Genomic DNA, 66,774 nt, shown 5'->3' on the forward strand with positions numbered 1-66,774 from the left:
TATATAAATAATACTAAAATAGCTGTTATGAATACAGATGTGAAAATCATCCAACAGTATCTGCAGTTCTCTTGGCGGGCACGAGCGGTGCTGTGGCGCTGCTCTCGCACAGCGACGTCACATCCGCTACTCCTGTTGACACCAGAGCGCTTCCGGTCTTGTAGTGCACCGTCGTGTTTTCATGAAATATTTGATCGTATCGTATTTATGGATTAATAAGTGATATTATTCGAGAAAGACTCTGAACAAGTCCCGCTTGCAGAGCGCGTGCAGTGAGGCGCGGATGAGTTGACTGACGTGTGTGAGTCCTAATCAGATCAGATATTGATGAAGTAGACTATTGATCAGAGAATATGATGAAGAGAGCGGGGCGACACGCGCGGAGGGGCAGAGCGAGCAAACGAGCCTGTAACAGAGCGAAGACCGACGAACACACGGCGGCGGACACCGGTGAGGGGGTGATGATGATGATGATGATGATGATGTGATGAGGATGGTGATGAGGATGGTGGTGATGATGAGGATGATGGTGATAGTGAGGATGGTGGTGAGGATGATAATGATGGTGGTGGTGATGATGATGGTGATAGTGATGATGGTGAGGATGATAATGATGGTGGTGGTGATGATGATGGTGAGGATGATGATGATGAGGATGATGGTGGTAAGGATGATAGTGATGATGATGGTGATGGTGGTGATGATGATGGTGAGGATGATGGTGGTGGTGATGGTGATAGTGATGATGATGGTGGTGAGGATGATAATGATGGTGGTGGTGATGCTGATGATGATGTGATGATGATGGTGGTGGTGATGAGGATGATGGTGGTGATGATGGTGATGAGGATGATGGTGGTGGTGATGGTGATAGTGATGATGGTGAGGATGATAATGATGGTGGTGGTGATGATGATGGTGATAGTGATGATGGTGAGGATGATAATGATGGTGGTGGTGATGATGGTGAGGATGATGTGATGATGATGATGGTGGTGGTGATGAGGATGATGGTGGTGATGATGGTGATGAGGATGATGGTGGTGGTGATGGTGATAGTGATGATGATGGTGGTGAGGATGATAATGATGGTGGTGATGATGATGATGTAGTGATGATGGTGATGATGGTGGTGATGGTGATGGTGGTGAGGATGATAATGATGGTGGTGGTGATGCTGATGATGATGTGATGATGATGGTGGTGGTGATGAGGATGATGGTGGTGATGATGGTGATAGTGATGATGATGGTGGTGTGATGATGAATGATGAGGATGATGGTGGTAAGGATGATAGTGATGATGATGGTGGTGATGATGATGGTGATGATGGTGGTGATGGTGATGAGGATGATGATGGTTTACCTTCACAGTGCACTGCTGTTCTCTCTGACTGCTGTCTGTAGTGACTGCAGGAGAATGTGTTACTGCTGCTCCGGGGTTGAGACTGGACTCTCTACTGTTGACCTCAGTTTATCCTGAGATGTTAAACTGTATGGTGCCCGGGGCACAGCTGTTTTTTTTAATCAGTAGGTAATTTTCAGTGCACATGTAAGAGTGGCTATTTTTAATTCCTAGCCTGACTTCCAGTCCACAAGGCTGGCCAGAGTTCCCATCTCTCTTCTCATCTGAAGCAAGGAGATATAAACACATCACATTCGCTTTACTGCTGTAACACATTCACTAACGTTAGTGAAGATATTAGCTAGTTATGTTGGCTGGAGAAAGCCAAACATAATGTTACACTATTTGAACCACATATTCTTCTGAGACCCAGAATCTTTAACTGTACTCCATCTCCTTCAAGATTTAATGCTACAAGCAGCAAACCTGGCAGAGAGCTTGGACCTGATCTGAAGTTTGTTGCTGTATCTTTACTAACTGATCGGCCCGAGGTGCCTTCACTCTCGCTTCTTCTGGTGCTTCAACAGACATGCAACAAAATCATGTCAAATACATGATATCATCGAAGATAATCGTTTATGACTCGGGTGAACAAACTGTAGAGAGAGAAATCGGATGTGGATCATTGTTGTGGATTCGTGCAGTAAGGCTGTCTGTCTTTAATGTTAATCCATCAGAAAAGAGCAAATCACTCATTGTTCATATGGTGTGTCGGAATTTTTTTTTTTTTTCTATTATCAGCTTTATTTGCTTTACCAGTGAGTGTTCTTTTCTTCTCTAAATGCCTCGTCAGCATGCTTGAGTTATTTCGATGCATTAAAAGCAGCCCATGTGTCGAAGGTGCAAGACAAGTGTGAAACAGGAAATGCCATTTTAGCTTTTTACACATGATTTGCATTAAATACATAGAAACACATCTAGGGAACATAGTTGGATACCTTAAATGGACACATATGTTAAATATGAATTATGATTGGATGAGATCTGATTGGATTTGGGTATAAATATTGAGTCTCTCTGTCACACTGCAGCAGCTTGGGGGGACTGTATGACCGTTGACCTTTTCTTGCAGTCTTCAAAGGACTTTTGTCTCATACCCTTATTGAGTTAGAAAATTGCCACGTCATATGCCAACAATCCTCTGCTCTATATGCTGTTTTTACTTACCATAGCATCAGTCTCGTTTTCTGTGTAGGACAGCATCAGCCTCATCTGGCTCAGCTGCAGTGTCACCCCCGAAGCACCAGAGGCTTCAGAAGCTTACGATGTTTGAGTTTGCTTTCGTTTCATATCTTTAGTGATTCACTTTAGTTAATTTCAAACACGCACACAATCAATGCTGTGCAAGAGTTGCTCAGTAGCAGTGGTCATCAACAGAAACACGGCGTTGAATTTATGAGTGAACGCATGAAAGTTGTCACAAAGCGATGTTGTTACGTATCCTCGTGCTTTTTTTTAAGTGGGTATACTGAAACCCATGACCTTTCTAAGTGGGTATACGCTGTATACCTGCGTATCACGTAGACTACACCACTGCCCTCAGGCTGTTCCAAATCTGCATGGGTGTGTTTTTCTGTTGAACTCAGAAGATATTTTGAAGAATGTTGGTAACCAAGCAGTTTCTGGTCCCCATTGACTTCAAAAGCATTTTTTAAAGGGATGCACAATATTGCACACCCTGAGCACATGAGTTATTCATCTTATCGGTAATGCATAGGCCTATTGGCATAACTTTTCATATCGGGTCGATGCCGGTATTTGCATTTTAAGCCTTTATTGGCCGATTCTGATAATGTTCTGATAATATCGTGCATCTCAATTTTTTTTGTCCATGCTATGGAAGTCAACAGGGACCAGCAGCAAACAGAATTTTCATTTTGGGTGAACTATCCCTTTAAGGCTTGTCACCGTTCTGGAGTGTGTTTCCCAAAATCAACTGTGGTCACGTTACTAACAGCTCAGTGGAACTTGTATTGACAGCGTGACACCAGTGCGTGAATTATTTTAGTATTAAATTCTTTCTTAGTCTCTGAAATTCTGTTAGTTTACATAACACATATTAATATAACATACACGGTTGTCATAAAAATGGTTGTGTAATGTGTAGCATTTAAATTAAAAACCTTAAACTCCAACAAGAAATATTTTATTAAAATGAAGCTGAGGTTATTGCTCACTGTGTTTACTATGATTTGAAAATGCCTTCTATGAGTAAAAGCGCTCCACTTTCCTCTAATCGAATTGGCTCATGACATCAGGGTGGTTGATCGCCCTCGCAGCTGCCCAGTAGTTAAACGTTGACCTTTGACCTCCCTCTGCTCTCACAGGCCGGATGAGCACTGGCTTCTGTCGACTCTGTCACGGGAAGTTTTCCACGCGGCGGTTGCGGCAGGCGTTTGCGCAGCTGCAGGGCGAGTCCTGCGCCGTGTACCCGCTCTTCTGCACAGACTTCCAGCAGCTCTTAGGAATTCCCATGAACAGAGACCCCAGTCTGTCCCAGTTCATCTGCAACAACTGCCACGCTCAGTTCTACAAGTGCCACAGCATCCTGCTGGACTTCAGGAACAGAGTCAACCTGACACCCGTCTCCAGAGACAGGTGAGTGACGCGCCTAATCATGTTTCACCCCGAAATCCAAAGAAACATACTGTATTAGAGGTTATTTTAATCATGTTTCACCCCGAAATCCAAAGAAATATTATTTTTTAGAGGTTTTTTTCTTGTACCGTACAAGCCACCATCCAGCAGAGTTTAGCTCCAATCCAGTATAAACTCCATGATGTAAACAATAACGCGGAATTACTAGGTGGAAAAAAATTATACACATTTGATGGTTCTAAAAATACACTACATTCAGTTTTTTCTTTTGATTATGGGGTGAAATGTGAGCCGTTCTTGTCATTCATCCAGCCCTCACCTGTGAAACCATAGTTAAACAATCCTGTCTCCCACAGGAACAGCACTGAATGCTCGTCGTCACAGGAAGACATCACTCTATTCCGTAAGTTCATGTTCATAGATGTGTTAGTTTTCGCCGTGTGTGTTCTGTTCTTATTTGTCTGGTCTTTGGTAGGGTCACACATCACATCAGACAGACGGTGTCTGCACGGTCTGGTGTCATGGGCTCACAGTCACGCGGAGGGCTGCCATTCCTGCCCTGACCTGCAGGAGGTGCTGCAGGGCCAGTGTCGAGGGGCTCTGAAGGTGGTGTGGGGATGTGTGGACGGTCACACTTATGTGATGGACACCAACGGCGCTCAGGCCAGATCAAACGCCGGACCGGAAACCACTAAAACTCAATGTGATGACGGAGCAAAAGCAAACAAAGATGACCACCAGTCAGCATCGAGAACTAACAGTGTCCACACGGCGAGTTCAGGGGAAGCTGCTGCACCTCAGAATCACAGCAGTGATGCGGGCCCAACACAAGGTGAGGGGACAAGAGAAAAAGCTTTCTGTTGAGGCGTCTTCATTAGCTGCAATTAAAAATCAAACAAAGCGTATCCCATGTCATCTGGACAAAAAAACTAATCAAATGAGCAGACTCATGAACTGGCTACTGGTGTAAATCAGTCTGATTAATTCATTTTCTGTAATCTTATGCACCACGTTTTGAATTATATATTTTTGTTTTTTAAAAATATAATTTCACAGAGGATGATTTAATTGATGAACTTATTCACCTTTATTTGTTACCCACTAAATAATCTTTTTTTTTTTTTTTTTTTCCACTAAAAGATTAGGATTTTATACAATTATTGTGCACTCATTATTTTGCTAGAGTAACTTTTGCTACTGGATTATCCATTAACCTAGTTTATAACCTAGTTTATATTGTCATGGATTATGATTTTTATATATATATATATGTATTTTTTTTTTCTTTATAATGACGCTTTTTATATTTAGTAGATTGTGTGTAACATACAAAAGAGTGATGAGTGACCTACACATTGAGGTATAGAAATTCTATACTGATTAAAAAAAAAACTGGTATCGGATCGATATTGGTATCGGCAGATACACAGAATTTTTGGTATTGGATCGGTATCAGTTCTGAAAAAGTGGTATCGAGCCAGCCTAACTTCACTTTAATTTATATAGCACTTCACACAATCTACTTTGTTTCTTCTCTTAAGAAACAGCGTGAACAGAGACATTGATAGTTTGCCAAGTTCACAAAATCCCGGTAAACCCAGTGAATTAGAAATGACATTTGAACACGGTTTTCTTCAGCCACCTAGATGAGGAGGTTTCACTATCTGTCCCATTTGACAAGTTTGTACAACCATAAAGACAGGTTAACATCTTATATTTAGAGGTTGTAAGTTCAATAATTAAGCATTCTGTTTAATCAGAATTCAGTAGACAGAAGCTAAAAGCCATCTATTCTATGATATTGTTACTACAATCTGTTAACTTTAAAAATTTTTGTATGTATCATTGGCATAACAATGAAAACAACTTCCATGTTTCTTGATCAATAAAGAAGAAAAGCAGAGGACCTAACACTGAGCCTTGTGGAACACCATACTTAACATGTAATTGATAGGACATTTCTACATTTATGTAAATTGTTACTGGTCATATAAACATGACCTAAACAGTGCTTATGCCAGCTGACAAATGCCAGTGCAATTCTCCAGTCTATGCAAGAGAATGTTATGATCTGTGGCTTCAAAGGCAGTACTATGATTCAATCGTTTTTAATTAAATAATTACATTTTATTAAGATAAGGTTCTCGCAGACCTTATGTTTGAACTAGCAAGCAGCAGTGTGCAAAGAACACAACAACCTCCCAGAGTTTCTGTTGCTATTCCAATTACACAATCACTTGCTATATATAAAACTTTTCTCAGTATTTTTTTAGGTTGCATAGCATTGCAGTATTCTCCATGTAACGAGTGTCATTCATATTCCAGACATGCAGTCCTGTGAGAAGACAGCCACTTCAGTAGCACCACTGCTGATGGACGGAGATGATGCAGACAGTGATCTCTCAGACAGGTAGTTCATTAAACTCCCAGATTCTCATGAACAGTGCAAGGAAACCCATAAGACCTGTTAGTAAAGCAGAAGATGACATTCTGAGTCACATCAGTGCTTCGTGTTTTCAGGAATGTGTTGAGTGATGAGGAGTGTGAGGACAGGAGGAAGAGTGGCTCATCTGAAGACAGCTCAGATCTGAACACTGACAAGCGGTAAAATAAACATGAGCTTAGATTCTTCTGGAGTTCAGCCACAAAAGTAGCTTCATAACCCACAAATGAAGATCTGAAATGGACTGAACTTAAAAAGCATGCAGGGTCATGATACCAGAGTTAACTTGTGTGCACAGGATAGGTCTAATGTATTCATGTGCATGTGAATTTGTGTTTCTGAAGAAAGCCGGCAGATTTATCAGGAAGAATTAAAAGATCTCACATTCTTTCAGTTGTCTCAGTTCTTCAAAGAGGAAAGAGGCCAAGACACTGGAGCCCAAAGCCAGGAGGAAACCTGGACCCAAGCCTGGCTGGAAGAACAACATCAAGGCAGAGCGGTGAAATTACCTTTAATATTATTTTCATATCAACGTCTGTCTGAATACTCAATTCTGATTGGCTGGAGGGTGTGCATTAAAACCGTTTAAAGCACAGGTAGTTTGGTTTAATCTCCTCTCTATATTAATGTGCTGCTTTCATTGACATGCATCACTCTCGCACAGAGATCAGAGATCGTGCTGTGCACATACAGAAACATTCAGGAGCACAGAAACTTCTTATCAACGCTGCCCCAACTTTTATTAAAGTGCCCCTATTATGCCATTTACAATATTGCCTTTCATGCAGTGTGTGATGTAGCTGTATGTGAATGTAAATAATCTGCGAAGTTGTAAAGCTGAAAGTGCACGATAAATAAAGTTATTGTCTCCCAAATTAAAGAATCGACTCTCTACAGCCTAAATGATGTTTTAATTTAAATATTATTAAAGTTTTTGTATCTGAAATTGAAGAATACAAGTCGTTAGCATTTGCATAATGTGCCTATGTTCTATGTATGATAAATACTAGATGTTTATGTTTTCTATAGAGCGTTCAAAACACAGAACTATTGAAATCGGTGTATCGTTTCTGACACCGCTTTACACGGTAGACCAATCACAACAGACCAGGCCATCTGACCATCTGACCAGAACATTGTCTCCAACCCCCCCCAAAAATCATTAAAGGGACATTGTCTCCAACCCCCCCCCCCCCCCAACCACTGATGGACAGTCCCATATTAGCATATTTCCACCATGCTCGAGCAGCTATGTGTAGTTGTATGTTAAGGGATGCAGGGCCAGTTTCACACCACTAATGTGAGCGGCGCCTATTTTTTTTCTGCGTGCATGTTAACAAATGAGTGCATTCACACCAGAAGCAGGAGCAGCACTGATGGGTTCTGCGTGAGTCTATTTATGCTGTGCTTTTGCTCACGCAAACTTTCAAAACTTCAAAACAAAGTTTATAAATGAAGAGCACGTTTAAACAGAATTCAAATGATTCACATGAACCAACCAAGCCAGAAGATCAAGTGTGAAGATCTCCTGTTCAGTGATTGTTGATCTGATTGTGTGTGCTGTAGAGAGGAGCTGCCCACCATCTACAAGTGTCCTCACCAGGGCTGCACAGCCGTCTACAGAGGAGCCGACGGCATGAAGGTACTGATCACCATCTCAAACACACACACACACACACACACACCCCGACTGCTGTTATGATGTGAACTCACTGAATCGTCCCACCTCAGAAACACATAAAGGAGCATCACGAGGAGGTGCGGGAGAGGCCTTGTCCACATCCAGGCTGCAACAAGGTCTTCATGATCGACAGATACCTGCAGAGACACGTCAAACTCATCCACACAGGTAAATGAGTTCCTGACACAACAGCCATGTTCATCAAGGGCAGAAGTTAGTCCTGCACAACAGTTGTAATTCTAACAGCAGTTAAGCATCTGCTTACTGAAGTTTCTACTCTTGGATGCCATTTTCAATCTAAAAACCCTGCACACATTTCAATCAATTGAATTCATAGAACTTTAATTATTAAATTGTTCAAGAATTCATTTTTATTTTATTTTTTAATATAATAATCCCTACATTCACACAATTCGACGTGTACGGGCCTACTTTTGATTTATACATCCAGAAACTGCCAAATTTTGTGATGCTTCAGAAATCTTAGGCCCCTAAAATAGTTTCGTGGACCCCACTTTGAGCCATCTAACACCACAAAACTTCCCAGAATTCCCCATCTATTAATAATACTCACTGATGTTTGTGTTTGTGATTTCTGACCACATATGTGGTCACTTCCTGGAGCATATTGTCATTAAAGCTGACCCCTCTGTCGCCAAAGTAAAGGTGATCTCCTTCAGCTATAAAAACACATGGAGTTGTACATGATTATGGCTGCGGCGATGTAAAGAGCCAGTGTTTTTCTGTTCCAGAGGTGAGGAACTACATCTGTGATGAGTGCGGCCAGACGTTCAAGCAGAGGAAGCATCTGTCTGTGCATCAGATGCGTCACTCCGGAGCCAAACCGCTGCAGTGAGTATGAGCCCAGCCGCTCGGTGCAGCGCCGCGTCTCAGAGCTGGCCCTCACTGCGTCCGTGTGTGTTTCAGGTGCGAGGTGTGCGGCTTCCAGTGCCGGCAGCGGGCCTCTCTCAAGTATCACATGACCAAGCACAAGGCGGAGGCAGACCTGGAGTTTGCCTGTGTGATCTGCGGCAAACGCTTCGAGAAGGCGCACAATCTGAACGTGCACATGTCTATGGTGCATCCTCTCCTGCAGGGCGGCAGCGGTTCTGTTCCTGCAGACTCGTCCGTCAGCAGCACGCCAGCAGATCAACACGAGCAGACGAGGGCCGACTCACACCCGTCCGACATCAGCTGCGTGCTGGACAGTCTTCAGTCCAAACTCGCTGACCGTACCGTATAGACCTGCGGCTCTCAGATCCTGTATCTGACGCTCCTCTGACGAGCTGAGTCTGAGCAGGAGACAGACGCGTACAGGAAGTGCAGTCTCACCGAGAAACGCTCGTCACGTTTGTGTTCCAGCAGTCCCATCAGCACCGGCTCAGAGCTCTCCTCCAAAGACTAGCGAGTGGCTTTTATAAGAGCACCTGAGGAACTGAGTTTCAAACACACAGGTCACAGAACGCTACGGCTAGAGTAATATTTCATCCCCACAAGCTGCATGAAAAAACAGGGAAGTTATAGAGAAGATCTGGAGCTGACGGCCCAGTTTAGCCACGAAAGGCTGAAATCTGGAGTTTGAGTCAGCGTTTCTGATTCATTCTGAAAGTGTGACATCTGTAGTGATCAGCCAATCACATGAAACACACAGAGCAACAGTTTCAGTTCAGCGCAATTCACTCAGCTGTAAGAGATTGTTACGAAATATTTCATGATTTTAAATGTTTACAAGGTGGGGGAAAAAAAACACTGCTCTTGCCGCAAAAGCTGGAGAAGGCAGCAGAAAGAAAACATCTGACTATATAAAAGCAGTGAATCGTTTCTAGTTCTCAAAGAGCTTAAAAAGAGAACAAGCTTAGCCATTTTACAAGCTTTATATATATTCTTAAGTTTTTATTCATATTTACATATTTAAAAGTTGAAAGTTAGAGATAGATTTCCTTGTGTAATACAATAAAAATATTAAATTCATATAAGAAGTAGTGTAATTATTAGCAAAAGCCTAAGCGGAGTGATTTTCTCACTGAACTGCTTTCGTTTGGAGCAGGAGTCAGGGTTTTTGTGGGTCCTTAAAGTCTTTCGTTTAGTAGTATCAAATTTAAGCCCATTAAAAGTCTTCAATGGTACAAGAAAGTCTTATGATTTCAGGTCGTCTTAAATTCGGGGTCTAAACAACAACAACAGAATTGGGATATGGCTGAATGTGGCGATTAAACTTCAGATTTTATTGAATAAACATGAGTGCTGCACATTTCAGTCAGCTTTGTGTGCTGCAGTTACCGAGGAAACAATATTTCTGTCCAGAAAGCTCCTCCTGCTGGCAAAGAATGAAAGTGCATTTTCAGTAGACCTGTCTGCTGGTTTTGTTCAGACCAGTGTGAAAATCAGACGGTTTTTACGCTGCAGAAACAACCAGTGGATCGACAAGATACTTATAAATGCATTATAAAGATCTAAGACAAAATAACTAAGACAGTAAAATATATTTACATATATTATTTAATATAATTGATAATTGTTTAAATTAATAGTTCTGACTCATCCATTTTCTCAAAAATGGTTTAATGTTTGAAATGTGAAGTTGATGATTTTATAAAACTTTGTTTTTGTGAAAACCTGTATCTGAACTGTAAATCACGCTTTTTACAGTTTAATATATTACCGTAGACTTTGCCCTCCCCCGCACATATGGTGTTCATTTTATTTGTGCGAGTCTTAAATCTGAGCTTTCTGGTACCTTGAGAGGTGCAGGGCGTCTGATGGACGTCACGTGACTCGCGGGTGATTGGTCTGGTGTTTGGTTTGCTCAGAGTTTAAAACAAAGCTTATGACAGACTCTGCATGTTTTTATATGAAAGCAGTCAGAGGGGTTGCATCATGTTTTATTTTCATGCTCAGTCCCTTTGATAACATGAAGAAAGTCTGTGTAAAACATGTTACTGATCCTGTGATGAGCGGCAGCGCAGATGACCGTCTCATGTGAGGGGTGTGTTTCTGAAGCTGCCGAGTGCCGCTGAGATCTCTGAGTCCAGCCGCTCGTATTCAGACTGCAGCTACAGGAAACACAGACAGCACAGGAACTCAAGACTGACTCAGTCACACTCACTGGCAGCTAATAACGGCACTGATTAATCATTTTATCATCATAAACACGTCTGTTCTGATAGAATGATGTTGGTGTTTTAATGTGTACATAATAAATACATCTAATTTTGCGTGTTCAAAGCTCTCCAATGTTGCATTTCTAGCCGTTTGTTGACCGCCTCAATACAAAAGAGCTCAAGCCCCTGTTACTGGGTTTACATCTGTCTGTGTGCAAATTTTCAATATACACTTTAAAAACACTGAATATTTACATAGAGGTTTATGTGCAAGGCTGTGGTGGATTTTCTGGAGTTTTGAACATCAATAAATGGATGAGGGCATCAGAAATCTTTTCCCAAAAAGGAAAAGGCATTCTCTTTAGTGACATTATTAGAAATGTGCTTACAAATGTGAAAAACAAACAAACACATGTCTGTGAAGTCACCCGTAGTTTTCTTAAGAGTGTTTCTGAAGCTCAAAGTGTGCAGAGCGGCCGTCACCATGTCACTCCTGGATTATCGAAAAAGGGCAAAAAGGAGGGGGCTGGTTGCTGAAGCCACGCCCATCTGGCTTGAGGGCAGTCAGCAGTCACTCAAGTGGCCACGCCCTTAATTATGCAAACCTTTAAGGCTTAATATAATTTATATGGTTAAGTTATAAAAAAAATAAATTCAACCCCCCTCAAAGTTGTCATGAAGGGCAAAATTAGCTACATAGCCAAAATAATTTTTTGCACCAGGCTGTAAACATGGTTTTTTCTGCTGTAAAGTTGGGCATTTTAACATGAGGAGTCTATGAGACTGACTCTCTTCTGCAGCCAGCCTCAAGCAGCCAGTCGATGAATTACAGTTTTAGTCACTTCCGTGTTGGCTTCAGGTGTGTTGAGTGTGTGTGTGTGTGTGTGTGTGTGTTTGTGTGTGTGTGTGTGTGTGTACCTGCCGCCTCTGGCTGAGCGTCAGACAGACCGGTGAGCTCAGCGAGATGCTGCTCATCAGAATGCGCCGGGCCTCCAGCAGGACCTGAGCACAGAAGACAGACGTGAGACGTGCAGACGACTAAACGTGAGCAGATCACTGAGACGCTGATCTGACCTGCCGCTGCAGGCCGTCCGAGGGCGGAGCGTTCAGGAAGAGTCTGCTGAGCTCCCTGTATGACACGGCCGCGCTGTAGAGGAAGCCAGGAGATCGCATCGCTCCCGTCAGAACCTCAGAACCCACACCCGTGAGAATGCTGGGAAGTGAGCACAGCAAACCCGCCATCAGCACGAGAACACAGGAATGTCTGGACAGAAATCTAAGCTTTTCCTCTCACCTGTAAAAGGCAAACGGCATCAGTCTGAGTGTCTGCCGAGACATCACACGAGACAGGAAGTGAGACAGTCTGTGATCTAGAAGAGAAGAAACATCACACCTGTGACGTAACGTCTGCAATAACATACGAACACATACGAACAGCATCACGCGTTCACACCTGATCCAGATTGATCAAACAGCAGCAGCCAATCAGAATCATCCAGCAGATGAGTGAGGAGACACACGCTCAGGTCTCTGACGCGCTCCAAACACCCCGCGGCCTGAAAACACACACGGCATCATCAGTAACGCTCCTGCTTCTGTGTGTGTCTGAGCTCGTGTCAGTGCTGAGAGATACCTGTTGACTCAGGTGAGCGGAGATCAGCTCTGTTACACTGGAGACAAACAAGAAGAGCAGAACCTACAGAGCACATCAACAGTTAGATCACACCAGACCACAGACACACACTGTCCTGCACTATATATCATACCGATCCTGCCGTGCAACGCTTCAGTTTTTAATGATGACAATGAGTGAGGTAAGATATGCGTAGCTAAATATTTAATATTTGACAAATGTTTTATGAAAAACAATGTTAACCAGCCATCAGTAACGTCCAGTGAATTGAAAATCATTTACTGACCGGTCTGTCTGTCTGGTGCAGCTGTCTGACAAGACTTCTAACGTTCTCCGTCTCACAGTCCGATCTCCTCAGAGACGCGTGCAGACATGCAGCCAGCAGCCAGGACGGAGCCGACGGCACAGGTGACACACATCCCGCTCCCGCCCTACACACACACACACACACATCATATAGACACAGCCTGACCGCTGTGATGTAACACACAGGAGCAGCAGCTGTGCGCTTCACCGTTTGCTCCAGCTGTGGCTGTCCTCCAGCATCTGCAGCTGTTCAGGCAGAGCGTCCAGTCCCGTCAAACGCTTCCACTGTGAGCTCACCGCAGCCGCCAGACGCGTCCACCAGCGCTGCGGGACACACACACACACACACACAGAGTCACGCTCATGTCCACAGGTTTGACAGACAGCAGCGGTGTAGAGCAGTGGTTCTCAAACTGGGGTCGCGGAATGATTTCAAGGGGTCGCGAGTTGGTTTGAAAAAATTCTGTATTTTCTGATTACAAAAAATATTTTTCAATACTAAAAAATTAAGATAACAAATAAATATTTTTTGATTTCTAAAGACAGAATTGATTAGAAGGTTTTTTTTTTTTTTAAATTAAATAATATTTCGTGACTCTAAGATATGACGTCACCTAGGGCTGGGCGATATATCTAACGATATGATCATGCGCATCTAGTCAGTAAATCTGGTTCCGTGATTACCGCTAAATCACCATCACCTGCTTTCAAATGGAGCGGCATTTAATAGACAGAGTCGTAGATCACTGAAAAGGCATGCAATATCGCGTTCATTATCGAAGGCGATACATCTTTGATAATGAACGCGATATTGCGTGCCTTGTCAGTGATCTACGACTCTGTCTATTAAATGCCGCTCCATTTGAAAGCAGGTGATGGCGATTTAGCGGTAATCAAGGAACCAGATTTACTGACTAGATGCGCATGATCATATCGTTAGATATATCGCCCAGCCCTAACGTCACCGTGCGGCGACTGATCGCTAGTTATCAATACTGCACACAACTGCACGTGGAAACTGCAACTGCAAGAATGGATAAATTTGTAATTCGCAAGGTTAAAAATGTTGAGGAGATTGTGGACAGTCTGCCTGAATCATCTGAACCGTGTACCTCTACAAAAAACACAAGAGCAAGACCCCTTCTGACCAATGTAGGAAACGTCGGAAATATCAAGAGGAATTCATAAAGTATGGATTCACTTGCTCTACTGTCAACGATGTGGACCATCTTGATTTTGTGTTATGTTAGTAGGTTCTTGCTTTTGTGTGTATGAAGTATGTTTAAATGCAGAGACATTTGGAGACAAGACACCCTGCTTGTGTTGAAAAACCTATAGACTTTTTTTCGCAGAAAAGAGAAGGAATTACATTTCAAAAACGCACACTCGCACAACAAACTCAAATTAATGCTAATGCTCTGAAGGCGTCTTATGAGGTGGCATACCTGATAGCACAGTCCAAAAAGCCACACACGATCGGGGAAACCTTGATTAAGCCCGCAGCTGTGGCTATGTGTCGGGCCATGCATGGTGAAAAAATTGCAAATGAGCTTATGACTGTCCCATTGTCAAATGACACGATAGCTCGCCGTATTCATGATATTTCAAAAGACATTAAGAGTCAATTGATTAATAGGTTAAATGGGAAGAAATATGCGTTACAGGTCGACGAATCTACCGATGTGTCTAATTCTTCTCAGTTGCTGGCATTCATCAGATACACATTTGATGGAAAAATGCACGAGGAAATGCTCTTCTGCTCAGTGCTGGAGGGGACTTGTACCGGCAGTGACATTTTCAACAAGCTGGACACCAGACTAAAAGAGATGCGACTTTCATGGGATAACTGTGTTGGCGTATGTACTGATGGTGCAGGTGCAATGGTAGGTAAAAACAAGGGACTCAAGGCAAAGGTTTTAGAAGTGGCTCCTCATGTTAAGTTTACGCACTGCATAATTCACCGTGAGTCTCTTGCTAGCAAAGTACTTGATAGTGAGCTTAACAGTGTTCTCAAAGGTGCAATCAAAATTGTAAATCACATAAAATCACTTCCAGTAACCAGTAGACTGCTAGCCACGCTTTGCAACGAGATGGGCTCGCAGCACGAAGCGCTCCTGTTTCATACCGAAGTCCGGTGGTTATCTCGCGGGAAGGCACTCGGCCGGCTTTACGAACTGCGTGAGGAAGTGCACTCATTGTTGAAAGAATTTAAATCTGAATTCGCGCACCACCTGACAGATCCAGATTGGTTATCAAAACTTGCTTATTTGGCCTGTATATTCGAAAGGCTTAACATGCTTAATCTTTCATTACAAGGTCCAAACACAAACATCTTGACAATGAATGAGAAAATTGATGCATTTGTGAAAAAGCTGGAAAGATGGGCGAGTTGAACAAGGTAATGTGGAGATGTTTCCTGAGCTGGATGAACATCTGGAGGAGAATGGACTGAGTCTCGGCAACCTGAAAACACACATCACTGGTCATCTCCACGGCCTTTTGGAACAATTCCATAAGTATTTTCCAAAAGAGACGCAACCAGAACTGTATGACTGGATACGGCAACCATTCACTGAAACTAGGACTAATCTCCCCACAAAACTGGAAGATGCTTTGCTGGAGCTGTCCAGTGATCGGACATTAAAAACTTTATTTTCCATTTCCACACTGCCTGAATTTTGGATCGCAGTAGCAGAAGAATACAGAGAGTTATCCGGTGTGGCAATGGATGTACTGCTTCCGTTTGGCTCTACTTATTTGTGCGAGCAGACTTTTTCCGCTGTTACATACATGAAAAATAAATACAGATCACGTCTTGATGTTGAGGATGATCTGCGAGTAGCCGTATCCAACATCAGGCCACAGATTACGCTTTTGTGCACCGAAAAACAAGTGCACCCATCCCACTGAAAGGTAAGCCTAAATACAGTAAATTTTATGGAAGTTTGTTTCCGCCACGTAAGAAAATATTTGAAAAGATAATTTGTTTTCTCATAATTGTGAAATATAAACTTGCAGTGCGTGTTATACAGTTATAAATGATATAAAGTCGCAATTACCTTTTTTAATTTTTTATTCTGTTACTTCCATAGGAAATGGATGTGGATTCTTTTTTTTTTTGTTTATTTTTTGTGTATTCTGTGGTAGTGGGTCGCGAGTTCTCGTCGATGTTAGTTTAGGGGTCGCTGGCTAAAAAGTTTGAGAACCACTGGTGTAGAGGACAGATGTTTTACCGCGGCAGACAGCGGCAGCAGCGGACACTCGGTGTTGAACAGAGACAGACACGCGTTCACTGCCTCAGCCGGACAATCACAGCTCACACTGCCACTCACCACCGCCTGAAACACACACACACACACACTCATTAGGACTGGAAGATTCACACTGCAACCATTATCTGAGTCTTTGCCCTTAGATACGTCACATACTTTGAGGAAGTGAGCCGTGAGCTGGAAAGACAGAAGAGCAGCAGGACCACACGCCCCCCTCTGAGACACAAAACACACATTACTCACAGTCACATGACAGATCACATGTGTCACGCTGAGGTGATGATGGAGACCTGAACATGACTGATGTGTTTCATCATTCGATGGCAGTCCAGAGTTCTCCTTCCTGTCCTGTCGATTCTGACGGTCAGCAGCATCCCCGGAGGAACCAGCGAGAGAACCCTGCCAGACGTAAACAACACTCATCATCACAGCTGACCTCAGAGCGGCACACGGAGGACCTGCTCGTACCGGCTGACGTCATCAAGTGTTTGCTGATAGCTCAGCTCGTGTCCGATGCTGTCGGGGTCAGGGGTCACTGAGCACCTGCTGTCAATCACGTCCCAGAGGAAGTGACCCGTCTCATCTGATGCGTTTTGCTGAGTAACCGCCACTTCATACAATAGCGCCTGCGGAGAGACCAGACTCAAGGCTCATGGAGGTTGCCAGATTGAGGAAACAATATGAACGAGCACAACTGACAGTGGAAAGCGCCAAGCATTATTGAGTTGATTTATGCACGTTTTAATATTCCTCTGGTCATAGTGATTTTTAGATGGATGCTGAGGCTTTTTAGATCGAGTAGAATCTGCAGTCTGAACCAGTAGATTTGCTGGCTTCCATGCCTGTGCTGTGTATGCTGTGTTTTCCACCAACTGGCATCCTGGGGGGTCTAAATACCATGGGTGTAAACTGGCAGTGGGCGGAGTCACACACACCAAAACAAAAACAGACATTCCGACATGGAACACACAGTTCAGAATAGAATAACTGTCTGTAGTGTTGTTTTCAGAGAAACAAGTATGTTAACTTAGCATGTCTCCTAAATATATCCGGAAACATATGGTATTTTTATGCTTTAATACAAAAAAAAAGAAAGCACCTTTGAATGTGAACTTGCAATTTAATGCATGTGGCCTGAGGTGTAGCTACACTATGTCAGGATAGGGGCATAAGAAAGCTTCGAGGTTTGTGCATGACAAACAATGCAAACACAAGAACAACAAGAGGATGAGCAACGTGCACAAGTCTGGTTTACAAGGAGCATCTAGAGAATGAGCACCTGTAAGATCGACAGCAAGTCAGGCAGACAGCCATCTGTGAGTTCATGGGAACTTCCTCCTGTCCGTGACCTACAGAGACACACACACACACACACACACACGTTTAACGGCGTATGACTGCGATCGCTCTGAGACGGATGAGAGGAACTTACGCTGTGTGTCGGTCGAGAACAGCAGTGATGATGCGAGCGCAGATTCGAGTGATGTCTCCTCCACAGCCTCCATCATGCTCAGACATGTGCAGATAATACTGTTCACATGCCCACTGCTCGTACTCCTGCCTGAGTCAAACACACACACACGGGTCTGGAAAACACTGTCTTTATACCAGAACCATTTTCAACATGCAAATCTGACGTTCATAAACTCTAATCCACATTTTTGAGCTATATAATAAATATATAATAAAAATGAACAATTTGTAAAAAAAAAAAAAGAAAAAACGACTTTAGCGTGATGATAGCATGCATCGAGAAGGAGTCCAGTTACTAGAGCGGTGTTTGCTGAGATTAAAGCTCTAGAGCTCATCCGGAAGCATGTGTTGTGGATGTGTATGGTTTACCTCTCGAGATCTGTCAGTGCGTCTCTGCTCCGCTGAACACGAAGCTCGGATGAGAGCCACTCAGAGAAAGAGAGCTGATGAAAGAGTGAGAGCAGAGTTCAACACCACATCATCTGTCAGCTGAAGTCCTGCGGCTCTGAGGGTACCTGATACTGCGGCTGTTTCTTCAGCGATCTGATCTGTGCGTTCCTCCACAGAGCGACAGCAGACTCTTCCACTCTCCCGGTGAGATCAGGAGCATCGGTGTGCAGATCAGACTCGTCCTCATCACTCATGTGCGCTCGAGTCTCTGGGACGAGTCTGGACATCACATACTGAGCCTGAACACACACGGACGTGAATACCTGCACCCTGAAGATCAGATGAGCGACTATCGACATCGGTTCTGTACCTTTTTATAAAGTCTTCCTGGGATAAAGTTGTGGAGTTCTTCTGACTGAGCACTGGCTCTGCACAGCCCATAAGAGAGAACGGCCACACAGAACCTGAACAGAACACAACAGTTATCGAACGTTACAGATCCAAGCAGCGTGTTCACGTGTGTGAGCTGTGGAGGCAAACCTGAGGCAGAGGGCCATGTGTGAGCGTGTGGAGCAGATCAGAGCATCAGAGAGACACTCGGACACAGAGAGAGCGCCTGCAGAAGAGCCCATCAGCTGCAGCGGAGGACACACGAGTCTGCAGTAATGCAGCTCCACCTGCAGCGCCGCCAAACCCAACACATGAGCCGCGCTCAAAGCACTGCCCTATAACACACACAGCATTAACACACCAGCAGCACTCAGTCTTCACATACAGTACAGGTCAAAAGTTTGGAAACGTTACTATTTTTAATGTTTTTGAAAGAAGTCTCTTCTGCTCATCAAGCCTGCATTTATTTGATCAAAAATACAGAAAAAACAGTAATATTGGGATATATTATTACAACTTAAAATAATAGTTTTCTATTTGTATATACTTTAAAAGAATAATTTATTCCTGTGATGCGCAGCTGAATTTTCAGCATCATTACTCCAGCCTTCAGTGTCACATGTAACATCCAGTCTATCACATGATCATTTAGAAATCATTCTAATATTCTGATTTATTATGAGTGTTGGAAACAGTTCTGCTGTCTAATATATTTGATGAATAAAAGGTTAAAAAGAACTGCATTTATTCAAAATAAAAAAAAAAATTCTAATATACATTTTCTTTACTATCACTTTTTATCAATTTAACACATCCTTGCTGAACAAAAGTATTGATTTTATTTAAAAAATAAAAAAAAGAAAAAAAAAAATTACTGACCAGTAGTGTATATTGTTATTACAAAATATTTATATTTTAAAAACATAGCTTTTTTTTTTTTTTACTTTTTATTCATCAAAGTATCCTAAAAAAAGTATCACATTTTCTGAAAAAATATTAAGCAGCAGAACTGTTTCCAACTTTGATAATGAATCATCATATTAGAATGATTTCTAAAGGATCATGTGATAATGATCCTAAAAATTCAGCTTTGCATCACAGAAATAAATGATAATTTAAAGTATAATAAATTTTAAAAACAATTATTTTAAATTGTAATAATATATCACAATATTAAATTTTTTTTCTGTATTTTTGATCAAATAAATGCAGGCTTTATGAGCAGAAGAAAGTTCTTTCAAAAACATAAAAAATAGTAATGTTTCCAAACTTTTGACCTGTACCGTATATATCACACTAAAACACCGCAGATACCTGGTACTGAAGCAGATCCCACAGTCTGTGTATCAGAGCTGAGACGAGCCATCTGTGAGCCAGCAGAACCTTCACAAACACACTCGGCCATGAACCCTGCCTGAGAACAAAATCAATAACGCTGATGTTTTAGCTCATTTTGATGCTAGATTTGTCTAGTCTTATTTTTAGTTCTCTTAGGTCATCTCGAGTGCTGGCCCACTGGTTGAGAACTACTGCTACAACAATATTAGCAAGAATGTTCAAATACTGATTAATGATCATAATTGCTTCATTAGTAGTCAACCTTGATGATGAAGGCTTAGTCTAAACAGACAATGGCTACAGAACTCAAACAGTCGGCTTCAGAATTAGAAGCAGAACTAAGATGAATGTCAAACCTGTTAGGAGGCTTCACTCTGGACGCGTCCAGTAAACACAGACAGAAGCTCTGTAAGATCAGACTGGTGACCTGAAAGATGTGGACAGGGTCAGACTACAAATCGTCTGTCATCTTGAACATGAAAATAAAAAGAAAACATTCACAGCCAGCCTTGTATTTCTGTTCAAGCTCTGAATGTTAGCAAATGAAGTACTTCCGTCCGATTTTAAATGGGGTTTAACCTGACCGATCTTCGTTCTTGTGTCTGGGTCACTGACCTGTTGGACAGTGAGAATGTTTACTGGCTAGAAGCTGCACAAACTATCACTTCATTTTCAGGTCAAAGAGCAAAGATAAGGGGACTAAAGCTTTGTTACAAGATAAAGAGCCAGCTTTAGTCTCATTACACAGCAAACCGCTGCTCCTTCGCCGACCATCAAGTTGTGAAGTGTTTAGTGTTACTGTGGCTTATGACGCCAATGAACCGGGAAGATCACATAACCTTGTGTCAAGCAATGTGAGGAGACGGACTCCGCAAGAAGTTGAGAATCTGCACCAAACTAAGCACCAAATCCAACAACAAACCAGCTGCAAAATGAATGGAGCAGAATTAAAGGTCCATTTAATCCTGCAGAGATCACGGCTGGCGTGTGAATGCTTTCTGAAGGAGCGGCAGAAATCTGCGTTCGTACAGCAGCGTGTGCTGAATCAGGTGAATCCCGGTTCAGTGTGATGACATCACTTCCTGTCTCTTCACCAGCACGCTCATTCCTCAAGGTCAGAGAGATCCTGGACAGCTGAGCACAAACATCTGGCAAGATAAAACACACAGCAGCGTTTAGAGCTCTGTTTTGGGTACAATGAGCTACAAAAAAAGAAAAAATAAATAAAAATTTCCTCAATAGAAAAAAAAAAAATCCAAGTAAATAATGTTTTAATCATTTTATTAGTGCTGTCAATCAATTAAAAAATATTAGCTAATTAATCACACATTTTTCTGAACTTAAATCACGATTAATCGCTCCATATTTAAATGGGTCATGTGATGTTTGATGATATGATTATTTTGTGTATTTGGAGCAACAGAATTTGTTGACATGCTTTAATGTTCAAAAACACATTATTTTTCAAATACTGTTCATTATTGTAGGTCCTCTACGCAAATCTTCCCACACAGTGACGTAGAGATGTGGGGGTGTGTTTAAACGAGGTGTTTTAGGGGGGTTTGGACGAGTATTAACTTTGATAAAGAATATCTCTTTGGATTTGAGACTTTAGTCTTTGTAACTGTACAGATCTTCTTTATTCACCGAGAGCTTGTAACACTCCAAAGAGAAAGGAACAATTGAAATCGCATCATATTCCAAAGAGAAAGGAACAATTGAAATCGCATCATATTACATCTTTAAGTATCATCATGGAGCCTATGACATTATATTTTTAAAAAAATATATATATACTTTTTTATGACTGAAGGCGAGTACCAATATTATTGATGTCTCTATGAATTTCTTTTTTTTTTTTTTGTCTAATATATAACCATTTACTCGTGGTAGGGAGCAGGTGTATATTTCTTTTGTACCAACTAACATTTTGAAAATACAAACACTATCATGAATCCAAAAATTTATATCATAAAAGCTTTATGAATGATTACAGTTGTAATCATTCATAACACTTCATAACATTACAGCTGAACCAGTGATGTCACATGGACTATTTTAACCATGTCCTTACTACCTTTCTGAGCCATAAAACGTTTCAGTTCCGCTGCTGTCTGTGCAGGGTCAGAAAGCTCTCGAATTTCATAAAAGATATCTTAATTTATGTTTTGAGGATGAATGGGTTTGTAACGATATGAGGGTGTGGAATTAATGACAGAATTTTCATTTTTGGGTGAACTATCCCTTCAAGGCAGCTCTAATCGCCTTTCTGGAACATCATAACTTAACTGATGACATAACTACCACATTGCATGCTCTTAGTTTCTTTTGTGCTTTAATGTGAAATGATAAACAGAGCGCAAAGCCATTAATATGAAATGATACACAGCGTCTGTGCTACAAACACAGTATACTGGCTGACAGGACGGAAAATTGGCTGCTTACTGACATATGTCCTGACAGCATCTCATCTGAGCGCAGTTCACTCTTGTTCTGCTGAAGCTCGTCGTCACCTGTATCGTTTCTGCACTTGTTTGACTCGCACCTGGCACTGAGGTGTATTTGGAGAGCATGTCTGAAAAGTCTCCCGTTAGATGTGGTCGTACAGAGACGTTCTGCACTTAAACAAACACCGAAGCAGCAGTTGTGAGGGGGGGTGGCCAACCTTAGCTCCGCCCCATGCTAATTGTGTAAAATAATTTTAACGCATTAAGCTGAAAAAAAAAAAACTATAAGTGTTTATGCGTTAATTCTGACAGCACTAAATTTTATATCATGAATAACTAAGGTATACCTTAATTTTGAATGTGTGTGTGCTATAAAATGTGTGTGTGTGTGTGTGTGTGTGTGTGTGTGTGTGTGTGTGTGTTTACCACCGTCAGTGGCCCCATCAGTCATCTCAGGAACTGTTCCTGTAGAACCCAGCAGGTGATCGTCCTCACTCGACTCACACACACCTCAACACACACAAACACACCTATATTAACAGAAGAACAGCTCTTAATAGCTGTTTGCTCACTGAAAACTCTACTAAAAGATACACAGCATTAAACCCACAATGGTCACTACAGAAAAAAACTGTACAACAGTTACCAATACATTTCAAGAATGAAGATCTGATCATGGCCTTCATCATCCCTCAGCTGGTAGTGTTGTGATGTTTCAATTTCAATGTTTACTTATTAACTTAAATTAAAATAAATGCATTGGTTGATAATGACACCTAATAAAGCTACTCTCAGATCATGATCTTTAAATTACTGTTTTTTTTAAAAGGTCACTGTGCGGGGTCCTGTTAGATATTTACTAATATTTATGCTGTCATGTCCTATTTCCTTGATAACCACATGTAAACTTTTCTAGAAAACCCCTCAGCGGTTCTCTGTGAACTCTTGTTGTGATGGTAATATCAGCAGGATCGAGGCCGGCAATTCTATGCTCTAACAAAAATACATGTTTGAACACACATATAGCAAACTAATAATAATAAAAGAAGATTTCAATTAAGTATCTTTAAAGTTATAATTTACTCTTTAAAACTAGAATGATTTTAAATATGTATTCTTCATATGATCAAAGTGACAGAAATGATGTGATGAAGCACCTTCTTTCTGTCTGTACGTCTCTCTCTGACAGGACTCTGTATATGACATGTACAGGGTGGCGGGAATCTTATCTGCCCTGTTCGTTTAAAACAAAACAAAAAACCCAAACACAAACATACATTCATATAAATGTCAACAGACAATATAAACACAAACATTTCCAAAACCGGTAAAACTACGTACACTGTTCTGTTAAAGTGCATTAATAGAATGTGTAATAAAGTGATGCCTACTTTCTCAAGGCCTCAATGAACATCATTCTGGCATCTGACATCACAGGGAGCTGCAATGAAAAATAAAATCTGATAACCATTAAAAACAAGCTCAACATTTCACTAGGCATCCATGAAGCCCTAAAGCATCCGATAGTCCCTTCCCTGCATAACACCTTCCCGTTACGTGGGATCTGCCTCAGAGACTCTGAACTTCTCTCTCAGCTGACATTGTACTGTGGAGTACACATGCCCCTGTGTCAGGACCTAATATACGGATAGCCAGATGCCCACCCTCCATCTAAATCTTGAGCGAGTGGACTGAAAGATGACGATGATACTCACCACACGTGGAGAAAGGAGAGCAGGGAGGAATCGAGACAGGAAATACGGCCTCCTAAAAATACTGAAGACAAGGAACACCACGCTCACAATACAGTTTGAATAGGTATGTGTGTGTGTGTCTGACAGTACCTGGCCTCTATCACTGTTGCTGGGATCTTACTGGTGGTCAGGAAAAGCGTCACGGCCTTCTCAACATCCTGCTGTGCTGGACACTGAAAATACAACAGTTCAAGGTTGTCGATAAAGCTGAAAAAACTACATTTGCACAAAAAAAAAAAAAATCAATTATATGAGAATTCTGAAGTGTTATGTTATTTACCACAAAGTGGTATTTAAAATGTATATTTTGTTTTAAAATAAATTGCATAATATTGTAAAATCAAAAGGTTTAACCCAGGCTCTCAGGACAGTTTCGGTGTTCAAAAGCTGGTTACCGATGTAACTGTTGTTTCTCTGAAATCTGAATCTACAGAATCATCTTAGCCTTCATAACCAGTGTTAATAAGCATAACCATTTCTCCTGACGGATATGGTGTTATAAGAGTAGATGACCCATACCAACAAAGGAAAGTAAGAGAAAACCAAGGATCACTGGTGAAGTACAGCCAAACTCACATCCTGAGATGAAGAAACACTGACCTTCTCACTAAAGTACAGGGAGAGGACATCTCACTGCAGCACAGCACACTCTAAAAGATTATTAACATGTTTTTCTGATATTATTGTTGGTCACTGTAAAGGGGGCGCTAGTGAGCTATGGGTAGTTCGGTATAAACCATGTGTGGTTAGAGGAGGAGTCAGTTCACTATGGAGAGGGAGGTATGGCCTATCTGTCCTTGACTCACAAGTTGAAGTCCAAATTGGGAAACTTTGGTTGGTGTTAGTAAGCAGTGTGCTGTGTGAAAGTCTGAAAGTCAATGGACATTGGCTGTTTGGACACTCCTCATCTACAGCATTGTCAACCAGATAAGATTGACCATTTTCTTTATTTCTCGGATGTGTTTGGGCTCATTGGTAAATGTGGTATTAAGCTTTTCTGTAGTGGGAAAGTGGCATGAAGTATCAATCTAAATGCAATACATATCACTACTCATTTCCGGAGGTCTGTGATTATTATCGTTTTGTTTGTGTGAAAGCAGGGAGCCATTGTTATAAAATATTTAACATGCAATATGAACAAACACTGGTTCCTCCCAAATACAGATGTATAACCAAAGCTTTTGCATGACAGGGTAGCAGTTATAATGTCAACAAGAGAAACACCCCTGAAAGCAGCTCACGAAGAGGAAACAGCCCTGGTGGAATGGCAGCAACAACCCACCAATCAGTCATCTCTCCTTACTCTCAGCTTGTGATCAGTGAAATCTGACTCCCGCAGCTTGTGTATGGAGCAGAGAATTGTAGTTTAGAAGTGTAGTGTATGTTTTCCAACTGAACTAAATAACTTACTTCAATAAAAAAGCAAAATGACAGTGATGCAATTGGTGTAGGACCAAACTCAGTGTAACACTAACATACGATGACATGCACCAGTCACTTTGTGCAGCATTGGTCTGCTCACTACCTCATTCAGCATAGAACTGATGTCATTCTACTACCTCTTCTGTCAGTTAAATAAAAGAGCTGCTCTCTGAGCCCTTTGTCACTTCAATCAGACCGAATAAGCTTTTTTTTTTTTTATCTGCAGTTTGTTCACTTCACTAGTTTGCACTCTTTCTGCCATGTGCTGCTTTAACTTTATTTTTATTTTATTTATTTTTTTACATGCCCTTATTTGTATAGTTTATTTTATATTTTATATGTTATCTGTATTTTTAGGTTCTACTGTTAGTGTTATCTGTATGCACCAAGGGTCTGAGAGTAACGCAATTTCAATTCTCTGTATGTATGTACTGTGCATGTGGAAGAACTGGCAAAAAAGCAGACTTGACTTGACTTGAACACAGACTACCGCAGCAAGCCAAGTGTTATTGTAACTTCAGCATTCTTGTTACGTGCCAAATCGCAGGACGGCTGGACCCACGCTAAATTTATTGACCATCCACTCCCGCCTGCAGCAAAGTTGAAACCGCCTGCTCCTGCAAGATGATCCCAATCTATTTGTGCAGAAGCAGCCCTAGAGTTGAGTGCAGTGACTGAGGGTTAACAGTATAAGACACTAGTTCCCAGTGGCCAGACCAATGAGTGAGTGAGTGAAGTGACATACAGCCAAGTATTGTGACCCATAGTCTCTGCAAATGCTCTGCATTTAACCCATCCAGAGTGCACACACACAGCAGTGATCACACACACACACACCGTGAACACACACCCGGAGCAGTGGGTATCATTTATGCTGCGCTCCCCGGGGAGCAGTTGGGGGTTCGGTGCCCTACTCAAGTTACTCAACTCAAAATATAAATATTTTGTAATAACAATATACACTACTGGTCAGCAATTTGGGGTCAGTATTTTTTTTATTTCTTTTTTTTAAAATAAAATCAATACTTTTATTCAGCAAGGATGTGTTAAATTGATAAAAAGTGATAGTAAAGAAAATATATTATTAGAAATATATTATTTATTAGAATTTTTTTTTTTAATTTGAATAAATGCAGTCTTTTTAACCTTTTATTCATCAAATATATTAGACAGCAGAACTGTTTCCAACACTCATAAAAATCAGAATATTAGAATGATTTCTAAATGATCATGTGATAGACTGGATGTTACATGTGGACACTGAAGGCTGGAGTAATGATGCTGAAAAATTCAGCTTTGCATCACAGGAATAATTTTTTTTTTTTTTTTAAAGTATATTCAATATAAAACTATTATTTTAAGTTGTAATAATATTTCACAATATTACTGTTTTTTCTGTATTTTTGATCAAATAAATGCAGGCTTGATGAGCAGAAGAAACTTCTTTCAAAATTTCAAACACTTCTTAAATGTTTTTATTAGGACATATACATTATCTTGCACATTTTATCTCCCCAACAGATTCTAATTTGAAAGAAGTTTATAATGCATGTTCGCTATTCCCAATTCAGAAGACTGTGCACACAGCCTGTGTCTCTGAATGCTTCTCATACTCGCTCCTCCCTGCAGCCCATCTCGTAATGCTTGGTTACAGTTGCGCGCAATATGGACGAGGCTTGACGCACGCGCACAACCTGTGTCGACTCGCGCCTGGCTCTGCGTTTAAAATGAATGTAAATTCAGTCTAACTGCTTTGCTAATTTCACTTGGATGAAATGAAACATTCAGCACATTTTTCACTTGTTCTTAAAATCCCAAATACTCAAAAAAAAAAAAATGAATAAATAAATAAAATCAGCCTATGTAACCTATGTAATACTTTAATAATTGACTAAAGTAATAAAGTTCTTTATTTGCTCAAAATACTAATCTTTCCTGTGAAATTCAGTAATTAAGTAAATTCTGTAAAAGTAGTAATACCAATATATTCCCTGCTGAAAAAACAAACAAACAATAGAACTCCTCGCAAAACACAAAAGAAAATTGAATGAATTTAAGGCTTATAATGGAAACAATCATTTCTGTGATGATTTCTATTGTTATTTTTGTTTTTTTCTTTCTTTCTTCATCAGGATAATGATACCCATACTGTGCTGCACACCATTGACAATATTAAATAAATTAAAATCGCAAATGAAATCACAATCGGAATATCGGTCCTAAAAATCACAATTGGATATTTTCCCCAAATCGCACAGCCCTAACGAACAGTGTTTGGACCGCTGCATAACGTAGATGGTCGAAGTATACTTTGGACTTAAGTCTCCTCTTATAATCCAGTCAGAATGATAGGGTGATTTCACCAGACCAGTACTAGTTCACACTTGCCCATGTGCTGATGATATCGTTAGTGAAATTATGTTAGCTACTCATTTTGTGCCAGGGCCAAAACAAAACTGTTTGGGTTAGGGATGTTCATTTTAACCGGTTAACTGACTGTTAAGAATTTTGACCAATTAATACAATCAGTTAAACGATTTAAAAAGTAATTGATTTATTTTCAGTAATTTATCCATATATTTAAAAAGGTTTGCTGCAAGGTTAAAATATGTTACACGTATAAAAAAAATTGCTTTTTAGAGAAAAAAAACAAGTTGCATATAAGAAGTCGCATTTTATTATTTCATTCAGAAATAGGCATAATGCCGAAGCAAAATGTTTACAAACATAATAAACTGTAAACATAGCTAGGCCATTTTAGTACCCAGGGTTTTTCCAAAACGATTTTTTGTCCCGCCAAAGCCTTATTTGATCTGTAGTTGGGTTTTGTGAGTGAAGCAGGCTACAGACGGAGTGATGGAGAGAACGAGCACAGCGCCCCTCCCCCGCGCGCGCACTCTCCGTCTTCAGTTCTGTCTTTGCTCTCTCCCTCGCATCAAAATCAACTGATCCTAAAGGTCGGAAGACCGAATCCATGATTCACATGGTGCATTCGGAGAATATTTTTGCTGAATTACCGCTGGGTGTGAATTGCAGTCAAAAAAAAAGTTGTTTTATCTTCTCTTACAACGTGTGACAAGCATTCCTCACTTGCAGCTGACATAACTTTAAATAAACGCAAAAAAAAAAAAAAAATCTATCCAGCTATGAAGTGCGTGTGTTCGTGTGTGTGTGTGGGTGGGTGTGTGTGTGTGTGTGTGTGTTGACAAATCTTTCGCGATGTCCTAACAGCCAGGATTCACACACAACACGTCCGCTAAAGTCCGATTCGCGAGCTAATGACTCCTTTGAGCGATTCATTATAATGAATGGTTAAAGCAGTTGGTCTGCCTGTCAGTGTCTGAATCGGTGTATAACAAATCATTACTTCTTAGAAGAACATACACATCTGAAATGAGAAAGTAAGTGTGCTTACCCCATTTAGCAAGAGTGTTTAGTAAAATTTCGCCTTAATAATCCACAGTATGTATAGGCCTACGACAATGTGTAGTAAATTACCTATAAAATCATTTAGTTTAAAGTTAGACTGGAGTGAGATGAAACTAGATCAAAGCACAAAGCAAGCTGTTGCTAGCTAGCTGCTAATTGTATTACATTTTATATGGTAAAAAATTACACTATTACACCTTTTAACGCTGCATTTTTAATGCTAATTTTTAACTGATATGATTATACTAAAATAATTATCAGGTCTATCAAAAAAGGATTTTATCTTTCAAAACTATGAAAGCCAGTCGTGGAAAAATCACAGCTTTTTTTGCAAAGAGGGCAAGAAAGGGATGGCAGTGAGAGTGACAGGTAATATCTGTGTCTGATAATGCATAATTTGTAAATAGATAAATTGTGATACCTTTGACATTTCAAATATACTTTGGTATCGATGATGTTTACATGTAAATAAGTTGTAATCGCTTTCTTTTTACTACCTAGCCTGACAGTGATCGTTTTTTCATGAATAAATAGGATAAGAAAAAAAAAATCACAAACTGTTTCTTTGTATTTATTTTAAATGTCACATTTATTGTCAATATTGGGCTTGCGGATCATTTGGGTACTAGGGTACTCTTTGCTGTGTGTGGATGACCATGTCGGTCAGCCACCACCGAAGACCAGTTTTGACCCAGGAAAAACCCTGGTACCCCTCACTCCACAACAAATCCTTTCAATTAACAGTATTTAGAAAAGAACAAGAATAAAAAAATAGGCCTTTCAGAATTATAGCAATATAAACGACAAGCCATAACGAATTTATTTAGGCTAAAAACAAAACTGAAATATTTGAATGCCAAATTATTATTTATTATGTAGCCTACTTCACTCGCATTCTAATATCCATGTAAAACAAAATGTTTTGCATAACATCACAGCGGTGTGGTGATAACACTTAACGGCACAGATTTTACTGCATATTTAAACTGAGCAGTGTGTTTTTCTCCATATGTTTGACTGACTATTTTATTATGATAATGAACAGGCTGCATTGTCAAGGTATCAAAGCTTAACTGTGTGTGTGCATGGGCACCAGCGCAATCACTCAAATTTTTTCTTCTAACAGTGGAAACAACTACTCCTTTTAGTCAAAGATAATCGGAATTGTAAACAGTAAACAGTACATTCCACAATAAAAAACAACTATTTGTGCATAAAATAAGCCTAAAGAAAAATAGGATGCCGCTTTCTGCCGTTGATTCCTTTCCTTTCGCGCACAACACTCAAATGAACGGAAACTGTGTTTTCCGTTCATTTTATTAATTTATTAAGTAAAAATAGATTTATATATTAGGCCCCATTATTTTCGTCCATATATATATATATATAATATAGCTTTATTAGTGTTTTCTCTGCTCGCAAGAAGCTCTGCAGCTGCGTGATGTGATGCATGTGGCCAATGAAAGCTTTTTGCAGTTTTTAAAATCTGCACAATAATCTAGAAAGAATGTGAATCAACACCACAACAATGGGATCAGCAAACTAAAACTAGCAGCAAAACAGCTGTCGGAATACTTCTGACCCCTCAAGCACACCCCTGAGGAATGCAATTCATACATATGTGTATTTTCATTCAAGTTTGAAATCACCATGAAATCAACAGACTTGCCAGTCTTTGTAACACTCAAATGAACAAGAACAAGCTTTTACACGACTTACTTCCACCACACCAGCAGATCCGTTCACCACCTCAAAGATTCCCGTCTCCTCCAGCGACACCTGCATGCACACTACAGTTAGTCCAGCACAAACCCATCCGTTTCTACGCAGAAGAAAACAGGGACCCCACAGCTGTTCAGACCTTCAGATCTCTCAGTCGGGTCTTGGCAAGGGTGACGTACTCTTGCAGCAGAGAACGATACTTTCCTCCAATGTACGGAGGATGCATTACATGAACCTAAAGAACAAGCAGAGGAATGAAAGGAAATATGACGGGAGATGGGTTGCACTTAGATCACAGAACCCTGAGTGCGTGTCTGACCTTTAGATACTGTGGGGGTTCATAAGGAACGAGGTCTGACAGGAACTTCAGGAGAAACACAGTGGACTTCTTGCTTTTAGCATGATAACCGCTGGAGCCACCAAATGACAACTAATAAAAAAAATACAAAAACAAGATATTACAATCTCAAATTTAGGTAAAGGCCACTAATGCGTTTAATATGTGAGTGTTTGAAGACAAAGCACAGACTTTAAACCAATCACTGTATGAGGGAAAGACAGCAGGACCCTCGAGCGACGCCTGACGGGCCAACAGGAACAGCGTGATCATCTTCTCCACATCGTAACGGTCAAACGCTGACCTCAGCAGCCTGGACAGCAGATCTGAACACAGAGACAGACACTGCAGGACGTGTAATTTCTCCCTCAGTGTTCATTCATCAGACGCTGAAGAGCACTGGCGTGTACCTGTGAGGCAGCGCTGCGTCTGAGAGTGATAGATCAGCAGATGAGACAGACACGAGAGAACGTGACGCCAGTTCACCTCATGAGTCTCTAAGACCTGCTGCATCTGACTCAGCACACACTCCACGCTGAAGACTAGACAGACCTGGCAGACACACAGAAGGGACACAGCTGTTACTCTGGGTCAGACGCAGAGCTCCCTCTCTTTCAAAACAATGACTTTTACATTTTATGAGTATTTTTACCTTTATAAAGCCATTTTTTCTAAAAGTATGCATCGCCTTTTGAGAAAAAATCCTTACATTTAATCAGTGAATTAGAATGAGAAGACATTTGGGCTATCATCAAGCAAATAAAATCAGTATCAACAAAATTCATCTTTGCAATGCAGAGGTAACACAGAAGCTGCATCTGAAGAGGCATTTAGATATATTTACACACTTTTCAGTGCAGAACACAAATGCATTTAACCTGCAATTACAAATGTAATTTAGCAGACGCTTTTATCCAAAGCGACTTACAAAGTAGAAGCAATCAGACCAACAAGAGAGAGCAACAATATACAAGTGCTGTGACAATAAATATGAGTGTGAGTATAAAAGTCATTTACCTTCGAAAAAAGAGCCGTCAATAATGGAAGCGTTTTAGCAAAGCTCCATTCACTCTGTGCAGCGATGACATCTGACACTACACAAATCACAATTATAAACAATTACACACACTTCAAACTGCTACAAAGATAAATGACAAACAGAAAAGAGCAAGGCTGGGTATCGAGTTCGATTGCCAGTAAGCATGCAGCATGCTTGATGTGCCTAAATCAAGAGCTGGTGATTGGCTCTGGTGAGGCTGTGCAGGATTGTGGCGTCTTCGAATATTTATTGATTATTATGGTGAATGACGTCAAGTTGACCGTTGCAAGATTGTGCAAACTCTAGAGAGTTTGTTATAACTCCTGACTGCAATCTAATATATGTTTTGGCTATATATTGTTGCTGAAATGTGCTATTTGTAGCCTTTTCTATTAGCTAACTGCTACACCTGCTTAGCATTTCTCATGTAAACACACTGTATCGTTATGAAAATAGCCAGAATCTCATGAAAATCACAGACAAATCATATACTGTCAAAATAGTGTGTTTATTAGCTTCATGTTTCATCTGTAGAAATGTTTTCTTGGGTTTCTTCTGTACAGAACTGAATGCAGAAGTGTAATGGATGTTCGTCATCAGAAGAGACAGGATGGGTTATGAACGCATAATATGAGTGACATGAGCAGCGAATGAGCTTCCTCTGAGTCAGAACAGTGATCGCCGAAGATAAAACGGCACATAAAAAAAAAGCGAAAACCAAATATACATATACATATACATATATATATAGCTGCAAGCAGGGATTATCGGAGTTTAAGCACTTTAAGGAATTTAAAGGGTCATGAAACCCCAGACTACTTTTTCTGAGATTTTAGCAGAGATGTTTGTGTTGCACATCATAGAAGACCCTGTTAGCATCCGATAATTTTACCTGTCTGCATTGTGTTGACGTCACTATTTGTGACGTGGCAATGGACTACAGTCCATCGATCATGCGTCGGTGTCTATTAAATTATTCATGAGACTGCCTGTTCTTATCCTATGAGAAGACACTTCACTTAATTATTCACAACAGCATGTGTTGATTTGCTATGACAGACATTTCAGACTGTGAGATGAAATCGCACACACTGACTGAGAAACGCTCATGGATCGAAGGAGAGTGTTTGTTTTTGCTTTCTAATAAGAGTTTGGCACTAACATGTCAAAAGTCTTATATAAATACCACAGATTAAGCCTTATAAGTTCTCAGAGGTGCAACAGTGCGCAGCCCGTCAAAAGGCTTATATAAATGCAACAGAAGGTCCAACAGCAGTGTGTGTTTCGATGCAGAGTGCAAATGGCTGTGCATTTATTTGTGTTTTTAGCACTTATAACTGATATGAATCTGTGTGAGTGTGAAGCTGTGTGTGTTGTCTGTCTCCTCACTTCCCCCTCCTCTGCTCCGCAGCACACCACACCCACTTTTTTAGCCTTTTTTAAAACTGTGGTGAGAACTAACCGGTGCTGAAACGGGTTTCATGACCCTTTAAGGACATACAAAAAAAGACATTACGTGTTATTTAGCAAGCCTGTAACCACCTAAATCAATGAATAAAATATTATTTTTGGCAAATCCAGGTAATGTATCCAGGTAACCATAGAAATACGATGATTTTTAATGTTTATGACTGTTATAGCGCCACATATGGTTGGATTGGAGGAATTCGCAAAAGTATAAAATGTCAAATATTTAAAGAACAATTTGATTGACAGCAATGGTCCTACAGGCAGTTGTTCAGAATGAGGAGATCTAATGCATGTGTGAATATATGAACATTTTCTGCAATTTGAGGTCACTTACCACAGAAATAGTGTTTTTGAAGACTTTTTAACTGTTATAGCGCCACCTGTGATCCGATCTCCATAAAACGTTTCATGCTTGTTTAGGAATCACCTGTCGCATGTGCACAGCTAGTTCCGTGAAGTTTTGAGTTTTTGTTTAGGCTTTAGGATATATTTGGACACGCCCCTATTCTAAACGACCCCCCAAAGGGTAAAGCTCAACATGTTTTTATTTAGTTTTTTTTTGGATTTGATTGACAGCAGTGGTGCTAGAGGCAAAGTTATTCAGAATGAGGTTTATATATGATATGAATATTGTGTGAAAAACCTCACAATATACAAACGTTTACACCCTTGAAAAATGCAGTATTGCCCCCCAGAGCCAAGTTTCTTTCAAATTTCTCACAGACCTTTAGGGCCATGAGTGAAACAGGTCCACTAAATTTTGTTTCGATCGACCTCCATTAACCTTGTCTAATAGGTGCTCAAATTTCATTAGCCTGTTGCGCCCATGTTTTTTAGATACGCAAATGTCCTTATAGACACTTGTGACTAGGGACAGAGACACTGCATAGCAATTTTTATGTTAATTGGACAAATAGTTGCACAGTTATAGCTTATACTTATAGCACCACCAAGTGGCCAAGCTCTGCGATTTTTTTTTCCATGTGACCTCGAGCGCTTACATAAGTGTTCTGAGTTTGGCAAAGATATCTCATTCAGTTCAGAAGTTACAGCCTATTTAGTAAAAGTGGCCCTGCCCCTTTCAAACGTGTTGGCGTTCCTTTGCGAGGGCGAGTCAAAAGTTCAACTTTTTTGTTAATTATTGATATTCACTCTCCAGAGAATCTTTCTGCACTGCTTTGGTTCCAATCGGGCAAAAACCTAGGACTAGTTTGCAAAAGACGGTCTTTCAAAAAATCCAAAATAACCAAAATTTTATTTGTTTACAATCGAATCCGATATGTTTTGTCTGGCGTGAGCCAAAGGTTTTCAACGATCTAAGACGCATGAGCCTGCGACTAACGGTTTAGGATTTTCTACTTTTGATCGCTGTAGCGCCCCCGTCAGGCCGATTGGGTCGCGAGCCTCGTTGACGTTGTAGACAGTGTAAGTACTACCTTCCCTCCAAGTTTCAAGTCTCTACAGCTTACGTTTTGCTCTGCCTAATCAGTTTTGAGTGGAGACTGCTGATCCTTGGCCTTTCTATCAATTACTGTTGGGTTTCCACCTTTCATGTTTGAACCCCTAAGAAAAAACACCGGTAGACAAGCAGCTAATGCTCATCAGATCGCGTAAATCAGTGAAAAATGAGTAGAAATTATAATTGTCTATGCTATGCGTTTTAAAATGGAAATCCCACTAGTGTAAACACAACCTAAAAGATGTGGAAACTGAAAACCATTTGAACTATTAAAACTATTTACATTTTATTTATTGTGCTGGTTATATTCTGTTCATTTGTGCAGTGTCTCAAGAGATCAGGCTTTGAGTCTAAAAACATACTGAAATAATAAGAATCCAGAAACGGATTTCATAAAATCGGAATCGAAAAAGTATCGTTCAGGAACCGGTATTGAAGTCAAGGTATCAGTATCGATACTGAATATGATATTTTTAATGATACCCAGCCCTAGAAAAGAGGTTCCTGACACACTGTCAGTCTGTGCTTCAGTTGACTAGCTTTCAGTGTCTCTTCCTGCACTTCAAGTTCGTCATTGACACAATCACAATCACAAATGATTTGTTTAAAAACTACTGGAACCATTTCATTGGTTTAGCAAAAACAGGCTTCTAGTTAACTTCCTGTTTATTGAGCAGTCACTGTCGTGCTGAGGTACAGAAAGTCTAAGCTCCAGCACTCGTCTCTGTGATATTACTCAAATACAGACCGTCAACACACTACAACCATCTCCAAGCGGTGTCTCTAAAATTCATACTGTACCGTCATGTTCTGTATGTGCTGCTCACTTGTTTATTGTTTAAACAACAACCATCTACCCTTTCCTAATAAAGCATGAAGACAACATATTTAAGAAACAAATCAGAGAGAAGTCTCACCTTTAAAAATGGGTTGGTATGTAAGGACACGCATGAGCGTGTGTGTGAAGAACCGCTGCAATGTGTCTTCAGTAACACAGCCACCAAACACTGAGACGTCAAACACCTGAACCCTAACAGAATCAGAACCAGAATCAGCTGTATTCGCCAAGTGTGTGCAAACACACAAGGAATCTGTTGTTGGCTTTTTTAGGAGCTCTTGGTACAAACAAAGTACATATGACATTGACAACAGAAAGAACATTTAAATAAGACTAAGAAAAAAAAAATAATAATAAGGCGGTATGCATCTGGAACAGAAGATTTCTGTAAGGATGTGCATTATTTACTGTATATATAGCTGTATAAATAAAAATAAATGTATGTATTTACATAATATTTGAGAGAGAAGCAATAATTAGCTAGATGTTCGAATGGATTACTAATTTTCAGGGATGAAATAATGCATCTGGAAGCTGAATTCCACATTGTGAACCAAATTTGAAGCACACTAAAATACACATAGATACAAAAAAAACTATTACTATTCACTCATAACATTTACCAGAAGCCAGCGGCTGACATCTCAGTGCCTTTAACACTCAGTGAGTCCAGCAACCCTAAAGATCAAAAACACAAAACATAGCTCATTAATTATATTTAATATATATATATATAATAATTAATTATATTTAACACTGCAGTGAGTCTCAGACTTACATGAGATCATGGAGTCCAGAATCCAGCAGCATGTCTGAGAGAGTTTATGACCGGAGTCTTCAAACGCCCTCCGCACCAGAACACACACTACAGCTACAGATAAAAACATAACCAATAATAAAAATAAAAAAAACACACACCACACTACAGAAACACAACCTCATCTAAAAACACAGAAGAGCACGAGTGTCCAAACTCCAATGATGGAACCGAGCTGCACTTACAGAGCTCTCACCGAAACAAATCTGGAAGTTTTATCATGAACTGAAATGGACACGTCACACTCTGGATATGTAGATGAGGTACTATAGGTCATTATTTAAACACAAGGACCAGATCTACATCCATCTTTATGTGGGTCAGTGAAGAATAATCAAATTTAGTATTTTCTCTTTTCTTTTACTTCATTTTAATTATTTAACTATTATACTGTATTGTTTTTTTTTTTTAAATATTATTCATTTCTGCATGTTGCTTTGCACTATTTTCATTTGGTACTGTTAATTTGTATAATTATATGCAATGCTTTGGCAATTTTTAAGTAAAATATTATAAAGTATACTCGGTGTGAAAGGCAGAGAGAACTATTTGTTACTGGAGAGAATCTGATGTTGTATCTGATGGTCATCCGGTGTGGTTTTCATGGCAGCACATAAAGCCTTCAGCTGATCAGTGATCCACGCGCTCGCAGCTGCATCTCTGCTCATCACATAAGAAACATCACATGTGGCGACTGCTCAGACTACAGAACTCCTGCATCTCTCATGTCATGACTGCAATACCTTTCCAGCATGAAGTCCAGCGTGAGGATGTTGTGAGTGTGCAGATGATAAATCACCTCCAGCACGGGCTGTGTGCACAGAAAAACACACACTACTGAATTCACAGAAGCCAGTTTCTGAGTAAAGCAGAGAAAAGTGTGTTTTTGAGCAGCTGTCATCATGGGGACCAGCAGCTGCTCAGGTGACTTCAGGTTTTACCGTTAATAGCTTTACTACAGTCATATACACTAAAGGCAAACCTGATCCACACACAGACTTACACACCTGGAGTTTCCAGTATTCCTGCCAGAGGAGCTCGGGACTGAATATTCCAGCGGACATCAGCGCTTGAGCAGACTTCAGTAATGCACACACATCAGACTGTTAAAAACAGAGTTTTAATGTATGAATACATCGATCAGAATGTAAAAACAATCAGCTGTCTCAGAACAGGGCTCCAGACTAACATCTGAGAGCAGTGGCACCAGCTCTACTGAGCTCTACAGGTGACGGCGCCAGGAGCAGATTTGGTAGCACTAAATAAAGAGAATTTAAGTATAAAATTACTATTGTTTTGCATTAATAACTCCAGTTTCTAATAACATTACCTGTTTATTTCTTGGTTAGTACAGTTAAGCACTGAGCTTGAGTTGGGAAGCACACAAAAATTTACTTCTTTTTTAACAACAGTAATGTGCAAAATCTAATTTAAGGAAAATTAAGATATTCTACTCTTATTAAATCCACCATTATTCTTTATCTACAGTACTATATGGAACTGACCGACAACTTCAGCGATTATAAAAAGGAGTACTCTGCTTTATGTGATTCGGTCGCAAAATGAGAAGTTTGTTTTTCAAGGCACTTTGAGATTTTTCTTACTTCATACACAAACTGATTTCTTGATGATTTGATATTATGTACAATTTGATATTTTATGTTTATTGTTTTTTTATTTTATAGATATTATTGTTCATTGTGTGATTCAGTTGCAAATTGAATTTAAAATAGTTTTTCAAGGCACTTTGTAAACTGGATAATCTTTAGAGCTTTAAAGTGCTGGAAATAGTTGTGTGAAAAATCACTGAAAAGTGCTCGATTTTCCCTGAATTTCAGGTTGTAATTACAAGTAGTTTGACCTGTTCATAACGTTTTTATTATTTGTGGTTTTCTTATTAGGGGGTGTTTTATTGGGTTTTTAGAATCCTTACTATTTCTGGTTTTCTACATCAGCGCTGTTTGCAGTTTGATGTTTTTCTCATATGCAGTGCTTAAGAGTCGGGGAACACGGGGGTCACATCAGTGCAACTGCTTACAAAATTTAGTCACGCCGGCAGAAAAACTGTTCACAAAATGAGATCATTTGGTCGCAGCCTGGAGCCCTGCAGTATGTGACATACTCTCTGTTTAATGTTCAGTAACACATGTTCTGTGTTTGTGTCTGTCTGTGTGATCAGATCCTCAATGTTTTCCAGCAAAACTCTCGCTGACAGCAGCCCGACCGGAACCCCCATCTGCTCTGATCGCCTCCGAAGCTCATCCTCTGATCAACATCAATACACAAAAACACACACACACACATTAAGATAAGCAGACAGTTCCAAAAACATTTTTATTCCACATTATTAAGCTTTCACAATTCATGAGAACTGAAGAGGCCAGTAGACGTGTCTCACCCAGAACAGACGTCTGGATGCCGGTGTTGTGCTCCAGCCCTTCATATCCATCACAGCTGATGCTTCTTATTTTACGATGTGACTGTAAATTACAGAATAAAGGTCATCAATGTAGGATCTGTAAACATCACTTGTTATGCCAATTATGATTTATTAAATTTCACTTATTAAAATCACATCTTGTGTGTGGACTTTTAAGTTACTTCCTGTCTGGTGCTTCATTTCATAAGCTGCATTCCAGTTCGTTTTTTATGTCCTTCCCTCCCTAACTTAACGAGTACCTTAACGAGTGTTCGCTACTGGCGGAAACACTGCAATAGGCTGAACTGGAAAACCTTTAGCCCTTGATAACTTAGAATCCACTATGGAGTTGACTTATTTAATTAGTTTTTCCTTACAAGATAGTTTGATGCAGCATTGTGGAACGCTCTTCAAAATGGTGCTTAGGGAAGTTCACAAGTGTGTCTAAATGTGAAGTGGAATGCAACCCCAGTCAGTTTGTCAGTCCCACCAGAATTTCACTTTTGTATTTGAAACAAATTAATTACTTTTGCTTGCTTAATTTGGCTTGTGTCCAGCAGCTGTTATATAGTAGTTATCTCAGACATCGTTAGCTATTTGTGTCGATATGCCGCAGATATATAAAAATATATCTAAGTTATGACCTATGCTCTCAATGTCAAATGTAGAAACATTAATTAATGCATTCATGTCCACAAGGCTAGATTATTGTAATGCTTTATTGGGTGGTTGATCTGCACGCTTAATAAACAAACTCCAGCAGCTAGAGTTCTTACTTGAAACAGGAAGTACGACCCCATTTGCCCGGTTCTGTCAACACTGCAAATGGCTCGAATGCATTTTAAAATATTGCTAATTACTTATAAAGCCCTGAATAGTTTAGCTCCTCAATACTTGAGCAATACTTAAGCAAGATCAGAACTGGAACACATCGCTCACAGGTCACTGCTGCTCAGCTTTTTGTCTCCCAGCCAGTGAGTAGTCTTTCTGGGGACAGCTGTCGATTCTGCCTGAATGCGGGCATGTAGTACATCGGAATGCTCCCTGACTGTTCAGCACCAAGCGGTGTCATTCAAACTGGGGACTTCACGTCTCCTCAGGGCATTCCAAAGAATGCTCGGTCTCACTGTACGCTTCCTCTGTGATTCCTCTGGGTCTGCTTCACATGCAGCCCCTCCAGTATTCACTCAAAGCCCATGTTTTCATCTCAGGGTAACCCACCGCTGCATCAGAGCTGTGGCCTCTTGGAAAATTTCTCACCTGTTTTAATCAGGTGTCCCGTTAGGCCTGACCTCCAGAAGGAAGGTGGTCACGACAGATGCCTCCAACTTGGGTTGGGAAAGCTCTGTACAAGGACAGACCAGCATTCAGCTCTTTGTCAAACCTGGAGCAATGCTTACACATCAACAGCCTCAAGATAATAGCATTTTTTCTAGCCCTAAAAACCTTCCTGCTGGCATTTAGTGGGGCACCACATCCTGGTGCATGCCGACAACATGACGATGGTAGCCTTTATCAATCACCAAGGTGGTCTCCGGTCATCCTCCCTTCACAGGTTGGCTCAACATCTCCTTTTATGGGGCCCAATGCAAACTCAGAGGTGGACAACTTTTACTGCTTAATTTAGTTTTCGAAACAGCGTGATGCCCTAGCCCATGATTGGCCCAGTGCTCGCCTGTATGCCTTCTCCCCGGTGGCCCTACTTCCTCAGGTCATCAGACGGGTTAGGGAAGCCAGACGCTCAGTCCTCTTGGTGGCCCTACTCTGGAGGAATCAGATGTGGCTCACCGAGTTGTTTCAGGTGCTATGAAAGACAGAGATGAGATAGGGGAGAGAGAAAAGTAAGGGGAAAAAAATTCTCAGTCCGGTTCCTGTACACCTTGCCGCTTGGTCCTCAACCAGCTGAGAGGCTCTCACTCACGGTGCCATGCGATGGTCTGGACTGGCCATCTTCGGTGGATAGTTCGATGCTCTTCCGCCTCCTGGCAGACAGCGATGGCTCCTTCCTGTTGAGGGAAGCCGGCAGAGAGTCCCCCATTCCCTGCTCCTTCCCAATCATGGAGGACAGCAGCAGGCTCCGGCCTCCTGGCCAACGGCACCAACTCCTCTGCTCCCTCTCAAATGGCAGCCACCCCTCCTCATCCCAGGAGTGAGCCCTCCGGCCCACCTCATCTTACATCATTCCAGCAACACGGACTCGAGCAGCCACTGGCGGTCTCCGCTCATTCATGCTGCCCGATCTCCTCAGCACCACAATCCTCCACCAGCCTTGTTCCACTCCCACGGTTCTCGGCCCCGCCCCACTCATTACAGTCAGTCTTCTCTGACTGGTGTGCAGTGTGGAACGAAGACCCATCCTCTTGCAACTTGTCCTACGTGTTAACTTTTTTCTACAAGAGCTGCTGGATAAGGAGCACACCCCTTCCACACTCAAAATATATGCGGCAGCCATCACGGTGAATCATTCTCTCGTGGCTGCCCAGTTCATCGGGAGAAACAACTTAGTCATTAAGTTTCAGAGGGGAGCTCGAGATTGAATTCGCCTCACCCTCAAAACTGTGCCAACTTGGGATTTAACTATAGTTTTCATGGGGGTACGGGGCCCTCCCTTTGAGCCACTCCTGGCCCTGATGCTTAAGACCGCCCTCCTTCTGGCTTTAGTGTCAGTCAAGTGAGTGGGTGACCTGCAAGCACCGTCAGTCAGTGCTTCCTGTCTTGAGTTTGGTCCTAACCACTGTAGAATCATCCTCAAACCAAGACACAGCTATGTGCCGAAAGTGTTCTCCAGTCCATTCAGAGCACAAGTCTTCACCCTTCTAGCACTCACCAATTCAGAAGGTGATCAGGGTCCTAATTAGTCAGTCATATCATGCATTTATGCTTTCTCTTTAAGACAAGCCGCTCAGATGTAAAGCCTGCTCCTGACAGTAAAATGACCAATTGTCATTCACTTTCTAATGTAACGTTACATGTGCCTACATACAATAACACTCCAGCGTGCAGCAAAGTCTTATTCAAATGTACCGTGATACATCAGATCTGCAGATGTGATATAAATTAATTTAAAACCGAAACCGTGTTTACCTCACAAATTACCAGAATCCCTGCAACTGGCTCTTACTCAGATATGGGCATTGTTCTCGGGTACTTCTAAACAAGTTGCTGTTTTCCAGTGGACTCAAAAGCCGGTGCACTCCAGAATGAAAGCTGGGTCGAGATGAGAACACTATGGTAAGTAGTAATAAAAAGTTTGAATTCCTTTATATGTTCATTCAGGAAAATATCCACTGTATTTGCCCATGTTTGATGTTTTCGCTTTTCGCTGCATTCCTTTGTTATGTTTTGGTGTTATTTGATGTTGGTATTTGCTTTTGAATTAGCATGTAATTATACGCCTTATAACTTGTATTATTTTAACATTGAAACATCAAGGAAATCAAGGAGAGAGGCAGATGAACCCACTGGTATTGTCCTCAAAGCTCAAACGGCTCCAGAAGGGAGAGTGAACGTCACAGAGGAACTGAAACTTTACCTCAGGGAGCCAGTTATTGACAGAAAGAGTGGTCTATCACTGGAATAGTGGAAACAGAATGAGTCATGACTGAGCCTCCTTGCACCATTGTCAAGGAAATATCTCTGTCCTCCGCCCTCCACAGTTCCAAGTGAGAGAGTATTCATTGAGGTTGAGGCCATTAAAGAAAAGAAGAGGAGCAGGCTCACTGGAGAAAATGCACAGAAACTTTGTTTCCTGCATTACAACTTGTTAGACTGGTAATCCTGTGAGCACTTTACAGTCATGGCCTAAAGTTTTGGACATAAATTTTGTGTTTGGCAAAGTTTGCTGCTTAAGCTGTTGTGGTGTTCATTCACATTGTTTCTAGACTATTGTGTAGAGTGATCAGATGCATTTTAAACAATTGCTAAAAGCTTAATTGGCCAAAAAAAAAAAAAAACTTATCACTAAAAAACAAGTTTCACTGTTTTTTGAACCTGACACAAAATTACCAGCTAACATTAATTGATTTATCATATCAGCAGCACATGTAAAAATGTGAATGAGTACTCGTCAGGTGAAATCACTATCATACTAATTAGATCGTAAGATCAGACTGATTGCAATAAAAGGAGGAAAAAAGCACTTCCAATCTTTGTGTTCTTGTTAGCATTGGTTACTTCCAAAGAAACACATGCAGCTTTCATCGCTTTGCATCAAAATAGCCTCACATGCAAGGAAATTGCTACGAAGAATATTGAACCTGAAATAACCATTTACCAGATCAAGAACTTCAAGGAGAGAGGTTCGACTGCAGTGAAGAAGTCTTCAGGACATCCCAGAGTGCCCAGCAATCACCAGGACGTCTGCTCCTGAGGAGTCAGCTACAGAATTGTCACCACCAGTGCCGAGTATACTCAGAAATGGCAGCAGGTTGGTGTGAGAGCATTTGCACACACAGTGAGGTGAAGACATTTGAACAACAGCCTGTTGTCAAGAAGGGCAACAAAGAAGCCACTTCTCTCCAAGAATAATGTCAAGGACAGACTGAAATTCTGCAGGAAGTACAAGGAATGGACAGCAGAAGCCTGGTGCAAAGCTGTTTTCTCTGATGACACTCCCTTCCGACTGTTTGGGACATCTGGAAAATTGATTGTTCGGAGAAGAAAAGCTGAACGCTACCATGAGTTCTGTGTTGTACCAACAGTGAAGCGTCCGGAGACCATCCATGTGTGGGGTTGCTTTTCAACCAAGGGAGTGGGCTCTCTCATAAATCTGCCCAAAAACACTGCCATGAATGAAAAACGGTATCAAAACATCCTGCATGACTGACTTCTTCCAACGATCCATGAGCAATTTGGTTATGATCCGTTCATTTTCCAGCATGATGGAGCACCATGACACAAAGCAAGAGTGATAAAGAAGTGGCTCGAAGATCATTACAAAGAAATTTTGGATCCATGGCCAGGGAACTCTCCGGATCTCAATCCCATAGAAAACCTGTGGTCAGTCCTCAAAAGGCGAGTGGACAAGCAGAAGTTGTCAGAAATTGTCATCAACTCCGAGAACTAATAAGGCAAGAATGGATCACCATCAGTCAGGATTCGACTCAGAAGCTAATATCCAGCACGCCAGAGCGAATTGCAGAGGTTATGAAGGACAAGGTTCAGCACTGTAAATACTGACTCACTATATTTTTTGGAAACACTATTTTGATAGTCCACTTTAGACATTAAACTACATATAAATAACTTTGCAACTACTTGTCAACCAGCAGTCATTACAGTATTAGTAGACGGTCTGCTTAATATCTACTAACATTTTATTTTGATGGTCGCTCAACAGAAGTTCTACTGACTATAAGTAACTTTGCAAGTACAGCAACTTATTCTACTAACCCAAACGCCGGTTTCACACTACAAGCATGAGCAGCGCATAATTTTTTTCGACATGCATGTTTATCAATAAGTGCATTCACACCGGCAGCAGGAGCAGCGCATAAGCGTCAAGCTGGAGCATCATGTAAGCAGCACTGCAGCAATGGTTTCAGCGCCAAGTCTATTTTTGCTGCACCGCTCACACTCAATTAATATGACAGCACACGTTTGAAGGACAAAATAAACATGATTTCACACAAAACGTGCTAAAAATGCACAGAATAAGCATGTCTAGTGTTTTAACACTAATTGGAATATGTCAGGAAAGAAAATGAAGAATCAAAAGTATGTATAGAAGATTTACCCATTTTAACTTGTTTTTAATTTTTAAATGCTTTAAGCAAATTAAAACTTAAAACATTTTATCAAACTCACAATGAACAATTCATCTTGCTCAGGATCTTAAGTTACAATTAAGTATATACATAAGAAAATCGTTATTCATTCATTATTGACAGCTATAGTAAATAATGTATTCAGTAAATATTGCACACGTGTTCACTTACGACTGACGTGACAAACTTACGCCTTTTATTTATTTTGAGTTCCACAGTTACAGAAACGGAGCTATAGACACAATAAATGACATCTTCACCCTTACTTAAAAAATAAATAAATTACAAAAATTAAAAAGTACAAGATTTTGTATGCATATTGCATAGTTGCTTAGAGTCAGTTGTTTTATTTGTGATGATAATGCAATGAAACATGCCAAATTGTGCGGTCAATTTTTTGGCCATGCTTTTATACAAAGAAATTATGAACACATGCAAAAACTAGAGGACCAATGAAATATGGATAACCCATGTTGTAGTCAATGTGCTAATGTTGCCAATTTAGTGATTTTGTCACTAGATTTAGTGACTTCCAAAATCAAAATCAATTTCTTGGACAAACCTTCTCTACATTCCGAGACTCTCCCATGACATTATAAAGGTGAGTTCACTGATCTATATAAATATAAATATAAATATATATCAGTGAACTCACCCTCAACTGAAAGCAATTGGCAACACCAGTCAGTTTTTTTTTCTTCATATTTTGATGGTTTAAGTGAAATGTGGGGTCAGGAAAAAAAATAAATCCATGCATTACTTTTGGCCACTGTTGTGTTTGGTGGGGTTAGTGCCACAATATGTAAGACCCTGTCATCACAGGTGCATTGCTGCAATTTTCCAATTTTTCAGCCAAAGAATGTAATTGCTACTTTAATTTCTGCAGTTAGAGCACTGACTTGTAGAGTGGAAGAGGTTATTCAATTTCTTTGTCAGTTACAAAAACAAATTGACAATCTTGACAATCGAGTTTGTATCATTTTATCAACTCCATATCTTCATATAACTATAACATGTCCAATCTTCATTGGGAAGTGTTTGTCTCCTTTTTGCTGCCATCTTGTTACTCCTAACTAGGTTAGATGACCTCTCCAGCTCTCTTAAATAATTTAGAAGCGGAGACCTAGGCTTAACACTTACAAACCTTTATGAATCACTCTTATTCTTAAGTCTAGGAATACGAGTAAAATGTCCTATAGGTGTGAGGGCCCACTCCACCAGAGAAAAGATCTGGGAAACATCTGTGTAATCTGATAAACGCCTCAGAAGCAGTTTTACATGGGTTAAAGTCAAGTCATGTCAAGTCACCTTTATTTATATAGCGCTTTAAACAAAAATGATTGCGTCAAAGCAACTGAACAACATTAATTAGGATAATTAATTCTAATAAAATAGACATTCTAATAAATGTCTATTTGACATCTGACAGGAAACATCTTAGAGACATATTGCAGATGAGCAAGCACTCATAAACCTACATCCTGCATATGCAGACATCAGATAGACATCTCGGAGATGTACATGTGCGATTAGAGTGCTTTACTGTTAGGTGCTGGGGCCACCTTCTGTAGAACTTAATGGCACTGGTGCTGGTGTCCTCAAACGTTAGTCTGGAGCCCTACAATGTTTCTCGAAGTCAGAAAAGTCATAACAGTGTTAGAAGAATGTTGTCTGTGGTATATTTTCACTGCAAAAAATTAAGAAATGACGCAAATATAACAGCAAATTTTGAGGCTGCAAAGATCAGAAAAAAGTTCTGCGAAATCCTGGAGGGACTGTATAGTAGTACAATTAGTAGTAGTAATATCTTTTAATAATAATTACTATTAGTATTATCTATTTTTTTTACAGAAAAACCCTGAATGACCAACAATAGCTTAAGTGTCATACTAGTCTTAACTCAGTTAAAAGAACACGTATGCATTCATGGTGCAATCATATATATATGATGTTGGTGATGTGTTTATTGAACAATGTTTTTCCTGGCCTCCAAATCAGTGGCGTTTGTTTTGATATCAGCTTTAATGGAATTCTGCACTGAATTTGAATGCTTCTCACAAGGATCCACAGAGATGTTATTGATTCTGTGGCGAATTAGACTGCTTTCTTCACTGTATCTCCCAGCGCTGTGTATAACGGTGTCGCGTGTTCGAGATCAGCCCGTTTTGCGGAGTTTGCTTGATTTTGCGATAAATTCAGTGATTGAAAAATCCTGGAAGGACTGACTATCCTAACAATAGACAACGCACTAAGGATTGATGAGCTGCTGGGTTCATGAATATTAATCATGTTGTCAGCATTGTCTCGAACTGATTAGCTAAAATCAAAACAGGCACGGTAATAGATAAGCACCAGCCAATGAGATTGCGCTTGCGCAGCTCAGCCCACTACAGGAGAAACCGGCATCAGTGTTGCCAAGTCCCCGATTTTCACGCAGAATTGGGCTACTTTAACACTGTTGCCGCGTGTTGTTTTTCATGTCCACGGGGAACCCCTTCGAAACGCGATTGGGCTAGTTTTGAGCAGCAGTTGGGCGGGTTTTGTTGTGACAACCTGGCAACCCTGACTGACATATCTTCTGCTTGTTCTTAAAAACGGAATAATTCTAAATTAACTCTTTTATTTTGACAGGAAAATATAACAAAGAATAAGGTTTCCATGTAGCGTGTCGATTCAGTTTGGTGTGTGAGACTCTCGCTCTCTCTTTGCATGTGTGAGAAGGAAAATCTATCAGCAAAGCGACGGCGAGTCACGCTCCTTCACACTAGAGTTTACGGTGCGCTGGGCATCCATTGAGATGAACTGAAACCGCACAGATCGCTTGACGGAGAGCGCTCAGTGTTCAGCGAGTGAAAATATATCCGTGCTAAACTTGTAATTAGCCTCTAACACACACACTGGCAAGTAAAATCTAAGAATTTATTAGCCAATGGGCTAACGATAGACATCATTTAGTCGCATAGAGTAAAATTTAGTCACATATGCGACTGATTTACTTGCAATGTAGAGGGTTGGATCATTTAGTCGCATAGAGTAAAATTTAGTCACATATGCGACTGATTTACTTTCCAGGAGCCGGTGCTCCAGTGCTGGGTTTGGAGAGTAGCTTCATTCTGTATGTGCTTACAGCACAGCACTATTGGATGAGCTCCCCATAAGCGTCAGCAATGCAACGGGAGAGACCGTTTGAAAGGGACGCTCCGGTTACTAATGTAACCTCAGTTCCCCGAGATAAGGGAACGGGCGTTGCGTAGCCTTCCATGCTATAAGGCTGCATGCGAATCAAAGACACTTCAGTCGAAAGATTCTGACAAAATGGCACTCAAAGCTAACTAAAATAGCAATTACACGAACGTGAACAAATCAGGCTTCGGTATCAGGAGTTTCCCCATGAGCGTTAGCGACGCAACACTCATACCATTCTCTCAGGGAACCAAAGTTACATTAATAACCAGAGCGTTTTCTTGTTGATTACTCCTTGTGTAGTTATACCCCCAGTGCTTCCTGTTTTCTTTGTCGAGTCTTTATTCTGTTAAATGAAACTCACTGCACATGGATCCTACTCTCCCTCTTCTCTGAGCTCACCATCGTTACAAAAGACTTGACCAAGTGGATCCAGCAGTGAGGCTCCTGTGTCTCGGTCACGGAGATCTTGCCTTGAGGACTATGTAAAAGACTTTACTGACGTGGCTCATCTGACCAAAATGGAGGTGTCCCTTATCTGATCCTCTCAGCTTGACTGTGCTGCTATGGCCAGCAATATTCTGTGTGTGCCACACACACTTCTCCTGAGGTGGTTTTGTTCACTCCTGAACCCTCTTCCTGTCCTGTCACAGCCAATGAGGCCATCAATGAACTCTCTGTAACCACTGTTGGTTCTGTTGCTACCTCTTCTGTGTTTCTGCCAGAACCACCACAGTTTCAAGCTCCGCTGTGGTCTCCAGCACCATTGGCTCGACCTTAGTGGTCCTTAGCTCTATCAGCTCTGCCCTGGAAGTCTGTTACTCTACTGACTGCGTCCTGTCTCCCTGCTCGGTCTGGAGTGTGTGTGTGTGTGTGTGTGTGTGTGTGTGTGTGTGTAAACTGGAATGCAGAGTTGATCAGTGAGCTCCTCACTATCCTTGCTGAAGCTGAGACTGTTCACCAGCTTAGCTTACCATCATAATGTAACTTGTCTTTAGGGGATCTTTACAGGATGTGTGTGAACACAAGCACAGATTCCAGAAAATCACTGGCAATGTGAAGGAACCAAAATCAAACGGTCCCGGGATATATCACAGGACACATTATCCATGTATTTTCTGGAATACGTGTATGACGAGGCTAAAGTGTTCAGAAACCTCATCCTATTGAGGCAATAAGTGCAGAACAGGGTATAAATGTGACCGCATTTAGTGCAATAAGTGCTGCTGGTCAATATGTACCGCCCCTGTTCATCTCTCCCAGGAAGATGCTCAATAAACAAGTTATGAACAATGCTCCTGCAGAGTTAGTGGCTGAAGTATCTGATTCTTCAGTAGCTGAGTATTTATGTGAAAATGGACCCACATCTTGTTTTTGGATGGTCACCACTTCCATAAGACACTGTGAGTGGCCACACTTACTCAACAGAACGTGTTTTCATGGTGCTATAAACAAAAGGTAGCCTTCTGATCAAATGCTTTTCAGAAGTTTGAAGTTTTGTTATAATAGGGCAGCAGACAGTTGGATGGGCTCAAACCTGGATAAAGGCTAACCAACTGCCAGATGCAACCATAATTGCATATGCAACTAAATTTTCATGCTAGGAGACTAAATAATGTCATTATCATTATTACAGATATATTTTCACTCGCCTTCTCTCGTCTTGATCACTCTGAGCACTGAGTTTCACTCTCCGTCTTTAAAGCGCACTGTTAACTTTACAGTGCGTAATACTTTTTTTTTCAGATTGTATTTGTTGACATTGAAGTAAATTATATTAGACAGCTAGATTAGATTACCTAGAGAACAAGAGAAATGCAAAGAAGAAATATAAAAGCTTTGTGTGTGTGTACTGGTTTAAGTCAGTGGTTTTCAAAGCTGTCCTGGGCTATGTTCAGACTAAAGGCAAATTTGATTTTTTTCTCAAATCAGATCTTTTCAGGCAGACCGTCTGCACTATAAATTGCAAGTGATCTAATCAGATTTGTACGTCTAGACGTAAACAACCTATCTGCATGGGTTGCATTGGCAATGATGCCAGTATTTTTTTGTTAAAAAAATACTAATATTAAAGTTATAATACTAATATTAAAGAATAAAGTTGTTCGAGAGCTGAGAGTAGCCAAATCAAATTATTATCTTCACCAATTGAACGAGGTAAAAGGAAACAGCAAAATGATTTGGAAAAATGTTAATAGTCTTCTACAGGAGGAGATAAATTCTCCAGGAGATCTCAAGATTAAAGTTCAAGAAAAATGTATTCTAGATGATTATTTCATCGCTACTGTTTTAACTTTTTTTTTCATTAATTCTGTTAATGAACTGGGGGGGGGGGTTAAAAATAGAAAGAAATATTCTACCGTCTGATGTTGATAGCCAAGGTTTTAACCTAGCCATTACTAACGAAACACAGGTTAACAAAGTTATCAGCTCATTAAGAAATACTAAATGCAGGGATGTTCAGCAATTTGACACTAAGTTTCACTAACTCATAAAGATACTTTAGCTCCGGTTATCTCTCATCTTAATTTATCATTAGAACAGTGTTTTTCCTGCTGCATGGAAGCAAGCCATTGTTTCTCCTATTTTTAAATCTTGGGATCATTTTGAGATAAGCAACTACAGACCAATCAGCATATTACCAGTAGTCTCAGAGGTTGCAGAAAAGGTAGTTTTTGAAAAACTGACATCTTATCTTAACACAGCTAAGGTTGGTTTACACTGTATGCAATTTGGTTTCAGAGTAAATCATTCTACTGAAACAGCTACTTCACATTTAACAGAACAAATAATATCTAAACTTGACAAAGGTGGAACAGTTGATGCTATATTTTTAGCAAAGCCTTTTACACGGCTTATCACAACGTTCTTCTCTCTAAATTATCTAAGTTCCAATTTTCATCTGGGGCTTTAGCATGGATCTCCTCATATTTATCAAATAGACAGCAATGTGTAAAAATTAAAGGGGTTCACTCCAATAACTTAAACTGTACAACAGGCGTACCCCAAGGATCAATATTAGGCCCTTTATTATTTAGTTTATACATTAACGATCTTCCACAGTATTGCAAAGGGATACAAGTGCAAATGTGTGCTGATAATATTTATTTTCACACATGTGAGAACAGCAGAGTTAGCAGCTGAAAAGTTAAATGTTGCTATAGGAAGTATTACACAGTGGTTAGAGCAATCGTGTCTTAACTTTAACACTGGTAAAACAAAAGGGCATGATGTACTTTTCTAAAATGAATGTTCTTCCAGTGCAGATAATTTATAAATGGTGAAAAGATTTTCACCATTTATAAAAAAAGACTGAGTTTAATTATCTTGGTTTAACGCTGGATCCAAATCTTCGTTTTAAAAAACATGTAAAGAAATTGGTGAGGACTATAAAATATAACTTGCTGAATTTTAGACAAATTAGACAATGTCTACCCACTGATGTAGCCATGACTTATGCATGCTACAACCTTTCTCATTGGTCATGCTGTCTGACATGTTGGGGTCAAGCAGGAGAAACTGTTATTAAACCTTTAAAATCTCTTTATAAACAGACCTTAAATACTCTAGACAAAAAGCCTAACCAATATCACCACTGTAGGGTTTTGGAGAAATACCATTTTTGAGCTTTGATCATTTTAGACTTTTAGATTCAAATTTGTGTATGGTACATAACATTTTAAATGGTTTGGCCCCTTCTACACTTCGTGATTTTGTGCATTTTCACTCTACAGTCTCTGTAAGCTCTACAAGATCATCATCTACAGTGATTGTGTTTTTCCTTTTCGTCATTCTGCCTTAGGGTTATCGTCTTTCTCAGTGGAAGCTATTATTCACTGGAACACTCTACAAGAAGACATAAGGATGTGTACATCCATTGACATGTTTAAATTAAAACAAATCTTATTTAAAATGAACTCAAATCTGTAAACACTGATGCAGTTGTGACTAAACTGAACGTTATTTTTAATCTTCTTTTTTGGCTCTGATGGGATGTGTATATGTATTACTGTATTGTATGCGTTTGTTGTTTTGTTCTTATGTTTATTTGTGATTATGATTACCTGCCAAGGGACCGCGGATGAAAACTAGCTATTCGCTAAATTCGGTACAATGCATGAAATGGAAACATTTATGTTAAAATTGTACATGGTTCCTTTTCAAATAAATTTTAATAATAATAATAATAATAATAATAATAATAAATGACATAGGCGTATGGTCCGTGTAACGCTTCACAATTAAAAACCAAACAGTCTTTTTTTTTTCAGTCACTTCATAAATGAGTAATTGCCATTTTCTCTCCTTTTTTCAGTTCACTAAATTGTGACTTAAGAAACGATAATTTGAATAAAAATCTAAATAATCTAAAGAGATCTAAAGATCTAAATCTTTGCTATTTTTCCTTTTTTTTTATCTTACAATTTGCGCTGTACCATTAGCGCGGGGGTGTGCCGCAGACTGTTTCACAAACGTTTAACGTGGCTTAATGTATGCTACTAAAACAGTGACACAGAATATGGAAGCAAATTAAGCTAAATTGCATGTTAAGTGTCAGAATATGAATGCAACACGCCAAGTTTCACGTGAAGCAATTTCCTCCCATAGAAAACTATCCCATACACATGAATATAGCTAACCACCGGAGACTTAGGCCAAAGATTTATTCATAAACATCAGCCACTACATTTGATTATAAATGTTTATAAAATATTTGTATATAGGTTTTTTCAGCAGGCTACAACATTATCACGAATTATGAAACCGGCGGCAGCTGATGCCACGTCCAAAGTCCCGCAAGTCTGTGGCAGGCAGCAACAGCCACGGAGCATAACAGATTACTGTAGGCTATCATGTTTTTCAAATGTAGCTTTTACAGTTTCAATTGAATTGAACAGAATGCCTTTATTGTCATTGTATTTTTCTGCAAACAACGAAATTAATAAATAAAATGGTTTAGATTTTATTTATTCAAATGATGATTTCTGAAGTCACAATTTAGCAAAAGTAAAATTGAAAAAGGGAAAGAAAAATGGCATTGTTGTTAATTTATGAAGTAAAAATTGAATTGTGTGAAGCGTTACAATGACCGCGTACCCTCCATATGTTGTTTGAATCAGATTTGAAAAAAAAAAAAAAAAATCAGATTTCATTTTTATTTTCTTCACTGTTCAGAATTTCAAAAACCCATCTGGATAACTGGGAAAAATCTGATTTTTGCTGACAGTCTGAACTAGGCCCTGATCCCCATCACTGCACATTTTGTATGTGTTTCTTATCAGACACCACACACTTCAGGTCTTGCAGTCTCTACTGAGGTTGTTTTGATGTGCAGTGCTGGGTGTGTCTTCAGCTGTGCTTCTGGAAAGATGCATTTATATATTAACACTGCCATTACAAAAGTAAGAGCTGCCCCGGAAATCAGTTCCCACTATAGCCTTTACTGACTGACTGACTGACTGGAGCTGCTGCTGTGTGGGTGTCTCAGACTCACTGTGATCTCCAGCAGCAGCTCTGAGGTGTTCTGGTGTCTCATCAGCAGCTTCACACATGACTCCTGTAGATGCTGCTCGGCACTCGTCCTGCGGGCTCTCTTCACCGCTCTGCGCGCTACACCAAACACGAGACATGAGTGTCATAACGAGCATAAGAAGCGGCTGATGGTGTAAGTCTTACCGAGCAGAGCTGTGATGGTGGCGGCCGCGCGCTGAATGTTCTCCGTCTGGTGTCGCGCGCCGAACATGCTGCGATCATTTCAATCGATCCCGTGTGGAATTACACTACACAGATAAAACACACCAGCGCACACATGACCCTCATCTCCCGCGCCGCGCGCTACACAGCGGAGTTATCACTGGTTGTGAGAGAACTGAAAGCAACCTATCGCCAGCAACAGCTTTTTACTTGCTGCGCGCGCTTTCATTGGTTCGGAGAGAACGCGCAGCAACCAATCGTCACGGGCGCCTCTGTTATCAGCCAATCAAAGACTGAGCGTCATACCAATCACAAACTGCTACTCTACACTTCTCTGAGCCACACCCCAATATTTTAATGATTACCAGGAACTAGACGCAACTATTCATCTGCTCCCTGAATTTGTGGCGAGTTTTAAAGCCTCTCCGTGCAAGCACCGATCACCTCACATTATGTACAATAATCATCTACATGTTTGTGTTGTATCAGTAATGATATTTGTATAATATAGTTTCTTGTCCATAATGGTAAATCAGGCAATTATGATGTGCATGATTATTAACATGATAAAAATGTTTAGTTCAAACCCAGTTCTGATACATGTTTTTATTAATGTTACCCTAGTGACGTGTAATGTAATACTGCAATATAGCTTTTGTTTATCTAAGATAATGTTCTTTTTAACCTATACTACTAAAACAAATAGAGTTTTCTGTTCCTGTGAAGTTTCACACGGACTTAAACGTTTCCTGTTGATCATTAAAATAACTCATATTCAGCAGAGGAGCACTGTGCGACTAATGTTGAATATGTGGATATGAAAACTTGAGAGCATTTCAAAGGTTTGTCATGTGTTACAACAAATGCATTCATTAGGAACAAATTTCAAATTATTTTTTTTTTTTTTTTTGCTGATGCACTGATGGAGAAATACAATCAATACAATAAACAATGCATCAACACATCGATCCCTGAACTGTAGACACAAAGAGAGAGCAGAGACCACTAGAGCAAAGATCACGCTCATGCACAGCTTAAAGGGGATATTTCCCCTGAAAAAATCAATATTCTGTCATCATCTCTCATCTTAATACTATTATGATTTTCTTTCTTCTGTGGGACACGTGTAAAGAATGTTGTTTTTCTACCTAAAGTCATTGGGCTCCACAGCTTCAAGCTGCAACAAGCATATCTAAAGGTAACCAGAGTAAAGGACTCCAAACTCCAGGGGTACAGGTTTTGCCCATCTGTCCTTTTGGACTTTCACTGTACAGAGACATTCTTCAAACATGTTCTTTTGTGCTCCACAGACGAAATTAAATCATATGAGTTTAGACTGAGACAAAGATGAGTAAATGATGACAGTAAACTATTCCTTCAACAGAAGATGTTAGTCATGATGGTGAACAAGCTGAACTCACTGAAATAAGTCAGGACAAGCTCTTTAGCCAAGATTCTCACAGCCATTGTTAACACCTGAGAGAACAGGACGCACAGTTCAGTGCATGACACACCAGCACGAGCAAATGTGCTTAACCTCTGAGAAGAAGCCAACCAATGAACACCCACAAACCAACATCAATATTTGCCTTTTTAGTTGCTGAAAAAAAAAAACTTTTCAGATCAGTGGGACAGATTTATGAAAAAGTAAGAAGCAAATTCCTTAAGATGAATTAAGATGTTTGTAAGAATTTAAGTGCAATTCTTGAAAATTTTCTGAAAAAGTTCTTAAATGTTTTGTTAAGAACCCCCCTTTTATTTAATTTTTTTAAGTTTAATCTTTAGAAAAAAAAATATTGTAAGAAAAAGATAAGTACATTCTTAAGAACTGATTTTGAAATGCAAAATATTGGTAACACTTTACTTATGCAGCCTTGATGTATCATGCATTATAAAAGTAGTTTTAATGCATTAATTATGCCTTTTAATACACCTTATGATGCATTGTACAATCTCATGAATAACTGTAACCACAGTTAATACATTATAACACTTATCAATACATTGTAACACTATGCATTTCAATTCGTTCTAATTATTTACAAGATATAATGTATTACAATGCACATTATGAATATTTACAATGCATTATACCCTTTAATAATCATTTATAATTCATTATACATAGAGGATTTATGTAAAGTGTTACCAAAATATTCCCAAGTTAAAAAAGAAGAAATAGCAGCTAAGAAGAATTTGTAAGAATTTCTTAAAACTATTTTGTGACTCCGGCCCCAGTTCTCTTCAGATGAGCTTTGCACTAAAGATAAGCATGTGCCTAGTTAACACAACTGCCCAGAGTACTCAGGATAAGAGTTAACAGCTCACTGCATACTGAAGGTGTTTTTGTGAAATTTGAAAAAGGTCGACTTTGATTTGAACTTGCATTGCATTCGACGAGAACACCCGCTGAACCTCTGCAGGCATGAATAAATATAAGTCACGGTGCTAGTACTGAAAGACACTTCTTCTGTCTTGTCAAAAAGCATTTAATCACATGTCACCACTGTTTCAGCACATGATTCAATCACATCAACATCATCATCATCATCTCCAAACAAGGTACAAACAAAGCATCCGAATTACAAAATAACATATCGCAAAATTACTTAGAAAAATATCTCATATCTTTCGTAAACACTGTCATCTTAATGCACAGGAGTCTGTGTTAATTAAAATCTGATTTAAAAAAAGAGGCTGAAACAAACACGGTCACAACGAGCGAAGGCCTTTGGTAGTGAGACAGAAACACTTGAGCGGTCCGCGGATCGTTCTGGCAGTAGTGCTCGGCAGCGATCGGCTGTATCTGGCCATCAGGTGCCGGTTCTGAGGCTGGCGGCAGGCACAGGCGTCGCTGGACGATGTGCACCAGCACCAGCAGAAGCATCTCCGACGTGCTGCTCAGGGCCACCTATGAAGGGCGCCTGCGAGGCGTAGTCCGCCTCGGTCCCGCTGGAACGACAGCTGCATGAACGGCCAGCGCCAGGAGACTGTTCTGCACGCCCACCTCTCGATACTGACGGTCTTCCTCTGAGCCGGCGCCATCCCCCCGCCAAGCCGCGCCAAGCCCAAAGCCCACCAGCAGCCCGAAGACGGGCACGGTCACACACCCGCCACCACGATCGGAGGCTGCACGTTGGCGAGGATGGAGGAGCCCATCTGATAGGCCATGAAGATCCCCCCGACGATGAGCACGAAGCTGAAGGGGCGGATGAGGGCGAGCAGGACGCGGGTGACGGCCGGCAGGCGGAGCTTCACCAGCATGCCCAGCGAGATGGGAATGGCGATGAAGAGCAGCGTGCCGAGGATCTTGACGAAGGGCACGTGGAGAGCGGCGTGGACCCCCAGCAGCCGGCCGTACAGCGCTGAGGACAGCGGCATGGCTGCGGCCGCCACCACGGTGGAGATGAGGGTCATGCTGATGGCCAGGGTGACGTCTCCGCCCAGCAGCAGGCTGTAGAGGTACCCCCCGCCTCCGCCCGGGGCCGAGCAGGTGATGACCAGCCCCAGCGACAGCGCCTTGGGAAGGGACACCAGGCAGGACAGCCCGTACGCATAGAGCGGCATTATGAGGAACTGACCCGCTACGCCCAGCAGCAGCGGCACCGGCCTCCTCAGCAGACCCAGCAGAACCTCCACCTCCACCTTACAGCCAAACGCACACTTGTTTGATGAAGATGAGCGGGCAGTCAGCGCGAACAGGACGGGGTTCTCCGAGAAGTGCGCGAGCCCGCTGGACCCGGGGTCATCGCCGCCCGCCGCCACCCTGATGGAGTAATCGCTCCGCTCCTCGATCAGAACCGGCTCCGAGTCTCTGTACAGGTCCAGCAGCTGGATGAGCAGCGGAGCCGTGCCCGGCACCCCAGACCGGATGCTGATGACGTAACTGCTCACGGCTCCCGAGCGTCCGCTGTCACTCACGTTGAGGATGGAGATCACGTCCGGGTCCAGAGATCTCACCCGAACCGTCTGTTTGAGGCTCTCGCGACCCTTCCGGCCCTCCGGAGCTGCGGTACCGGCTGGAGATGACGATCACTCCGGGCGTGTTCTGGGGAAACTCGAACTCCTGCGAGGAGCCGTCGCCGATGTACAGGTACTGGAGGGGCTTCGGGTTCCGGTCGGGTTCTTCGGGGTCTTCCGCTTGAGCGATTAACAGCAGACAGCTCAACGCGAAAACCACCGTCTTCATGTCTCCACCAGCCACGACAACCGAGAGCTGTCAGTACAATCACCGATTCATCAGAGGCGTTAATACTCGTCCTCGAACTGCTTCAAACACAGCCGCGGTCCGCTAAGAACATCTTTAATCTGCTCATGACGGCCTGGACTGGAACATCCGGCACGCACGGTTCAGAGACGGTAATTTTCCGTGTGTGGGGATCAGTGATTTTCTCGTCATGCTGGCTCGTGATTCCGGTCTGAGCTGCTCGGGCGGTTACTACGGGCGACTCCCTGAAGAAACAACACACAGCAGCAGAGCGGAAACCGGTCTGGAAGGGGGAGGGGTTTAGCAGCGCGGGCGGCGTCTCTGATTGGTCCAAGCAAGAACTCGCAGCCTGCGTTAACTCCAATACAGCGACCTTTAAGTAGGTTTCCATCATTATTCAAGTGTAAATTATTATCCGAACAGTAGCTGAAGCGACACAGTTTCGGTTTTGGTCACATAAATGTCCTCCGAAATGTGAAAAGATCGGTCTTTGTTTCTGAGCAACATTGCGCCCCCTGCAGGAATAACCACGTGCTTCACGAGACCGGGATCAGCAAGTAAGCTCGTCAGACTACGGAAGCCGATCGTGGACTAACCTCGCTTATTTTACTTCTCTAATGTTTCCACTTGACTTGTCAATAAAAATGTGTTGAGATACTTCAGAATCAGAATATTACAGAAATACTGTAGAAACCATTGCATGCATTGTTTGCTGCTCCGCCATTCAGCGACTGCTATTTATATCCTCATGTGTCATGTGTCCTCTCTTATTGTGTCACTTTATCATTATGTTGACATGTTTGTGTTCCACGACACTGGAATGTAGAAGTGGAGCCACCTGTCTAAATGAATCAGCACATTACTACATGATTAATCATTAAAAAAGGCCAATCTCTAAACACATTTCTCAATCAGTCGATACAAAACAAAGGCAGTGCAACTGTACTGTACAAAACCCAACACTGATAATAATCAGAAATGTTTCTTGAGCAGCAAATCATCATATTAGAATGATTTCTGAAGATAACGTGACACTGAAGACTGGAGTAATGATGCTGAAAATACAGCTGCGCATCACAGAAATACATTACAGTTTACAACATTCTCGAATAATAATAAAAAAAGTCATTAAATTGTTCACATATTTCACAGAATTGATGAATGAAACCTCTGGTGAGCAGCGACGGTGAGCAGGAGAGACTTGTGTAACTGTACAATTTTATTCAATAAAAAGAACAAAAACAACAAGAAAGATCAGAAAACGTATAACGTGCTTGATTTCACTAAAACACAGTAATGATAATTAAGCATGTGTGTGTAGTGTAAATTATCTAACATCTAGTTATTTATGACATGATGCATATCCCAAACTGAACAGCGTCTTGATTTGATCATCTCCTAACATCACTGTATGTCTTCAGCATTACTTTGGTGTAGAAGTGTGATATCTGGTGTTGTTCTGGATGGTATCGACAGAACGGTGATGTTAACAGAGCTTCTGTGTCCATGTGAGCTCAGAACCAGCTGCAGTCAGTGAGGATCCATCAGCAGCGATCTACAGGTTCAGTCCAGAGCCTTATACAGTGATGAACGAGCTGTAAACATCATCATGTCAACTGTTACTAGGATGCTTGAAAAAACAGGTGCACTGGAACATGCCAAATAAGACGCATCTGAGAAGTGATATCAGAATGATTTTATTTATTTACATGATCAATGCTCACAAGAAACTGATCTAATCCCACACCCGAGCCGATCCGGAGGAAACACAGCAGACTTACAGAAACATGAGAACATGAGATTCAGTTACACTATGGTGTGTGTGTGTGTGTGTTTAAATATGGGGTGGATTCATACACTCTTGTAATATGATGGAGGCACTGAACGCAAGAAGCACCTTGGTAAGGCATGAGGAACCGAAGCAAACTCAGGAGAAAACCATGCGCAGCTCTGCATTTCACACGCTGTGTACTACACCATGAGCTCTGCTAGCATTATGAACAGATCAGTATCTTATCAGCTTTAAATACATATGCAAACTTCAGTCGACACCGTGCCAGTAAAGACAATGAGCAGAGAGCCCTCCTCTGCATCAGAAGCCCTGCGTAGAGTAGAAACGAGCTTCCTGATGCTTCTCGTCCAGAAATAAAGAGGGGAATGACCTGTGCTCTTTTGACAGACACAGTCATGTTTGATGAAATAAAGAGCTGACAAAGAAGAAGGAGAGACAGTACATGTTTTCATCATAAAGTATGGGAGATAATGTGTATAAATGGACTGGATTATAAAAACCAGCGTCCTCCACGCAGGGAAAGTTTGACTGAATCTCCGAACGCCATCAGTTACGTAAAGCTGCCAACCTGTAACACAACACCAACATCAGTCACTAACACCGAGTACGAGTCGCCAGTGAAACCAGAAGAAACACACACACTCGACAGCTTCAAAGACATGAAACACTGGGAGTGGTGCCTCTGGAGACGTACCGTCTGGAGAGCTGGTCCTCTTTGTCCTGCGGGCGCACGGACGTCTCTCCCAGTGACGTGGCTCCCGCCGGCAGCTGACTGAGCTGGTCCTCACCTCCAGGCCACTCTCCTCCGCGATCTGCAGGATCAGATCGTCCACCTGCTCCTGCGGCGTGGTCAGCGTGGTGGCAGAGCTCATGGAGTCCTCCATCACCTGAACAAACACCCAAACAGACGGCTCTCAGAAACAACGGCCTGGGCTCAAACGCTCACGACAAAAAGGATCCAAAGGCTCTCAACACTCACCGAGGTGTGAACGTCCAGATTCTGAACCTGGCTCTCGAACTTGTCCATGACAGCCGACACCTTCTGCAGGTCCATGGAGCTCAGAGCCTTATCCAGAGCTTTGGTCACCTGCGTCATGCTTTTCGTGACCTTGAAACAGAGCAGGATAAAGGCTGGACTCAGATCAGTGCTTAGAGATGCTGAGAACAGCGATCAGGACACAGTCGTCGCCCTCACCCCCTTCATAGTCACGGCTGTCTGGACCTTCGAGGCCACGGCGTCCACACGAGACGCCAAGCGCAGCCAGTTCAGACCCTCGTTCTTCTTGCGAATGGCATTCTCTGCGTACACACGCGCACACTCCACGTTCTTCTGCTGGAGAGCCTGGAGAGTTAAACACGTGAATCAGAAGAGGAGATCACAGGACTGCTTTGAAATGAAAAGCTACATGTAGGAGATCTAAAGGAAGGACAGGTGACTTCAGAGAGGCTAGCTTTGAAACATAAGATCCCACCCTCCAGCATCATCACTCTCTCCAAAGCCACGCCTCCTCCCAAACACAGGCAGAGCAGAGGCTAACACGTCTCTTTCACCCGTGAGAAAACATTACAGCACAAAGAACATAATATAACATCAATAACGGCTTCCATTCTGGCTCGCTCTGCAGTAGTGGAGCGATGATGATGTATCATGTCTGTGCCAACAGGGTGCACTGAACACATGCACTGACACGCAGGCAGGACAGCCTATCGTAGCCCTCGGACCGAGGAACATGACTGGACAAGTGTTTTATGGTCCCACGCCTTCCAGAGATGATTTAGAGCATTTAACTTAGCTGTAAATGTGACCCTGGACCACAAAACCAGTCACTGAGATGTATACATCATATGATGAAGCTGAATTAATAATCTCTCCATTGATGTGTGGTTTGTTAGGAGGACAATATTTGTCTGAGATACAACTATTTGAAAATCTGGAATCTGTGGGTGCAAAACAAAAAAAATCTAAATATTGAGAAAATCATCTTTAAAGTTGTTCAAATGAAGTTCTTAGCAATGCAATATTACTAATCAAAAATTAAGTTTTGATATATTTACGGTAGGAAATTTACAAAATATCTTCATGGAACATGATCTTTACTTAATATCCTAATGATTTTTGGCAAGAAAGAGAAATCGATCATTTTGAGCCATACACTGTTTTTTTTTGGCTATTTCTACAAATATACCTGTGCTACTTATGACTGGTTTTGAGACAAACCTGTGCCTTTACCCATGAGCACCTGTGTAAAGATAACAGACACGCCCCTGACTGAGGTTTTAAAGGCAGGGTTTGGTGATTTGGTTCAAAAACATTTGTTGTCACGCTGGCTTTAGAAAGTCTCTTCACGTCTCGATGGCTATCTCAGACAGAGCTGACGTCCCTCTCGCGACACACCCCGGAGCAGTGACGTCACTCTCGCAGCACACACACCCGGGAGCAGTGACGTCACTCTCGCGGCACACACACCCGGGAGCAGTGACGTCACGCGTCGGCTCTCTACCTTTTTCACTTTGGCTTGCTCGGATTTGGAGTCTTTCTCTGCCTTTTTGGCCAGCCGCTCCAGCTGCTTCGACGTGAACTGGAGAAAAGGACGAGATTCAAAGATCAGACGAGACTGCCATCATTAGTGCATCCATAGAGAGGGAAAGAGAGAGAGATAGTCACCTTCAGCTGGAAGAGTGTGTCTGTGTGAGAGAAACACACAACAATCAATCATTCAGTGTGTGAGACAACACTGTTAACAGTGATAAACGAGTTCAGCTACAGTGTGACACAGAGGTTAACTGTGTGTGTGTGTGTGTGTGTGTGTGTGTGTGTGTGTGTGTAGTGACACAGCAGATCAGTTCAGAGTTCAGAATAAGATCAGGACTCAGTACAGAAATCTGATCAAACCACATTCCTAATAAAGTCGGTGAGTGTTTAACACGAGTGTTCCTACCGTCCATGTTGATGTTCACTGCGGTTCTATGAGGTCTGGTGGTTTAATTCGATGTTTTCAGCTCGGTTCGTTTGTTTATGTGTCTCCGCTCGAGCGTTTCTCTCTCTCTTCCGGGTTCGGCTGCTCACGACGTCACCGTGGCGTCACGTGCCGCTTCTTCTTCGGGGTTGAACGGCGGCCTGAGCTCCGGATGTGTCACCAGCGCCCTCCTCTGGAGCCGCGTGACTGCTACACTCTCCAGTCTCCTCCTCTGGGACGGTGCATCTATTACTTTCTCCACTCATAGCACACTTAAGTACTCTGTGCTTTACTAATTGTCCTGTCATTCATAATCTTTCAGTTTCGTTCATCAAGTGCTTTCTCTCTGCTTCATATTTTCTGCATTTAACTAGTAGCTATATAATACCTGACAGTATAGTCACAAGTGTCATTCTGATGCTTTCCTGTGATGTGAAGTGTACTGGTGAGATGAGCCTGTTCCACTCTCAGCGCGGTCTCTTCTGTGAGTGTGAAGCCTGTGAGAGCGCGTGCAGGAGCGGGCCGCGAGGCGGCGCTGATGCGCGATCCCGAGCCCGAGCCGCGCGCACAGAAGCAGCAGCTGCTGCAGCGGGAGAAGGGCACAGCGATGGCGGCGTCCATCAGACTCGGGCGGAGCGCCGTCTTCATTGCTCTCAGAGCCATCAAACCCAATCAGCTGACCGCTCAGAACAGACTCATAATCCAGAGCAAGCGCCAGTGGACAGCAGGCTGGACCGGAAGCGGCTTCAGACACCTGTTTCAGTCTCCTTCAGTATGTGGTGAGTGTTTTCCGGCAGAAGGACGAGACTCATATTTAATAATTACAGCAGAGTTTACATCATAACAGCACCGTGTGCAGACGAGTGTATTACACTACAGTACTGTAGAACGATGGGATCCAGTGAGACTAACACACACACACACACACACACACACACACACACACTCTCTCTTTATTGGCATGACAGTTGTTACAATGTATTGCCAAAGCACAGTGTTTACACTGAATCTATATACATGCATGTATATACACATTTAAACAGTAGAACAAATAACATTTTAAAATTCTAAGAACAATTTATAATTCAATGTGGTGTGTGTGTGTGTGTGTGTGTGTGTGTGTGTGTGTGTGTGTGTGTGTGTGAGAGAGAGAGAGAGAGTGTGTGTGTGTGTGTGATTTGTTGACTCCTCCCTCTTTTTGTGACAGGCATCAGTGTATCGTGCTGCTAGTAAGATACAGTCTTGTTTTTCACCTAATAAATACTGAAGTTGTGTTTTCTTGTTTATCATTTTGTAGTCATGGTAAAGTGTTTCGAATCTGGGATGAAATGTCTTTGTAATGTGTGATAGTTAGAGCAGCGGTGAGGAAGTGTGTCTCTGTCTACAGTAAGGGCAGATCCGGCTCTCTCTGGGCAGCCAGTGCTGTCGATATCTGCCCGTCTCTACAGTCAGAGTATGATTGCTCAGTCTGTACCTCATCATTTGTCTTCTTAATTTACAGTCTTTCACTGTACTCAGATATTCTGCAATTGCGTAATCTCTATTTAGGACCAAATAACATTCCAGTTTACTTTGTTTCTCTGTTGTTTCAGTCCAGTAAGTTAGATAATTTTCTTTCTGTACTTTTATTATTTGTTTGGGCTGAATTGTGTGGATGGATATTTCAGAGTCCTGATGCTGGCTGTTGTTAGTCGTGTTAGTTTGCTTCTGCAGCTTCAGGATCATCTGAATCAGGGGGCTTTTTTCAGGGTTCACTTCATGGTTTTTAAGGGCTTTAAAATGGTAAGAGTTGGGCTTATTTTTAGGAGTTTCCTAAATGTGATGGCTTGTTTCTCAATGTGCATTAGTAGAGGGTATTGGCCTAATTCTGCCCTGCATGCGTTGTTCGTAGTGTTCCTCTGGACTCTGAGGAGACTCTTACAGAACTCAGCATGCAGGGCTTCCATCGGATTTTTGTCCCATTTTTCAAATTCCTGATTCAGGAGAGGACCCCACACTTCACTGCCATATAATGCAATAGGTTCAATGACTGATTGGAATATTTTGAGCCAGATTCTAATTGGTATTTCAATTTGGATAGATTTTCTTGCTTTCTCTTTCAGTTCATTCACAGCCAAATTTAGTTTACCAGTTGCACTCATCTTCAGCTCGAGGTGTGTGTAGTTTGTGGCATGTTCTGTTTTTGTCATACCAAGAGTGAAGCTGTGTCTCTTTCCCTGAACTCTGGGTCTCTTCTGGAATGTTAGTACTTTAGTTTTGTTGGGATTAATGGTCAGGGCCCAGGTCTGACAGAACGTGTGCAGGACGTCTAGGTTCTGCTATAGACCCTCTTCTGTTGGAGACAGCAGAACCAGATCATCTGCAAACAGCAAGAGCTTTATGTTGGAGTCATGTAGTGTGAGGCCAGGTGTGCTGCTGCTTGTTCTAGGACTGTCGCTAATTCATTAATGTAGATATTGAAGAGGGTCGGTGATAGTGGACAGCCCTGCCTCACACCCCGCCCTTGACTCAAGAATTCTGTTCCTTTATTTCCAGATTCTTTGAATAGATTGTTTTTATAATATTGTATGTTTTACCCCCAATACCTGATTCTAGAAGTTTTGACAGCAGACGCCTGCATGCCAAACTGAATCAAATGCCTTCTGGAAATCTACAAAGCAAGCAGATATTTTGGATTTGTTTTGGTTGATGTGTTTGTCGATCAGGGTGTTGTAGGGTGAAGATGTGGTCTGATGTTCCAGATTCTGTAATTTGGGAAGAATCCAATCTGACTTTTGCTGAGGACATTTGTGTTCGGTGAGGAAGTGTACGGAGTCTTGTGTTGATGATATTACAGAACAGCTTCCCCAGATTAAAGTTTGAGAGTGGTGGTGGGTGAGACCTGAGCTGTGTGAATACGCTTTATTTTCTAAAATTTGGGGTTTTTCCTTTCTATTTTCCATATGGTCTGGGTTTGCTATTTTGAGCACCTTGTAGAAACTGCGCAGTGAGATGGCGTCTCATGAGGAGACGCCGTCGTTGTCACTGCGAAATGGTTTCAGGTGTGTACCCGAGGACGGCGTCTCGGTGGAAGACGTTCTCGTTTCTACTGGGGAAGAAGTCGGACATGAAAACATTGTGTCCGGGTTCTCTTCGTTTGAACAAGGCTGTAGTGATTTTTTGAAGGATCATAGCCTTTGTTAATCGTGCGTGATCGAAACTGGTCTTGTTATAAATGAAAACCTTGTTCAGGTTACCCCTTTGTATGCCCCGTCTGCTAAAATAAATTACTGTATCTAACGTTCCGCCTTTTATTCCTGATGATGCACTGGAGCGAGAATTGGCACGTTTTGGCAAATTTGCGAGTGGTTTTAAAACAATCCCTTTGGGTTGTAAACACCCGTCCTTANGAAATTAATAGCTTTCTTGATTAATATCAAAGATTTTTTTCCTGATGTGGAAAAATTTGAGAGATCTGTGGCCTTTCTTTATAAAAATGTAAGTCATGATCTGTTGAGTGAAAAGAAACGGTTTCGGTTGAAAAAACACATTACTTCCATTAGAAAATGCAGAAAGGTGGATAAAAAGAGAAAATTAAAAGCTTTTTTGTAAACAACTAACCATGCATCACGCGGTGTTCCTTTTCTGCTGCTCTTTTCTGTTCTGTCTCTATCCCTTCCTTACTTTATATATGGATTCATTGAGGGTGGGATCACTAAATATTAATGGAGGGAGGGATAAGCATAAAAGAGCCTTGGTGTCCGAAATAATGCATCAAAAAAAGTTAAATATTGTTCTGTTACAAGAAACCCATAGTGATGTTGATAATGAAGTCGAGTGGGGAATGTGGTGGAAGGGTCATTATATCCTTAGTCATGGCACAAATCTGAGTGCGGGTNTATTATTTCCGATGGCAGAGATATTGATGTAAATGTAAGCCAAAAGGTTAAATGTATCAGGAATGGTGTGCAGAACATTAGAGGTGATGAACAACAAGATAATAATGTGGTGCAGA

At 41.2% G+C, this 66,774-nt stretch overlaps 3 protein-coding genes across 3 annotated transcripts; all 3 read right to left on the reverse strand.

Moving 5' to 3' along the window:
• Window positions 1–6,153: 6,153 nt before the first annotated feature.
• LOC109072806 (Fanconi anemia group A protein) lies at window positions 6,154–53,700 on the reverse strand. Its single transcript, XM_042715833.1, has 43 exons — window positions 53,625–53,700; window positions 39,162–39,243; window positions 38,886–39,028; window positions 37,771–37,866; window positions 37,507–37,574; window positions 37,320–37,423; window positions 36,725–36,817; window positions 36,570–36,624; window positions 36,026–36,138; window positions 32,158–32,234; window positions 31,551–31,692; window positions 31,333–31,466; window positions 31,123–31,233; window positions 30,943–31,038; window positions 30,801–30,860; window positions 24,321–24,403; window positions 24,192–24,252; window positions 23,868–23,917; window positions 23,634–23,710; window positions 22,903–22,986; window positions 21,059–21,177; window positions 20,386–20,456; window positions 20,006–20,105; window positions 18,842–19,026; window positions 18,672–18,765; window positions 18,427–18,600; window positions 18,281–18,354; window positions 17,871–17,999; window positions 17,718–17,787; window positions 16,907–17,064; window positions 16,729–16,837; window positions 16,595–16,654; window positions 16,400–16,504; window positions 13,375–13,490; window positions 13,147–13,291; window positions 12,861–12,923; window positions 12,681–12,783; window positions 12,522–12,597; window positions 12,302–12,440; window positions 12,146–12,229; window positions 8,159–8,263; window positions 6,830–6,917; window positions 6,154–6,466 (listed from the first exon to the last, which is right to left on the reverse strand). The coding sequence occupies exons 1-43, from the start codon at window positions 53,664–53,666 to the stop codon at window positions 6,405–6,407; spliced, it is 4,200 nt and encodes a 1,399-aa protein (XP_042571767.1). The 5' UTR covers window positions 53,667–53,700; the 3' UTR covers window positions 6,154–6,404.
• A 2,595-nt stretch (window positions 53,701–56,295) lies between these two features.
• Window positions 56,296–58,143, reverse strand: slc10a3 (solute carrier family 10 member 3). Its single transcript, XM_019090936.2, is given in 8 exon segments — window positions 56,296–56,735; window positions 56,737–56,772; window positions 56,774–56,794; window positions 56,796–56,834; window positions 56,837–56,875; window positions 56,877–56,930; window positions 56,933–57,826; window positions 57,828–58,143. Coding segments are annotated over 8 exon segments (1,512 nt in total). The 5' UTR covers window positions 58,014–58,143; the 3' UTR covers window positions 56,296–56,492.
• A 2,078-nt stretch (window positions 58,144–60,221) lies between these two features.
• Window positions 60,222–62,969, reverse strand: chmp1a (charged multivesicular body protein 1A). The gene is given in 8 exon segments (XM_042715832.1): window positions 60,222–60,391; window positions 60,518–60,608; window positions 60,611–60,710; window positions 60,803–60,931; window positions 61,019–61,165; window positions 62,325–62,402; window positions 62,489–62,508; window positions 62,763–62,969. Coding segments are annotated over 8 exon segments (594 nt in total). The 5' UTR covers window positions 62,770–62,969; the 3' UTR covers window positions 60,222–60,369.
• Window positions 62,970–66,774: the final 3,805 nt, after the last annotated feature.

The sequence above is a fragment of the Cyprinus carpio genome, chromosome A25 (assembly GCF_018340385.1).
Source record: "Cyprinus carpio isolate SPL01 chromosome A25, ASM1834038v1, whole genome shotgun sequence".
Taxonomy (NCBI): Eukaryota; Metazoa; Chordata; class Actinopteri; order Cypriniformes; family Cyprinidae; genus Cyprinus; species Cyprinus carpio.

Excerpts from the sequence above, each read along its gene's own strand:
- LOC109072806 (XM_042715833.1), bottom strand. The coding sequence starts at position 53,666 with ATGAGACACCAGAACACCTCAGAGCTGCTGCTGGAGATCACA. Across the intron at positions 37,867-38,885 it reads TACTGAACATTAAACAGAGA|TCTGATGTGTGTGCATTACT; the intron begins GTATGTCACATA and ends TGTTTTTAACAG. Across the intron at positions 31,039-31,122 it reads AACCCCCACAGTATCTAAAG|GTTCATGTAATGCATCCTCC; the intron begins GTCAGACACGCA and ends CTTGTTCTTTAG.